General features: G+C 32.4%; 1 pseudogene; it reads left to right on the forward strand.

The window, feature by feature from the left end:
* The first annotated feature begins 5533 nt into the window (after nucleotides 1-5533).
* On the forward strand, nucleotides 5534-55764 carry LOC149159487 (putative pectate lyase 18; annotated as a pseudogene).
* The last annotated feature ends 16325 nt before the right edge of the window (nucleotides 55765-72089 follow it).

Below are 72089 nucleotides of genomic sequence, written 5' to 3' on the forward strand. Positions count from 1 at the left end.
TCCCAGGGCTTCTATTCTGTAGAGAAAAAATCTAGAATTTGATGATATCCATAATGTCACAAGAGAAAAATCACATCAGTGGGGTAATCCAATTCAAATACAAAATAATTCATAACCTCAAGATAGCAACAACATTGTCACCGAGAAATCAATACAATCAAGCGATCTAGTTTAGTTGCATGAAAATTATTTGAAGGAGAAGTTAGCTAAAAGGACAAGTTTTAGCCATGTTCAAACAAATTTGACACATGTTTTTGTCCACTCTCAAATGGTGGCTCATACCATTTTAGCATCTACTATTTTTCAAATGATGTCTACAACATTAAATGTTCTTCCAAATTTGGCCAATATAGAGAGTTCAAATGGAAAATCTACTTAGTTATGCGAAACATAACACAGTTCAAAGGGACGGGGTGTGGATGTTGCATTGGCCTTTTGACATAATCAATGAGAAGGTGTTAAATGACCAACACTGAGATAGGGGGATCCTTTTCTTCACCCAATGATGGCGCCTATGGACAAAGACTTCACGTTTGAAGTAACTACTGGACAAGAAGATCATAATTAGGATACACAGAAACTAGACATGTGAATGGCACAACGCTCAACCATTAGTATTTTTCCAGCATCAGGTGTCTTTGGACTACAATTTTGCATCAATTTTGGCTAGCGTTTTTGTGATAAATTTTCTTGTGGAGAAAAATTTGAAACATCCATCAGAGGGAAGCATCCTTCAATCCCCTCCAGGTGAACTTATATCTTCTTTTTCTCTGGAAGGTCCTTCTAATTTTATCAAAGAACAAATTATTGAGGCTTCCATGTGTGGGGATCATTGTGATCTATTAAGTTTCCCAGTGATTATGATTTTTTCTCTAGGAAACAAGTTGGACACTAAGACAACACTTTCTTGAGAGTTTTTTTATCAAGACAAGTTTGATCTCTATTCATACATTCACAGAAGCTCTCAGATTAAAGAGTCCCAATCAAAAAATCAAAACATAGTTAATGTTATCAACTTTGAAGATTGAGTTGCAAACAAAGAACAATATATGTGGATTTTGAATCCATGTTCACACATATTCCTTGCCATGAATTTTTTCATGGATCTAGACATCACACCATTGATATTTCCAATAGCAAGCAATCAATAGTCTAGATGGAACTTCAAGAACCTCATTCAACATTAGTAGAAGCTAAAGTTAATATTTTGGAAGTATGGGCTCTTCAACATCTTGTTTACTTTTACAAGAAAATTTGGGTTGTTGACCTGTTGCAGGATAGACACCAATTGCAACAACTCATTCAAATGGCTAGAAATGAGATCTTCACAACTGAGACACAACAATTTGCTTCAATTTCTTCTAAGCTTGAGTAGGAGTGGTATTATTTCCATCATTTCATGTTTCTATCACTTCATGCCACTACAGAGACAGATGAGGGCTATGATGGAAATAAGGTCATGATTCGGGCATATGTTTCGCTACCCTTGGGAAGGTCCATCATCATATCGTAGTGATTGTGCGTTCAATCATGCATAACTTCCCTTTCTAGGAAAAATTGAAGCAAACTTGAGTTTTACAGTTAACATTGAGCTACCAAATGACATTTGTATTCAAAATTCATGTACTGATTCAGTGTCCTTGCATACTTCAAGTGTAGGAAATGATCCTATAGGTATTATAAAAAAGATAATAATGTGATGTTCCCAACAAAATCTTTCATATCCAAAAGAACAATATTTCGATCACCGACCAACAACTATTACAGCTATCTGCAAGATCTTTGCCAAGGAAATGTGCAATAGAAGGAATAACCATCTTTTATCACATACCAATAACGTTGAACAAGAGTTGTCTAAATCCTTTTCGATGTTGGAAGGATGCTAATATGAAAGGAAATTCTTTTTCTCTCCTAATATTCAAGCTTTAAATGTTTCAGAATATAGTAATTGTGTTCGAGATAAAATAACTCCAGCAACACCACTCGTAAATACTTTGGCCGATGTTAGAGAACATAATAAAGAATGTGTTCTTTCCTTTAGAGAGTCCAAATTTCGCTACTCTCTAAATCCTGCCCCACATTATGATCCAAGTAAACTTATCATAACTGAAATGAACTCAAAACCATGTTGCACAAGGTCAAGATCTCGTGACATGAACATGGACAAGTTATATGGTGAGATATTATGGGATATTAATCCTACGCATTTTATAATACATACCAGCATGCCTTGGAGTAAAGTCCAATGCATTATATGGACGATAAGGTCTTTGGGAAGGGATGAGGAATTGGAAATACATATTATAAATATATTCTTGGAGCTTTTGGCTGTTGCACTCACTACATGTAATCTTAAAGTAATTTTAATAATAAACAATAGCAAGTATGCACAATTACAGGTTCAAATATTTTCAAGGGACTATTTCTTCTTCTCGATGACAACTATTCCATCTGATAATGCGATCTTATCATGTTATCCTATGAAGTTGGAGGAAGATATACACTATGATGGATTGTTTTGCAGCATAGAAGAAAATGGCAATGGGGCACAATTCAGTAGAACCAAGATAATACCATACTTATGCAAAAAAAATGTTACAGGACCCTTTGGGACCTTGGCATTGATGCATGGATTCTTAATTGAGTGAGGACAAGAAATCTTGGGCAGGGAGGATTGTAATATCCCCAAACTACTATTGGAAGATGGGATTTTCTTTCCCTTAGGCTAGCAACAAGGAGAATTTTGAGGACTCTCTATCTATAATAAAAGGGGAAAAGAACAAAATTTTTAAGGACGTGGTATTTTCCCAAGGTGTTTGTTGATGGTATTTTCCGATGGTATTAGGTCAATTCTAAAAGCATGGAGAGAACATATTACAGAGCTATAAAAGAAAAAGGAATGAGGAAGGGAAGACATGGAATTTGAGATCTTTTCCAATGTCATTTTGGGAGCCCGAGGGAGTTTTCAAGCAACGGTTTTAGGTGAATCCCTTAGACTAACTTCAGTGAGATCTATTCTCACCCTAGTTGTCAACCCAACTTCGGTGGTTCTTGAAATCAACCTAGTTGGCAACCCAGCTTCGGTAGATCTTGAAATCACCCTAGTTGGCAACCCAACTTTGGTGGTTCCTGAAATCACCCTAGTTGGCCCAATTTCTTGTTATTGAAAGGGAGGTTATTGACATTTATTGTTTTTCTGAGCACTGATTTCATTCCATATAGGTAAAAGTTGGTCCTTGATTCTTCCATGCTGCAGAAGTTGGGACGAGGGAAAAAAAGGCAAAGGAGGTGCCTAGTCTTAAGATCAGCCCTTCAGTTCATAGGGTCTCAGCATTCATTACAATTTGAATCCCATTGCTAAGTTATGATTTTGTTGACAGTGTCCCATGACTACATGATTGAGCGACCACTGATCTGAAGTGGCAATAACTCAAGAACAAGAGAGAATTTCAAAGGAATTTAATATGTTCATGGGATTCGTGTCAAGCTGTATACAATGTCAGTTAATGCAGGGTTAACATAGTAGTGAGGATAGATAAAAATTTTGGTGCAAAGAAGGGACCATCATTGACCCAGCTACAATTAGGTTATCGTGGAAAGAAGGCAATGGGAACCTACCATAGATGCACCCGAGATCTCCGTAGTATTACCTGTATAGGGAGCGCACCCTGAAAGGTCACAAGGCCATCACATCGAGGCAAGAGAGATTGTTGAAAAATCATTGTGATAGAAGTAGTGTAGTTCTATTATGAACACCAGGAAATTACTTGACATGGTGATTGTGGGCCTTCACCATGTGGGACAAGTCGTTTAATTTCACATAGATTATATGTTTTTTCAATTGTGTTTCATGGTCACTGAGTGGTTGTTACATCCACAAGTAATAATCTAGGCAAATCCACTCAAAGGGATCTACCCTCTAACTTATTTGGTTGAGTCTAACCCCAAAGGCCTCTAGGAGATTTGATGTCGTGACCTCCCAATTGACAACTTACCTAGCAACAAAAACTTGACCAACTGAACTGTCCCTTAGAACTATATATATATATAAATTAATTTTAAAAATAAATAAATATATTAATATAAAATGAATTATATTTAACCTAATTTATTTATTTAATTATAAAAATAATAATAATAATAATTATGATAATGTTTAAACTATAAAAATTAATAATGTAAAAATAAAAAATATAAATATAACGCATTACTTTTAGCGTCATAGATAAATTTAAAAGGTATAAATTTTCAATCATAAATCATGTCGAAAGAGTAATGACTAAAAACTCACTTAAATAATTGTGAAAAATAATATTAATTAATTTATTTATATATAAAAGCAATAATTTCAAATTAATTAATTCCATCTTCATGTAAATTAACTTGATCAAATTAATACATATTTTTTTATATGACTTTGGCTGAATCTAAATCCATATATTAAACTTAATCATTAATGATTTGACATCTTCTTAACATTTACTCTCTTCAACGATTAGATGTTTAACTAAGATTTAAATGTTAAACTTGATCTTAAATTCATATTAAACGTAACGAATAGATATTTAACTAAGATTTACATGTTAAACTTGATCTGAAATTCATATGAAACGTGAATTGCCAGTTATGATATGTGAAAATACTATGGTGGAGATTTGACTGGTAACAATTAGGATTGGGAAAGCCAATAGTCAGAAGTTCACAATATTCCGTATTTTGTGTGGAGTTTCCCAGCACCATTTGTATCACTGAAAGAGTGGTACTGCAGTGTCGGTTGGTAAGGGTTCACCATTTTCTTTGAAGTTCAGTTTCTCATATCAAAATTTCGACGGATGTTGGTTTTGGCTATACATATTAGCTTGTGAGAGATCCTTCCTTGACCGCGTTCAATAAGGCTTCAGAAAGCCGCTACTTGAATGTTTCCAATATCTCATAAAAATATATTTCTGACGGTTCAGCCCCACGCGAAAATAAAAATATGTCGTGGACGGTGGTTTTTAGTTGTCAAACATCACTGTTCGACTTCCAAGTCTGTGCTGTGTTTAAAAGATTCGAAGCTGACGTTTGCCATCTCCCTACATAATAATACCTAGTGTGATGAAATGATTGTAACGAGAAAATGATAGAAGGCCCGGCATTTGCAAGAGTGGCTCAGAGCAGAAGCAACCAGCACCAGTGTTCTTAGTGTTGTTGTTTCTTTGAGAAGACAAACGTGAGTCGTGGCTGTCAAAATGAGGAATCAAATTAGTATTTTGAGCTGCATGCTGTTGATTGGAATACTCCGTTGCGTTCATGGCGGGGGCCAAAGCCATTTGAATCAAAACACGGGGAGAAGTTTATGGGACGGGAGATAGTCGAGGCACCGGGCAATATAAGTAGATCCACGTTTCCTGGGGAGAAATATCAGAGGAACGGAGCGAAAATAGGTCAACAGTAAGTAAATCGCTCACTGCGACATTACGTTCCGTTTGGTTAATCTCTCTGCTGTTGTTTTTTCTAATTATTTGATGTTGGAGGCTGAATTGACACGAGAATGCTTCATATGTGTATTCAAATAGAAGCAGAAGCAGAGGAGCTGAGCGTGTTGTCATGTGCAACGGGTAATCCCATCGATGACTGTTGGCGGTGCGACCCCAATTGGCAGCGCAACAGAAAACGGCTGATAGATTGCGTCATTGGATTTGGCAAGAATGCCTTCGGAGGCAAGAACGGCAAGTTTTATGTCGTTATGGATGCCGGTGATGATGCCGTGAATCCATCCCATGGCATGCTGCGTCATGACATGATTCATACGGAGGCGCTGTGGAGCCACAATAACATGCTCATCCAGCTCAAGGAAGACCTGGTTATTAACGGCTTCAAAACAATCGATGGACGAGGCGCCAACGTTCACATTGGTATTCATGAGTGTAAGCGTCTACGAAACGCTATGGTAAACACCTTTCCTCTGAATAGGAAAATAAATCATGGCGATGGGATTTCCATCTCGATAGCGAGGCACATTCTAACTACGAAGATGGCCTCGTTGACGCAGTCCAGTCATCCACCTATATCACCATTTCCAACAATTATTTCACTGGCCACTCATTCGTTCATTAATTGCAAGTCAGTCTGCTTTTCTCCAATGGTACGTGATGCTATTGGGTCAGGGACGACAACCTTAATAGTAAAAATCATATATATATACGAACGTCAAATCAAGTCACTCGTTCAAACACCCATTAAAACTATTCAACAAGTTTATATAACTCTTTAACTCTTGATATGTTCAACATTCATATATATTCCTCGCATGATGTAATTTTAAATGACGGTATAGTTCCTAAGAGTACATTAATCTAGCCAAAGTACATCAATCAATAAAATCATGTAGTTAACTATCTAAAATGCAATGTATTATTATTGTAAATTATAGTGAAAAAAGGGACATTAAAATATTAAAAGAATAATATCTATCGAAATACATATTGATACTCTTATAATATGATCATTTATAAAAAAAATATTATGAAATTATTAAAACATATATATTAGCCATTGTGTACATTTTCCTCTCTCTCTTTCTCCCCCACTTTATCTCCCACAATTCTTTCTCTCTATCTCACATACACACATGCTCACTCTCTCTCTTTCCTTGTTCTTCTCTCTTCCGTACTCTCCCTCTTACTCACTTCTCTAATGTGCCCCCCTATTCCCCACCTTTCCCTCTCTAACTCTCCCACTTCCTACGTCTCTTTCTCTACCCCATGACTCTATCTCCCTTTTATTCATTTCCTCTCTCTCATTAACTCTTTCTTTATCCATTTACACCACTCTTCTCAGGTCTCCCCTTCTTTATCCTCTTTTGTCTCTCCACCCTCACTCCACTCCCTTCATTTCCATATCTATCCCTCAATCACTTCACGACTTCCTTATTCTGTCCTTTACAAGCAAACCCCAACTCTACCCCTCTCCCTCCTCCGCTCCCTACATCTTAAAGATTCTAGACATAAAAGAACATACATGTTTTGAAAATACACACTCATTCTTGAAAGTATGTCTTTTTATAGATTTCCCACGCATTGTTGAAGGATAACTCATGCTTTTAGAATGCGTACACATTCTTGAAAGCATGCACAAGCAATTGAAATTGTTAACATGTTCTTCAAAATCCAAACTGACATGTATATGAGGCGATCTGGGGAGTACTAAATCGATAACATTATGCACATGTGCATACTTTTAAAGCTTCTAACTTATTCCTAGATTAGTGAATTCATGATGGCACCCTCATAATAAAATAAAATCATGGTATAGGGAACTAGAACATAATAATTTAGTTAGTAATCCACCCTCAATATGTCACTAGGTATTTAAAATGATGCTAATAGGAATTGAAGACTAGTGGCATGATTAGCATTGGAATCCAAAGTTTTGCAAGCCATGTTAAAGAGGAAAAATTGAATCTATAGTAAGTACAAAATTAGACTAATAAAAGGTTGAATTGGACAAGAGTCTACACCCATGGGTTGGCATATGTATTACTCTAGTCTACTAGATCTATTACTTGATTTACTCAACTACACAATCAACCCTTCTATACCATCAACCTATATACTTCGTTTACCCTCTTATTTAGTCCATTTTCAAGCCACATTCATGTATTATTGAGTTGTGTTGACTTCTTAGTCAAATGTGGTAATAAAGGAAAAGTTGATTCCTAATTTCCCTTAGCTAGGTGATAATGGGGTGTCAAAAGGTGGGATTCAAATGGAGCCACTCTATGCCATCTTCTATAATGACATGGTTATTTAACGAAAGTAAGAGTTGATAATTTATAGTTTCAAAACAATCTATGGATGAGAAACCAACATCCATATTTCTAAGAGCTTGTGTATAATGATAAAAAAAATGTTATAGACATAATCACTCTTGCCATGCACATTAAAATCTATAAGAATGTAAGAAACATTATTGTAAACATATCTCGTCAATCTTCACAAGGAGGCAAATATGGGTGGACCATTGCTCCATGTATAACTGTGAAGATAGTCTCATTGACATAATTATTTAACCCATGTATATTCCCATTTTTAACAATTATTTCACTCACTACAACAACGTGAACTTCAATATTCAACTATAGACCATGTGTTAACTAATTAATTCACTGCAATTCACACTATTTTATTCATTCTCTTCTAGATTAACAATGATAAGATATTTAGGTTTGTATATTTTATTCCTATCGTAGGTGTTAATGTTGGGTCAGACTCACAATTGCCATGATGAAAGAATTATGTGGGTATAATAAACCATTTTGGTGAAGGTACCAGGCATGAAAAGATGAGGTGAATATTAATTATTGTTTTGTTCTACCACTTCCTATATCATTTTAAATTTTTTTGTGAAAGAATAACATTTTTAATATTATTATTTGTAGATTAAATTGTGAATTACATGAATGTAGGTATTGGTTTGGACACATATATGCAATTAAAAATAACTAGAATTCATGGCAAGTGTATTCCATCCATGGAAGTTCAAAACCCACTATTTTCATTTAAACCAATTTAAAACAATAATGAAATTAAATAGAATTTAAACTAGAAATCAAAAATTGATGTGGTCCTTAGCTATGCATATCACATGAGCTTTTGGGATATGCAATTTCATGTAGTTTCACACTAAAGATGTTGGCCCTTATGAAATAAATCACTAGGAATACAAACATTCTCTCATCAAATAAAAAACTCAAAGTTAACTACAACTTCTTGCCCACTATCATGGTTGAACTCAAGCATCCTCACTCCTTTTAGTTCTCATTTCCACTTATTTTCTTTTATTTTGTAAATTGAATTACTTATATTTCATCTGAAAAAATAGACTATAGATCTTGACATTTAGATCCATTGAGTTAAACATAACAACACAAAAACTTGAGTACAACAAGGAAAGAGAGCAGAATGTTCACTCCATTACATCTAGCATAGTTATCATTTCCATAGTGGATAGAAGCAAGACAAAATGAGACCAATTCTATAAGTAATTATCTACATTGTTTTCATAGTTGAAATACATTAAGAGGAGAGAAAATGAATTTAGAAAAAGAAAAGAAAATAAGTTCCTCTTTGCACCAACAAACCAAAAATAATTTCCAACATGCCAAAGCAAAGCGTGTCTCTGTGAAATCCACAATTAAACTAAAATTCATTTTCACAAAATAAAATATAATTCCATGAGCACTCCCAGATCACCATCATTTTACTGAGTTAAAAGGTTAAAAAGGTTTATAGAATTACAAATATTTTGAAAATTAGATCTAATATGAGTATAAGATGCAAAATCTAATAGAAAGTGATTTCCCTCTTCAACCCTCTGAGGATAGTAGAGGTGACACACTCTTTCATCTTATGGAATTTTTGAAATCAATAAATACCTAGTTTCACTCTAAAGCTCCTGATAATTAGTTCTAATATGGGCAATGTTCATTTTCTTCTTAGCACTAGTGAAGGCGGAGAGATGATTTTGGTTTTTGAGATTGGGGTTAATCACCTCCTTATAATATCGTATTTTTCTTTTTCCCTCCACCTCTTTATTTTCCCAAAATTTCTCCTTGAATTTGGAAGTAATAATATTTTGATTATTATCCAAATTGTCAAATATGATCTCCTTCTTAAATTTCTCCTTAAATTTGGAAGTAATAATAGTTTTAGTAATATCCAAATTGAGAAACATGATCTCCTGCTTTATTCCAGAATGATCTAGCCAATACTCGTGATCCTTATGCCACCCTTTCTTGACTTGAACGAGGAAATTTTGACTAGAGTTGGAAGGAATATTTGGAAACCTGTTGCCCTCCATGTTATATGACTTCTTATCCATATGAAAACTTGTCATAACGAAGTTTTTTATGTGGGAATGTATTTCTTGAATTAAGAAGATAAGGTAGAGAGTCCTTTATTTTTTGAGGTTTTAGGTAATAAACTAATTTTCAACATTTCAATCTTCTTCCATGAATCTCTAGATATATTTCAACCCATAACCTCATACCCCTGTAAAAGAATAGGAGTGACAAGAGTCTCACAGAGGATATTTTTGATACCAAATCTAAAAATCTACCAACTTACAATCATTTTCAACCCATAATAAACTTTCTAGCCTCCATTTATCCTTTTCTCAATGTTATAATTCCAATTATGCTTATGATGGATGTCATTTCCCAAATATTTGTATGAACGGACTTCTCGTAAGGAGTTGTTTTGATGAATGAAAATACCATAGGTGATATTTTTGGATATTATGACTAATGTTTTGTTGGTATTTGTAGTCATATCCATTTGAAGTAGAATTATTGGAGGACTTTTTGCATTTATTTCCAAGATCATAATAGTTCCTTGGAAAAATAACAATATAATCAATGTAAAGGAGAAGTGTTATGATCATAAAAGTGACTTTGGGGCAACCCAACCTACATCTTCAAAAATCTCTTATAGTTTATACATGCATATGACAAAAATGGTAAGGCATATGGGACAAACTTACTTGAATCCAATATTGCATATAGTTTCCTCTAAACAACCTTGAGTGGCCATAAAATTTGCAATAAGATTCAAATATAGTGTTTCCATAAAATATTTGAACTTGATAGGAACCATTACCTCTTCTAGCCTCTTCCGCGACTCTATTCTAGGAATAGTGCCAAAATATTTTCTAAAGTCAACAAAACTAAAAAAGTGATCAATTTTGTTATTGATGCTTCCCTCTACAATTCTCCTAAGAGTAATGAGATGGTCCATGGTTGAATGATATCTCTTACACCCAACTTGGCGTTTAGCTCTTTTACCATGGTTTTCAAGACAAAGGCTAATTTTCTTTTCTAAAAATAAGCCCATATAGTTTGGCTAAATGGCTAAACATAACGGTCTTGTAATTAGAGGGAATTATTTTATCCTCGATCATAAATATAGAAGCAATAAGGCTCTATATCCAAGTTATAGGGAAGCATTGGTTCAATACTAAATTAAAGTGGTTGTGTATGTGCAAGATGAGGATATATTCTCCCATTTCAAAACTTTCAACTTTGTATCCTTCAATGTTTTTAAATTTCTCACTAGCAAGTTTCTTAACGCCAAACTCGATATCCTCCAAAGAAAATATATCATTCTCTATAAGGAATTCAAAATCGTGACCATGGTGTTAGGGGATTCATAGACTTTCTAAAGGTAAATATTCTAGTTCTTCGAAGGAATCAAAAGATTTTATTTAGACTTAGGAATGATAAATTTCCTTTAAAACTTTTTAGGATCAAACTCAAAGAGGTGTAGTAGTTTCTCTTTCTTTTTACTTGTAAAATATATTTTATTTCTTTTAATACATGATTTCTAGGTATATATATTATCAAGCTTTAAGTTTTCGTTAGGAGAATCTCTAATATTTTTTCTAGAAATTTTGCAATCATTATCATACCAAAGATTGGTATTTCTATTATTCTTTTTATATGACAGCATGCTAGATAACTTGTTAATGGTCGTTGTGAAATTATCATAGAGGTTTTCTAGGTATTTATATTATCAAGATTTAAGGTTTTGTTAAGAGCATCTCTAATAGTTTTTCTAGCAATTTTGTAGTCATTATCATACCAAAGATTGGTAGTTCTATTATTCTTTTTATATGACACCTTGCTAGAGAACTTTTTTATATGGTCATTGTGAAATTATCATAGAGGTTTTCCAATGTTATCGTTATAAGTTAAAAGGTGTAAATCCCTATTTAAATACTTTAAGAAGCTAACAATTTTTGCTCTTGTCCAAAAGTAGGTGCCTTTGGCTCTCTCAATTGTCATGCACATGCTTGTTTTGCATGGAAAAGTTTGGATTTAAGGTTAAAGGTCTATTATGAGAGTCAATATCATGGTTAAGTCAAGATCATGGTCATTTAATAGATCAAGATTTACATTTTCACTGGAAATATGGTTATCTAATATTACATAATCTACAACACTAAGTTCAAGTCCATCAATACAAATCAACACTAAACTCAAGTCCATGAATACAAAATATTTAGTTTTAGTTTGGCCACTTAATTACAGCATTACAAATTATAGAACCCTAAAAACTATAGATTTTAACTAATTTTATTTCAAATAAAATTTTAGATAAATCTATTAACTATATAAATTTATATATAATTTAAAATATCAAAACACAAATATTACAATCATAATCAAAAAACTTACTATCATTCATTATATATATATATATATTAAAACCTTCATTACTAAAAATATATCTTTACATTCACATGTGCATCTTTATATTCCAATAAAAAATTGATTAAGTGTTTTCAAGAAAAGTTTGTCTGGTTCACTTGCATACACGAGCTCTTGTTTTTGCCTATTTATATGTATGCTTGTGCTGAGTTGAAGTAGTGTTTGTGTCGTGAAATGATGATATCTTTTTATGTTTAAAAAATATCGAAATAACATTAAATATGTTAAGTTAGTAAAAAATTAATTAAAAATAAATCAATAAATTTATATAAAATTAATTAATTGATGATATTTATTTATTTGTAAAAATATATTATTAAAAATTATTATAATATTTGAAAGATAAAAAATAATAATATAAATCTTATAAAATTAAAAATAAATTTTAAAGTATAACATAATAATTGTAAAATCATAAATAACGTCAAAAGATATAAGTTTCCAATCGTAATTCTTGTCTAATGAATAGTGGCTAAAAAATCGTTAAGATGATGGAGCGTTATGCTAGATAATTGTGAAATGTAATATTAATGTATTATTATATTTATATATAAAATTTATATATTTTTAAATATTTATTTTTATTTTAGTTAATTTTAAAATTATTTGATTAAATTAATAAATATTTTATTTTTATTATTTTAGATGAATTTAAATTTATAGATTAAGCTTAATCTTTATTTACATTTTCTTACCATTTACATGTTAAACGTAATCTCTTTAATGATGAGATATTTACCTAAGATTTACGTGTTAAACTTGATCTTAAGTTCATATTAAACTGCAAAGCAATTTATGTCATGTGAAAATACTGTTGTGAGACTTGACAGCAGGCAATGAGGATTCGGAAAGCCAATGGCTTTCTACATGTCAGTTAAATTTGCATCTGAATACAACAAACTTCGATCTTTTGAATTTTAAGCCTCCAACATTTCCTATTTTTTCCAAAAGATAGTTGAATATTGCAAACTTTTAGGGATGGTTAGCTTTCATCGCTTTGTCATGTAATGCTTAAAGTGAACATCCAGATACAATCACAGGGTGTGAGGATTGGCCATCCTAAAGTTAAAAAGATTATAGGAATGTGTACAAGTCAGTAATAAGCTGGCATAAAGCTTCAAAAGATATTAAAATGAGTTTATGTATATTAAATTTATATGTATTATTTTTAATTTAGTTATCTTATGAATATACAATAAGCTCACATAAAATTTCAAAAATATTAAAATGAGTTTATGTCTATTAAATTTGTATTTATTTTTTTAATTTAATATTAAAATGAGTTTATGTTTATCAAATTTGTACGTAATAGTTTTAATTTAACCATTCTATTAATATAAGCTGTAATTTTTTGTTGGAGAATTTTATTTCTCTATGTAAATTGGAGATAGGGTTTTTATACTAGTTGTTTAGGTTTTTTTTTATTATTCATTTTTGTAAACGCAAGAGGTAGTGGAATTATCTTTGAAGTTAGAAAGGTTATATAAAAGTGTATAAATTAACAATAATTAAATAACTTCATCTTTTTAGTAATCAATCATATAGTTATAAAAAAGATATGGAACATTTATTTTAAAATAAAACTTAATCAAAATTTAGTATCATTACGAGAAAAATATTAAACATTTGATTTTGAAAATTTCTAAAAAAAAATAAAAAATCTAGATGTCTTATATAGTCACTCTTTATGATTTTCTTACATTATTTTTATGAAATAAGACATGTTGACTCATCCAAAATTTTTAATTATGTATTCACTAATATATTTTTTATTGATCTATCCTCATGTCTTTTCCATAAATCATTTTAATTTCTAAAAATGTATATTATTATTTCCTCTCTCAAAAATTGTTCCAATTTTCAATGTTCCTTATTATGTTTTCTAACTTGATTTTTTCACGTAATATTTCATTTAAAGAAATTCTAATTTCTGAAAATGTATATTATTATTTCCTCTCTCAACAATTGTTCCAATTTTCAATGTTTTTTATTATCTTTTCTAACTTTCTTTATTTTTTCATGGGTTATTTCATTTTTTTTTAAAAGTAAGATATTATATTAAATTTATCCTAATATATATTGTTAATGTCTAACTTCCATTTCAAATTCCACATAGAAATAAAATTTATTTTTACCTCGAATGCCTACTCAACATATTATATATTATATCAACACTACTACTGATTCCAATATAATAAGTACCAATGGCCAGGTTATGATCATCCGTTCAATTAGACATTTTTATGATAGGAAGGAAATTAATATAACATCGAAAATTTCTATGTTATCTACCATTCATTTTCTCATATAGTTTAACTAGAGATTTTTATGGTAGGAACGAAATTAATAGAACATCTAAAATTTCTATGTTATCTACATTCCATTTACTCATAGTGAGAGGCTCATGGTCATTGAGGTATGATTTATGTATCATGTATTAACGTCTCTTTACAAGATTTACACAAGTCTAGAAATAATTAGCAATGTTATTTATAGATTCACAAGAATTTACATATATACATCAAATAGCTCATTTTTCCAACAAGTTTAAATCATATTAGCATGTTCACAACTTGATAGATAATGTCCTATGCACAACTTAGGTTTGTAACTTAACTTAGTTTTTGTTACATATCCATGTGGTTCTTCATATGGACTTGAAAGGTTATGAATATAATTGTATAACTGGATTACTTCAATAGTATAAATCATAGATATCCAATCATATATATTTAGCATCAAATCAAGTCACTTGTTCTTACACCCAATCAATTTATCTAGAAACATTAAGTAACTCTTAATATGTTCATGATTCATATATATTCATGACATGAAGAATCATTAAATGATTGTATAATCCAAAAGAGTAGCAAACATCAATCTAGTCAAAGCATATCAATCAAGAAAGTTAGATAATTAACAAATATAGAATGCACTCAATTATTAGTGTAAATTACAATGAAACTAAAGGCATTACAATAGTAAAAAAATATATATTTACTTTATCAACATATAATATTGACACTCTCATAATATGATTATGTTATAAAAAATAACATCACATTATTAAAATCATATATTATCTATTTTTAATGAATCTTAAATTATCTCAAATTTAATAAAATATAATAAATTTGGGGATAACAATATGAGTATAATATGAATAATGAACATGGGATCAATTATAATATGCCTATGATATACAAAGGTTATATCAAATGTTAACCTAAAACATATATCTAAATGATGAATATATATAATATGCACATGATATACAAACGTTTTATTAAATGTTAACCTAAAACATCTATCTAAATGATGGATATATAAAACATAAAGTAAAAACAATGTCATTAAGTCAAAATATTTAGCACTTGTTATAAAATCACATATTTCATCACAAGAAGACAAAAAAAAGTGTCATAGTTTTTTTAATGCTACAATTAAATAGAAATTAAAAATAAGTTATAGAAAATCAAAGTTCAAATTTACATTATTGTTAAAGCATATATTGTTAAAATGATAATACAATTGATTTCAACAATTCTTAAATATTGTGCAAATTATGTCTTTTAACAATAACTACAATTATTTATTGCTAGTTATATTTATTCTTGTGCAAGAGAAACTATCTCCATAAAATATTGTAACTTGTAGTGCATGCTCAAATTCTAGAAAATTGTGAAGTAATGTTGGTATTTAATAAAACATGTATATATTGAATGTTGAAAATATTGTATGCTATATAAATGATGACATATTTATAAATATGTGAGTTTAGGATACTTTGTCATTTGTTATTTCTGTCTGTAAAAGGGGAAGTGTTTTGCATAAAGAATTATTATAAATTAAATAAATTAATATATCATCAATAAAAATCAGTACAAATTTCTTAAGAAAAGGATGAAAAATGCCATGCATCAGGCTCATGAAAGTGGTTGGGGCATTGGTAAGGCTGAAAGGTAGTACTACGAACTCATAATGACCATAACGAGTTCGGAATGTGGTTTTGCAAATGTCTTCATCCTTTATTCTGATATGGTGGTAACCAGACCTTAGATCAATTTTTGAGAATACGCTGGCCCCCTGCACTTGATCAAATAAATCAGCAATATGAGGTAAAAAATACTTATTTTTTATGGTCAGTTTATTTAGCTTACAATAATCGATGTATAGCCTTAAGGTCCCATCCTTCTTTCGAACAAACAACACAGGGGCTCCCCAAGGAGATACACTAGGGTGAATGTACCCTTTATCTAAAAGTTCCTAAAGCGGCATTTTGAGTTCTGTTAACTCCAGAATGCTCATGTGGTAGGGAGATTTCGAAATAGGAGCTTATCCAGGTATTGGTTCAATGGTAAAATCAATAACACATCTAGGTGGCAATCCAGGGATGGATTCAGGAAACACATCCACAAAATCCTGAATTACAGCAACACTCTACAATGAAGTCATCTTATTTCTGTCACTAGAGTATCCTACATGGACATCATAAATCTGGCAGCCCTTTCTAATTCATCTTCCTAGCTGGTTAGTAGTAATACGACACAATTTAATGTTTTTCTTGATTCCTTGAACTTCCTTTCTTTGCCCCGACTCTGTGAGGTGGCTTACATATTTTTCTTTACAATCCACTAGGGACCAACACCCTTGCATCTAGTCCATCCCTATTAGTACATCGTATGAACCTAAGGGAAGTGTATTTAGATCAACACGGATGGGTTGTTCTGAAACTGTTATATGGAAGTTTTTTGTCTTTCTAGATATCTTTCTCTTAGTTCCGGTGGCTAACTGAACTAGCCAAGATTTCTTAAATTTGCGTCTTAGTAGCTAAAATTTCTCTACCACTTTGGTACTAATGTAACTTAGGCTAGCAACTCAAACAAATAAAACAGAAACAGGTTGATCATCAATCGTACCTTCGCACCCAATCATGGTGGTTTAGTATTCTACTTCATGATTGTCAAGAGCATCATTAATTCTGGGCATACTTCTTGCTATATCTCTAACTGTGGAGGTTTCCTGCATATTTGAAAGTTGCTTCGTTCAAGCTTTATACAGGAAGTTCTTGAAATAATGAGAATCCCCACATCCCCAGCATCGCAGCGATTATTTTTGTGGTTGATCAGTGGCACATTTACTAATCCCCTCTACCTGTTTATTTTTGGTGTATGTTGGGATCTTGCGCGCATTCCTGGTAAACTTCACAAAAGTTATTTTCTAATTACTCCTTCCATTTACGTTCCATTGTCTGTTTGGGGCTAAATTCGTCATTCTTATGACTAAAGTTGCTTTGGCTGCTTCATTTCTATTTCATTTGCTGATAACAAATACAAGCTTTTCGCACTGCATCATCCATTGCTCTAGGAGAGTCAAATCCTAACCTTTCCTTCATAAAATTGGGTATACTGCTAATAAACTGTTGAATTTTATCTTTTTCCTCCTGCATGTATGGGACATATCATAACAGGGAGGTGAATCGATTCACATATTCGTCCATGGTCAATGTCCTAAACCTTAGCTCATGGAAATCCTTTTATTTTTCATTATAGTAACATTCAGTCAAATATTTGTCCTTAAAATGTTTCTGGAATTATTTCCACGTCACTTGTTCTTCATCAATCTTTCTCACAGTTTTAATTTCTTCCCACCAGAGCATGGCCTTTCCCCTTAATTGGTAAACTGCCAATCATGCTTTAAGTTTGTCAGTATATTCATAAATCTGAAAATATTAACCCATGTCAATCAACCATGCTTCAACTGCCTCTTCAGATTCCCCTTCGAAAAGTGATGGTTTATTTTTTTGAAATCACCCTGTAATTCCATCTTCTGGCATTCGGTCTTTCTTTGGTCAAAAATATTATCCGAACACCACTCTTCATCCTCCTTATGTCCCTCCGTTGATTCTGCATTTTCCTCACCATGGTGGATTGTTGGGGTCCTCTCTCTATCCTTCGTACTGGGGTCTGGTCCTCATTGATTTTGTTGGTTGAACAGACTTTTGAGAATCTTTTCCTTCTCCTGCCTCAGTCATTCATTATCTATCATCAATTTCATCATTCTTGTACATAACTGTTGCACAGTTTCATTTAGGGCAACGTTGTCTTGCCTGGATTCTTCTCCCAGCTATATCCATATATCCGGTTTGGCCTTAGTGTAAGTCACTTCTGGTTGGTTTAATAATCTTGGACTCCTCTGCATTTCTGTTCATTGGTTTTGGCTTCTACCTTTGTGTTCACATTAACATAGATATAAGTATTTTGTAACTTAATTAAATGTGTAATATATCTCCCATAAGTCTCAGTGTGTGAACCTGAGCTCTGATACCATTCGTAACACTCATCGCTATACTATATGATTTTTTTTATTAAACTGTAACTTAAATTATTGCCGAATATTATCCTAATATCTTTCATTTATTTAACCATAATGTCCATGCATATAATTGAAAATATTCAGCTTGATTGGAAAGGGTTATTAAAGTGTTAATTTATGGTTGTTCGGTGAAACTACTTGAGTCATTGGATCTACCCTACCAGGCACTTGCTCGAAAATCGTTGCAATTACACCACCCAGATAACATATTATGATGTGGCGCTTCCACTTGAGGTTTGGCTTTAATGCTGACATCCCGGCTTGCTGCGAGAGGGCCAAGGTATTAATGGAAAGTTTTTTCCACCATAAGGTCCATGGTGAATGGATCTGATGATTCCAACACTTCATGCTAAACCTAAGCATCTCCTTCATCTATCAAAATTGCTCATTTCTCATTTGGGTACAGAATTTCCTGAGTATTGTGGCTTCGCAGCTTTGTAAAGGTCAGTAGGGAATACTATGGTGGTTTTGTAAATATTTTCAGAGTTGATAAGAGGCACCATACAGGCACCGGACGTCCACATTTCATCATCCTCAAGCGAGCTCTCAGGTAAGATTTTAAGGGTTTCTGTTATACTCTGAACTCAATTTAATTTCCTCATTTAGAAGGAAAACTACTAAAGGTTACTTATGTTGTAGGTGTGCTCTTCAAGTGCTACCTCATTCCTCCAGCCGAATCACAAAGGACGAGGAAGGTCTTTCCACTGAGGCAAGGGCTTCAGGCTTTCACTTGAAATCGTTTGTTTCCTTTTTTATTTTTCTTGTAGAGAGGGTTAACTATCTCATGGTGAATACAAGTCTTTGGTTCTCCCTCACCTGGGGCGACTCTTTCTCAGGTAAGAAGGAAACTTAAAATGTTTTTGGTCTTATATTTGTTTAAAAATTTATTCAAGAAATCCAAGGTTTAATCCTTTGGTTTACCCTTACAGGTAAACCCTTTGTTCAGTGTCTTTCTCAAAGCGTAGTTATTGAAGGCACCCTAAAAACATACTCAGCTTCTGTGTCTTCAAGTTGGTCTTCCATGAAACCCTCTGATGGAATTGGAAATGGGAATTTTCTTCATTTGTTTTGTATACTTTTGAGAGTAGTTAAGGGTTTTTAGAATTTAGCAGATGAGAGGGTTTTCTAGCTTTAAGTCCATCTCAGCCAAACCTTCACTGCATAAATAGTTTTTAGCTTCCCTTAAGAAGTTTGCCTTGATGCACAACTTGGCTATTTTCTTTTCTCGTTGTTTATGGGTGCTCAACCTAGTTGCATGATATCCTCACTATGTATTTATATTTATGACTCCAATGGTTTATAAATTATAATGTTGTACTTGGGATACTGTTTCTCTGTTTATTTGAAGTTTATTGTTTCAATGGTTTCATTTAGTCTCTACTGATACGATGTCAGTTGGCTTTCATTCCTTCCTTCTGGATTGGACAAAGATCCAAAACGGACCATAACCGCTATGTCACGATTATATATGTATTCAACATTTTGATTGATGATTAAATGGAAGAAAAGTTTGATAGCTTTGGACTGATTGTTGCCCTTCATATGTTGAAAGGATTCCAATGTTGTTTAATTGTAGAGAAAGGGTTCCATCTGATTTATGCATTACATTAATATGATTTATGGTTCGATTCTCAGATAGCTGTAGTTTCCTGTGATTCTTAAACTTATTTCTATTGCCATAATCTCAAAATTTCTATAAGAAGGAATTATCTTGCAAGAATTTTGAGATTGTTTTCTCTATCATTGCTTGAGACAATAGTGCATTGTTTATCTTATGTTCCTATGAATAAACAGTTAAAGTTTAGAATGAAATTAACAGTATCAATATTTTTTGGTCATTTGTTTAATAGATTGTATCAATGTGTTATCTCAACCAAAAGAACGTAATCATAATAAAAGATAGAATATAATTACTACTTTTCCATTCTTAATACAACAAAATATACTTAAATATTTAGCTCTAACAATGATTTTATGTTCTTGATTGAAAATAATGCCTTTCTATGAATTAAATAATAAGCCCAAAGTTTGTCACTTATCTGTTTATGATTGTCTTAGAGTTGTATAAATACTTTCTATTTTTCTGGAAGGTCTCACTACCCAGCCATGGACCTGGCAATTATGTCCAGCATCCCCCTCCTAGCACTTCCTACTCCTGACAGTTACTAGGCATACACAATTTGGTATCTTGGGCTTCACGACCATTGACCATCCTCAAGTCACAAACAAGTTCGACTGTTAGCCATAGTTTTGTTTCCCAATGCTTACTTGTGCCTAGCTCAAGGAAAAATCTCAGCAGCCTCTCCTCCCTTCTGTCTGTCCCGCTATGCCTATTATTTTCCCTCTTTTGGGGAGGAAAGGTGGCAACTGTTTCTATCTGTCCAAGGAGTTATGTAACTGTTTTCATTTGGTTTTCTTAACAAACTATTTAATTTCTTTAAATAAAAATATCATAATATTCTGGATTTTCCAGCCTTGAAATAAATGTCTTTTCAACAGAGGGTGTTACATGGATACCGTATGTTTATTGCTCGAAGGATTAATTCCTTGGTTGACTTAGGTAATTTTGACTTCAAATTCTCTTCACTATTCTCTAGTGGGCATGAAAGGATGGTACTTTTTTAATGCTTTATAGAACCTGAAAATATGGTATTGTTGGTAATGTTTTATTTTTACGTTAATTATTTACATATATTGAAAAGTGTAATTATATTAATTTAATAAAATTTTCAAGAAAATTTTAAAGGTTAAAATGTTTCTTAAATTTTAGAAATTTTAATAAATATTACTGATATCTAATATAAAAAATTTAAAATGAAAATGGATGGTAAACAAGTAATTCTCTGGTGGGCATGAAAGGATGGTATTTTTTTAATTCTTTATAGAATATAACAAGATGGTATTGTTTGTAATGTTTTATTTTTATGTTAATTATTTTATATATATCATATATGGAAAGGAGTAATTATATTAATTTAATATTAATTAAATAAAATTTTCCCCAAAATTTTAAAGATAGAAATGTTTTTTAAATTTTAGAAATTTTAATAAATATTATGGATCTCTAGTATAAAAACTCTAAAACATGATATTATAAAATATTCAAATTATCCCTTAAAATTATATCCTCTTAGATTTATACTTCACCTATTTCTCTAGTAGGCAATAGAGGATGGTATTTTTTTAATGCTTTATAGAACATGAAAAAATTGTACTGTTTATAATGTTTTATCTTTATGTTAATTATTTTACATATATGATATATTGAAAAGTATAATGATATATTGAAAAGTACAATTATATTAATTGAATATAACATTTTGAAGATAGAAATGTTTGTTAAATTTTAAAATTTTAATCAGCCAGAATATTCTTATATCTTTCTTAGATTTATACTTGACTTGATTCCAATGAAAGCGGGTCATTACAGGTAAATAAAATATTATTTATTAACTGCTTCTATATTTTACTCTTCATGTGAAATGTTGTCTCCTAAATTGTGATTTTTATCTGAAAAATACGTAGTTGGCTTATAAAGCACTTCGACGTTACATTGAGTATCGAGATAAGTATTTCTTTAATTCATATCTATTTAATTAGTTCCTATAAGATTTTGGTTTAAATTATGTTAAAACTTTATAAAATAACAAATTTAAATTGTTATATTGGTATTTAGATACATTTTAAAAATGGGTAACAAATAATTAATTTACAATCTTATAAAAAATAATTGTAATTTGCAGAAAAAGACAAAAAAATAGAATTAAAATTTACTTTATTGAGCAATTTTCCTTCCACGAATTTCTAGAGGAGCATGATTTTGGATTACTTTTATTTCCAATTTACCATTAAATATCACTTTTCCATGTTGGGATTTGAGAGAAAAAGTGATTGTTACATTAGAATTTATGCCCCCTTGAACTTTTTCATTAGAAAACTTTAGTAACTTTTGTTTTCAAAGTTTTTCTTCAAACATGATAAGGTGATGTCTTCTTATTTTTTATTTCAAGGGGAGAACACATTTTTTATTGCCATTTTGATTGGCTACACTCAGTTTCTCTTTTGTTTTCTTCTTTGTAGTTTCAGTCACAACCTCAAATATCACAGGAAGCTCATGGATCATGTTGAAAAGATGCCTATTGTCATTTTTCTCAAATCTAGAGCACACACCAAAATATAATGCCACTGCAAGTAACCATCCATCAGTGTGAATAGATACCAAAGGTATCCAATCCTTTTCTTTGATTCCATCCCTTTCAAAGTTAATTCACATAGATGGCTTAAGAAGCTCGGGTGGAACTTTTTCGGCAAGTAGATTAACTTCCCATTTTTCATTTGGAAGGTCATATAGATGAAAATTCTATTTGTGGATCACATTACTGGTAAAATTCCTCCTCGAACTTATTCGACACTATGGTATTCGAGCCCCTGACAACTTCAGCATAGATCATTACTCGCCTGACCCAATCCAGTTTCTTATCTGACTTACCATGCAAGTGCTTGTGTAGATGAAGCTTGCGACATTTTTTTTTAGTGTAGCCATCAAAGTTTTAATGGTGAAAATGGTTGTTAAGGTCCTTACACACATGTGCAGTGGTTACAATATTCCTTTGAAATTTCCAGCCCACCAAAGCTCCCAATGCAACATTCAGCAGATGGGTAGATTTATTAACTCCCCAACAAACCATCAGACCTAGTTCTTCCCCCTCAATCCCACACACATGATACCCTCCAACTGTAATGAGCTGAAACCAGAGTTGCCATCGCCAGTGGCACACCCATCTACAGATAGATATGGTTGTCTAAACGAGGCTTCCAACCCACAAACAAATCCATATCTGACTGTCAGACCCCAAAACCCTATTCCAAGTGGAGCTTCATATACACTAGCCACATCACTTCAGAAGAAGGTCATGAGTTTGGATGCATTAACACTCACACCACATAGAGCCAGTTTGTTTTCTCCATAAGAATCCACCAAAGAAGCCATAGACCCCATTGTCAACTGCACACCATTCTCACAATTATTGTCCCTCACCATTACCCAAAAGCAAAAAATGCAGATCTCAACCTCTAGCTCTTTGTGGATGCCAACAACCCTAGATTGCTCTCTACATTATGATATTTAAAAAAGTGTCGATATCGTAACTATCACACAACAAATTAAATCATAACTAACTAATACTAATTTTTAATTGGATGGCAGAGGTTACTTCCATCATCTAACACTTGAATCAAAGGTAAATAAAGGTACAGGTGGCACGAGAGGGGAGTTCTTCTGAGATGGAACACCTTACGGCATAAATATTTAGTTGTTCATATGAAGTTTTTTCAGTTTTGACTATGAGGAAGATGTATCACTCTTATATTTTTTAAAATATTTAAATAAAGGAGTTCAATAACTTACTTGAATATCCACATTAATTTATTTTTGTAATTATCAACTTTCTTTAGTGCGCTTGGGATAGCTCAACTACCTATGGCTGTGGGAATGAAGTCTCGCCGAATTAAAAGTCTTTAGTTCAAATCTTGTGCTATCCCCTCGATCGGGGTGTGAAGTTGGACATGACGAAGATTTAGTCCTACCAAGCTTACAAAAAATAATAATAAAATTATCGACTTTCTTTATATATTTAAAAATTATTTTAGGCTTGATTATAATAAAATATTGCAATGCCCAAAAAATAAGAAATAATTGGGAAAGAAAAAAAAGTGATTACTTTCTAATATGGATACCATTTAATTCTCTATATAAAGTTAATTTTTGATATTTTAAAAAACTTAATAATAAAAATAATGAATTCAATATATATCATAAATCCACTACTTCAATATTAATATGTAAAATTATTTTTAAGTTCTAAATGGAGGTCTCTATCAGGAGACTAGGGTTTCCCTAGTCAGTGATAGTTTTCTTACAAGCCCAAAGCATGCTCGAGATTGTTTGGATGGTTTAATCGCAAGGATTATTATGCTTGTTGAGTATTTAAACCCATAGCTTCTCTTGTTTCCGTTGTCATCCATGTTTTCTCTACATTCTATCCACAATGAGATGGAGAAGGAAACAACTTTCAAACCCTCACTATAGTCTCAAAAACCTTAGGGACTTCTTCTCCCAAAAAGAAAATTGTGAAGAAATTAATTGAAACCCCTGTGGTGGATCTCTCTCCTTAATATTTTTGCAAGAGAGCTTTGCCTCTCTTAAAAAATATGTTGGCTGGAAATTTCGTGGGCTTTTGGCCAAATCCAAAAGCTGTTCAGACTTGGATCATAGAACAATGGTCCCTAAAGATTCAAGGACAAGTATCTTTGTTTGCAGTTGGAAGGGGATTCCATGTCTTTTTGTTTCTATACAAAAAGGAAAGAGATTTGATTTTCATATCAAGTTTGTATTTCATGGGCTCCATAGGCCTCTTTATCACTCCATGGACTCTTGGTTTCATTTTGGATTATGATATCACTAGATTTCTAGTGTGAGTTCATTTTTCACACCTACTTGTTCATCTCTAGGGCCTAATGCACTTAACAAAATGGAAACAAAATGGGCCACTATCTAAATAAAGAATAACCAAAAGGAGGTCAATTTTCTTGTGCTTGCATCTATGTTGACTTTAAAGACAAATCTTGGAGAATGGATCCATATCTTCGAATCGGACTATGAGCATATTTAGTTTAAATACATCATTTGTCATTGTCATAGGAACTTTGCCCAAAAATTCCCCTAGGAAAAGATATGAACAAGACCCAACCCCTGTTTCTAAAGACATGAGTTTCCAACCAACATGCAAGAAAATATGAAAATAACATAACAAGATTACAGACCCAAAAAATATGTTGCAGCATATTTAATCCCTAAACCTTCCTTCAACAAAAACTCTTTTAAGGCCCTTCAAGATCCTGAACAAGAAGAAGATACTCCAATAGAGGAATCCCCTAATGAGGATTAGGGAAATTCAAAAGTGTTAGTGGAAAAATAATAGCAAGCCTTTTCATAGGTCATCCATCTTGGTCCAAGATCATATCTTGAGAAAACATTAGAGGAAATTTTAGCCTAAAAGTGACATTAGGAAATTAATAAAAAATGCTATGTAGATAATTTTTTAATATTGTGTTATTTTTATCTATGGCAATTAGAGTAGTTCATGCAAAATCATGCACAGGAGAAAACACTGGAAAAAACTTCTCGTCAAGTGCAATGTAAGCCCCTCTTAGGTAGGAAATCCAATAAAGAAAATCGAGAACGTGAAACAGATTCTAACATGGCTTCAGGTTGCCAACTCTATGCAAATTATCTGCTCCAAAAGCCCCACAAATAGCTCAATGTACTATTTTTTCATTCTCTTATGCTCGGAATACATATGAATATAGTGTAAACATGAAGAAGGTCTCAGTTGTAATACTTATGGAAATTAATGGGATATGTATCCCATGATTTTAGTTATTGTGTCAATGAAAGATCCCATAAAGAAATGGAAATGCATTGAATTCCCCTTGTATTTGTGGGACTAGGCACAAATTTAATAAAATCACTTCTCATTCATGTCTTATATATATATATATATATATATATATATATATAACAAAGTTACTTATAAAACAACTTAAAAAATGTAAATTCTTATGGTTAAAACATTCTAATATTTTAATTATTTATAATTCTCACCATTTTTAGGTATTTTGTTGAACAAATTTGGTCTAAAATCCAACAAAGAATGGTTGGAATTCTAGGTTTAGATTGTGTTCTTACACAATCCAAGTGTCCAAGAGATATTTGGAAGGGTTTAATCCATTTCGATATTCAAAAATACACATGGTGTGTGTAGCATGTGTATTTCTTCATTTTATAATTGTATATTTGAATAGATAAATATGTATAACGAGTATAGATCTATCTTAACAATAATTTGAGTAAAACATCACTGAATTTTCACCCTTAAAGGAGAAATAATTTCCTCAAATTTTAATATTTTCAACCCACAATATATTTATAGTAAAAAATAAATATAGTTTAATTTTCACTTGTCACCCTCATGTTAAGCATGAAAGGAATCATACATCTCCCTTATAGTAAATAATAGTACACTCAAATGCTTTAACCATAATATCATTTTACTTTCTACTTCACTAACATTGAAATGATTTTTTGTTATTAATAGTTTTGCAAATGCCATATATAAACTCTGTATTAAGATTTGCATGAATTACAACAGTCTCTCAAACAAAATTATATAATTTTGCATGAATTACAAGCGTCTCTCAAACATAAGTATAAAGACATAATCACATTTTTTAAATTTTGAGTTACATTTTCTTTTTAGATACCTGTAAATTTGGTACACTATTATTTGATTTAAGTTGGCCATCTAAATAATTTATTTATTGTTGACATTTTTTAGTCAACACTACAATGATTTTTTTTTATATCCTTGTAAATTTGGTACACTATTAATTGACATTAATTGACATATTTTTTGGCGATTAATATCTTTTCAAATGCTATATGTGAACTCCATATAAAAAATTGAAGGGCATACATATCTCCAAAATCACCTATAGCCCAAATAAGAAATATCTTACTTTCAATCACCTTACCTTACTTTACATTATTTAAGGTCCCATTTTAATATTTCTTTATGAGTGACATTGAATTATTTTTTATTAATAACTTTTTAAAATGTAGTGTGAACTCTATGTTAATTACCTAAGAAGCTATATATTTCTCTCATATTAGGTAGCAAAAGGTTGTTTTTTACACCTAATAAATTTCTCACATTTAATCACATATATATCAAACAGATTTTGAAATATTTATTTAATGGGAACAAATTAAAATGTTATACTATCTCATATATGTTAGTTATTAATGTTGTGCAACTGAAGATACAACTATTTCATAAAAGTCACAAATAAATCACTTACAACATGTGTAATCCATTGGGATTTGAACTTCAAATCTTATGGTTTGCACAATACTTTACAACAAAAGAATCTCTAATTAAAATTCCCATAATGATCTCTTTTTCTATTTTTAATTTAGATTTACAACATTAATTTTTTTTATATATTTCTAATATTTTAAATTAACCTGAAATAAATATTTATAATCAAAATATAACTCATACAAAATCTATCATAAACTCATTTTTTTAATCTTTATTTTTACTAGAAACTAATAAATATGTATATAGACTAATTCAGGAGGAAGTTTAAACTTGGAATCTCAACCAATCAGTATTAATCACCAATAAAACTACTAAAACTACCCTCGTGAGGAAATATATTATATATTTTCAATAAAATTTATATATTCAAGATAATAAAACAAAATAATAAAATAAATAACTTAATTTTTTATAATTTTTTATTTCCGCTTCAGGGTTTTCTGTTATTTAGAAATTCGTTTAAATATCAATGACTCCTGCATTAAAATATAAATAAGAAAAACAAAAATTTAAGTTGAAATATTCAGTAGATTAGAACGTTGCCTTAGCTTTGCCCGCTCGGTTTACGTTCACACTCTATGATTCGTATATATTTTTCCTTTCTTGATAATGTCCCTATAAGCATGGAAATACGGATGTAGGCCCACGTTTTCACAGTGATATGAGGGGGTTTCAAACCGAAGCATCCCTAATCTCACAGCATTACATCATCACAGATGATCATTTGATAACTTGCGGTTCGCTGGCTAGGCTTTCCACGTGTCTTTGCATGCATCTGAATACAAGAAACGTCGATCTATTGACTTTTACGCCTCAAATTTATCAAAATATTATTGAATATTGCAAAGTTTAGGTATCGCTCGCTTTCCTGATGTGATAGTTAAAGATAGGATCCAATACAATAAGATGGAGTGAGGCTTCCACCTCCAAGTTAGAAAGGTTAGATTTCAAGTTATAAAGGTTATATGAACGTTATAATTTAGCAAAATGTTAACATAAAGCTTTAAAAGATATTGAAATAGGCTTATCCATATTAAATGTACGTGTTTTTTAACTTAACCGTCTTATGAATATTAATTGTAATTTGTTGTTCAGATTAATTTTCTTATTTTGTAAAGTGAAGATAGATTTTTTTATGCTATCACTTTAGAATTTTCTATTTGAAGTTATAAAATTTATATGAATGTGTACAAATTAACAATAATCAAATGACATGATTATTTTACTAATAAATTATGTAGTTATTAAAGAGATATGAAATATTTATTTTTAAATAAAAATTTTCAATACTAAAATAATTATCTAGATATCTTATATAGCCACTCCCTATCTACATTGTTTGTACAAAATTCAACGTGTCTAAAAAAATTCTAATCATTAACTAACTAATATCTTTATTATTCATTCATCCACTTGTCCCCTTCATAAATAATTCTAATTTCTAAAAATGTATATCATTTTTTCTTGGCTCTATAATTTTTCAAAATTTTTAAAGTTTCCCATTATCATTTTTCTTGATTATTTCAAAAAACATTTTATTTTTAAATTAAAAAATTAAGATAATATATTAAATTTATACTAATATGTATTGTTAATATCTAACTTCCATTTCAAATTACATAAAGAAATAAAATGCATTTTTACTCCAATGTTCACACTCATGAAATCCATGTAATTATCCTTGTAGGAAGATTACTTTCATGAATTTATTTATTCATAATGTAATTTTGAATGGGATCCAAATAATGGATATATTTCTTAAAATATTGAATATGTATCAACATTACTATTGATACCAATATAATCAGTACCAATGGTGAGGTTATGGTCATCTTTTCAAGTAGCCATTTTCAAGGTAGGAAGAAAACCAATATAACATGGAAAATTTCTATGTTATTTATATTCCATTTACTCACATAAGAGGCTAGTGGTTATTGAGGTCTTAAGGATTGCAATTAGCTATAACATGGTCCTTATACTTTGTGAGTTGCTTCATATGATCTTCCCTCATGGAAATGTGAAATTTATTTATCATGTATCAACCTCTTCTTACGGCAATGACACATGTATAAGGTTAATTAGGAATTATATATATATATATATATATATATATATATATATATATATATATATATATATATATATATATATATCATTCTTCCAACAAGTTCTTTCTCATATTAGCATGTTCACAACTTCATATTCAATTTGATAGATAATGTCCTATCCACAACTTAGGCATGTAACTTAACTCACTTTGCATTACATATCCATGGAGTTCTTCATATCCACTTGAGAGGTCATTAATAGATTTGAATAAGTGTATTACTCGAATTGTACAAATCATTTATATCAACCATCAAACAAGTTACTTATTCATACACCCAATCAAACTATTTGACAAAATTAAGTAACCCTTGATATTTTCATGATTCACATATATCCATGACATGAAAAATTATTAGAGTGTATAATCCCAAAGAGTACCAGACATCAATCTAGTCAAAGCACATCAATCAAGAAAGTTAGATGATCATCAAATCTGGAATGCACTCAATGATTATTCTAAATTATAGTGAAAAGAGAGGCATACATTTCTAAAAAATGATATTAACTTTATCAACATACAATATTGATAATCTCATAATCTCATTATTTTCACAAAAATAACATGACATTATTAAAACATATATATTAACCCTTTTTAAGGAAGCTTAAACTTGAATTATTCTAAATTTAATTAAAAATCATATCTATGGGATAAAAATATGAATATGAATAATTGAAGATGGGGTAGACATTACGTATCCAATCACTTTGACTTATTTTTGGTGTCTGAATCAATTTTCGATAAGGAATTCTTTACCAAAGAAACTATTGTCCCCTATCTTGGATCAGATCATTGGCCAATTCATTTGGAGATTTATTTTAAAGAAGCCACATGTAACAAACCTTTTTGTTTTGAGAGATTTTGGCTTAAGCCACCTGAGTTCTTAGAGAAAGCTAGAGTATGGTGGGAGACAATTACAATACAAGGAAATAATAAGATGCATACCTTGTAGTTGAAACTTGATGAATTGAAAGCAAATATTTGGTCATGGATAAAGGCGAAATTTGGTAATACATTAAGGAAAAACAAAGGTTGGAATATTAGATAAAGGATATTCAGTAGCATATGATTATAGAAGGACACTCTTTTTATTTATTGGTGAAGGAGGGGATCACACCAAATAAGCTTCAAATGCAAATACAACAGGAAGAAACATTATGGTGACAAAATCTAGAGTTCAATGGTTGAAAGAGGGGGCAAATAACTCTAACTTTTTTTACAAATCTATGATTCAACACAGGCATGTGAGCTATGTTTTCTCGTTGACTAGAAATGATAGATAGAGAAAGCTACAACATTAGTAAATTGAGGAGGAATTGATAGCTTATCATAGGGATGTACTAACAAATCCTTCACATAATATAAAATATTCTATCAATAATATAACATGTACTCCAAAAAATATCAGTAAGGAGCAGAAATCAGCTTTAATGTGACCAATTTGTTTCCAAGAAGTGTAGTAAGTAATCAAGTCTATTCCTCAAAACATATCACATGATCTAGATGGCTATACTTCAATGTTTTTCAAATTTGGTTGGATTTGTTTGGACAAAGAGATTCATGAGGTGGTGGAGAAATATAGGAAGTTTTAGTGTATGTGGGGAGGTTTGAATGCTACCTTTTATACCCTAATTCATAAGGTTGGAAACTAATAATATCCTATTGGTTTTAGAACCATTCCATTGTGCAATCTCATTTACAAGGTGATTTCCATTGTTATTTTTAGTCATTTGAAGCCATTGTTGACAGTATATATTTCTTTGGAACAAACTGGCTTTGTAGAGGGAAGACACATTTCTAATGGAATTATAATAGTGCAAGATATTATTAAATCTTTGAAAATTATGAAGAAATCAATAATGATCATCAATCTACATTTGTTGAAGGCTTCTGATAGGATTAGCTAAGCTTATTTATTGCAAGACCTAGATGCTTTTAGTTTCTCTTGGAAATGGATCTCATGGGTGAGATATCTTATATAGAAACCCTTTTTATCTATATTTATTAATGGTTCCCATTTTGGTACTTTTAACCCATCATGGGTGCTCAGGAAAGGAGATCCATGATCCCCCTTTTTATTCATCTTGGCAATGGGAGGACTAGGGAGATTCTTTAAAAAATTCTACAAGGATTGTTTGAGGGTTTCATTTATTTGGTGAAGGCATCCCTATGAAATAAAAATAATTTATTGATGATGTATGTCCATTTGGTAAACCATCCCTTATAGAGGCAAAATAGTTTAGTTCCCTTCTCTAAATTTTTCTGAAATCCTAAGGTATCCTTGTCAATTATCTTAGTGTGCTGTTAGATTTAAATTCAAAGCACACTTCGAATTGGAAATGTTTCCTTTTAAATCTCACCAATAAGATTGAAAATTAGATGTTTTGACCTTTGAATTTTACAACGAGATTGGACCTCATGAAATCTATGTTTCAGGTGATTCCCATTTATCAAATGATGTTTAATTCTACACCTAAGTTTATTTGGAAGACTTTTATCTATAAATGGAGATATTTGTTGTGAAGGGGTGCAAAGAAGGAAAGAAAATGATCCTTGGTTGCATGGGAAACTCTAATTCTACCAAGGTTTGTTGAAGTGTTAGGTTTGCGTGACCCGGGAACATTAAGTGTGGCACTAGGGGTAAACTTATGGTGATGGTGGTTGGTAGGTGGGATAGATTTGTGGAAAAAGATCTGGTTGCAAAATAACGATCCCCTCATGTAGCAAGAGGAAGATTAAGATATAATTTGATTGTTGATGGACCAAGTATATGGATATGGGCTCAGGAAAGTAAAAAGGTGGTGATGAGTCATGCTTTTTGGGAGATACATAAGGGGGGTTAAACCATGTTTTGGGAAGAAGCATGGAAATATTTACCACGAATTACTAAGAGAGAAGACATTAGAATTTTGAAACTTTTTACGACGAACTTAGGAGCAGTGCGGGTTAGGCACTATTGGCAGGTGGAGATAGATGATGAACTTTGGAAGAGGTGGAATGTTAAGCAACTCTAGCCCTTCTCATCTCAGTTATTTCCATGGGAATTATTTCAACAACGATTATTGGAAAGAAAAATACAATTCTCACGAGAGAGTTAATAGTCCTACAAGAATGTTAAATGTAAATGAATCTCATTCATTTCTTATAGGTCATGAAAATCAAGAGAAAAACAATATTTGGAGCAACATCTTGTCAGACATTCACTATCCCAGAATCTTGACTTACCTATGGTTGATTGTAAGGCACAATCTACTTACTTGGTAGTAGATTAGAGAAAATGGTGTTGAAGGACCATCCTTTTGTACACTTTGTTCACATGCTGAAGAAACTATAGAGCATATGCTTAACTCATGTACATTTTCAAAGGGAGCGTGGTCCATTCTTCCTTTCATTTTTGGTAATAATAATTAGAACCAAGTCAATATAGTAGAATCATTAGTTCGATGGAACTGTTATATGTTAAAAAACCCTATAGTTAATAGTGATTGGATCCCAGTTACACATTTTGTTCTCTGGAATTTTTTGAAGGAAAGGAATGCAAGAATTTTTAGGGATAAGAAGGGTTTCGTTACTGTGTTAAATGACGTGATTACACAAAAAATTAGAGAAACCCTTCTTGTTGTCTCTTGGTCGATCGATTATTAAAAGGTAGACATTTAAAGGTAGCAACCTTGAAGAGGCTAAATTTGACTTAAAACATGAACATTCTCATAGATAAGCCTCCTCAAGACCTGATTCCTTCATAAAATACTTATTTTCCCCCTCATTGTGTTATTATCAAATTGAATTTTGATGGACCTTCTAAGGGTAACCCTAGAATTTCCTATTTTGGAGGTATATTCTGTGATTGGAACTCATCTACATCGAGAATATTTTCTCAAAGTTTTGGATCAAATAGTAAAAATATGGTAGAGTTTTTGTCTTACGAAGAGTCACATGTGTAGGGAATAGAAGAGGGAACACAAATACAAACTGGTTTTTATAGTAACAAATAAATCTATTCTCAACTAACTTATTTTTTCTATTCAATTAACATGTAACATTGTTTTATGAGATAGAGTGCTCTCCATATTTTGAAAAAATAATAAAGCCAAGTCACTTCATAGGAGTTAAAATCATTTTACTGAACCTATCATTTAATTGGAGAGGAGCACATGTATGAATTTGATACTTGAAAAAAGTATAACGGAGTGTCAACAAAGTTCATGCAAGCACATAGGGTATCACTAGTTCATTACTTTGTGGGTATAAATCTAGTCATGGTAATGGGTTTTGTGGCCTAGGTTGGGTGCAGTCCCCTAGTTGAAAAAATAGTGCAAGAATACATACAATTATGTATTTTAGAGATAAGGACTAATTTTGAGAAGAAAACTCATAGACGTGAGTAACTTTATTTTCTTTTAGATATTTAAACATTTCATGGTATTGGGAGGAAGCAAATTCTACAACTTAGTATGGGGAGATGTGTAATTCCCTCCTTGCACAATCTTGAGTTTACATTTGTCCCTTTTAAAATAAAAAGAAAATATTTTCTACATAAGAAAACAATGTCAACCAATAAAAAACAAAAATCAATATTCATATTTGGTTACTTTTAATTAAAAGCATTCTAAAACATCAATAATTATAATCTCATTTTCTTTCTCCATTATTGATATTACAATTGAGTCTCAGAAATGTCTTAAACATCTATAACTCTCACTCTTAATTATAAATAAAATAGTTAATTGCTCATGTGAAGTAACATAATTTTATCTCAAAAAATATTATATTTTCAATTTGAGTGTGAGGAAGATGTATAATTTTTAAATTTAGGTCTTCAATAAATTACTTGAATATCATGTAAATTAATTTATTTTAATATCAACTTTCTTTATATATACAAAGAAATAAAATCATTTTAGCGTTGTTTATAATGAAATATTCCAATGCCCAAAAATAAGGAATCATTAAGAAAAAAAATTAATTACTTTCTAATATGGGTAATAAGAAGGAAATGTAAAATTCATTTCATTATCCATATAAAATTAATATATGATATTTAAAAAATACTAATGATAATGCGTAATTTAATATAAAGTATAGATAAAGTATTTAAATATTTATGTGTATTTAAAAATATATTAGTAACCAAAACAATATTTTAATATGAACATTGTGATTCATAAATAAAATATTTCAATGCACATGTTAAGTAAAATGTTTTAATATCGAATATATATATAAAAGACATTTAAAAATCCATCTTAATCACATATTGAGTAACATGCCACTCAAATGTCATGAGGAGAGAATGTTTCCTCAAATTTTGATCTTTTTCAACCCATGATAGATTTATAGTTAAAATGGATATACTTTATTTTTCATGTGTCAATACGATGTTGAGCATGAAAGGAATTATATATCTCCCTTATAGTAAACAATACAACATTGAAATGGTTTAACCATAATACTTTTTTACTTTCTACTTCACTTAACATTGAAATAACGTTCTTGTTTGAATAGTTTTTCAAATGCCATGTATCATCTCCCTATTAAGAGTCGCATGAATTACACAACTCCCTCAAAGATAATTACAAATAACGTATGAACATAATAATACCTTATTGTTCTTCACTTACTCTTTCATTTTATATACATGTAAATTGGGTACAAAATTATTTCACTGAAGTTGGACATTGAAATATTTTATTTATATTTTACATGATTTTTATTGAAGGAATTACATGTCTTCCTCATATAAGATATGAGAAGATCTATATTTATTAATGGTTCCCATTCTGGTACTTTTAACCCGTCATGTGGGCTCGGGAAAGGAGATCCCTTATCCCCCTTTTTATTCATCTTAGCAATGGGAGGACTAGGGAGATTCTTTGAAAAATTCTATAGGGATTGTTTGAAGGTTGCATTTATTTGGTGAAGGCCTCCCTATAAAATAGCAATAATTTGTTGATGATGTATGTCTATTTGATAAACCAACCCTTATAGAGGTGAAAGAGTTTATTTCCCTTCTCTAAAGTTTTATGAAATCCTAAGGTATCCTTGTCAATTATCTCAGTGTGCTACTAGATTTAAATTCAAAGCAAACTTGGTATTGGGTACAAAATTATTTCACTGAAGTTGGGCATTGAAATATTTTATTTATATTTTACATGATTTTTATTGAAGGAATTACATATCTTCCAAGCCAGAGATGAGAAGATATTGATATTAAGTGACATGTTCTTTTTTTATTAATATATTTTCAAATGACATATATGAACTCCATATAAAATATTGAAGGATATACACATCTTCAAAATCACTTATTCGTTCAATAAGAAATCTCTTACTTTGGATTACTTTACATTAATTAAGGGGCATTTAATATTTATTTATGAATTACATTGATTTTTCTTTTATTAATAATTTTTTAAAATGTTTTGTGTGAGCTCTATCTTAAGAATATAAGAAATTAGATATCTCCTTCATATTGGGTTGTAGAGGGTGTTTTTTTTACGCCTATTAAGTTTCTCAATTTTGATCTTTCATATATAAAATGGATATTGAAATATTTATATAATGCGAACAAATTGAAATATCTAGTTTATTTATGTTTAATTTTTTTTTCCATATTAATATATTTTTAAATACCACATTGCAACTTCACAAAAAATTACACACTTTTTCTTATCTCTATATATAAAGTTGATACAAATTTATTTTACTTAAAATTTAAGAAATTACACATCATTTTTATGACTCAAGCAGAAAAGTAAGGACAAAATTCTAACATAAATAAAATATATAATAATAAAATATATAATAATTAAATATAAAATAATTAAAATTCCAAGAACTAAAAGGGAAAAAAATATTGTATTACAATACTCTATATAAAATAAAAGAGTATATAAAATATGCAATTATGTTTAAGCAAGTGTTTTATGGAAACTTAGTTCCCCACAAATGAGATCTAAAATGAATAGCTAAATTTAACAACATTTTTTTTAAAGATAATTAAAATAATAAAATTATTATTTATTTATAAGATGTATAAAATAGAATTGAATCATTTTTACTAAAAGGAAAAATTGATTTAGATATTCCAAAAGGTAAATTCATATGAGTAGCTATCAATTGTATATTAAGAATTGACAGTATTATAGTAAAAATTTTTTATACTATTTCTTATAGATTATTTAATAATATTGTGCAATTGAAAATATAACAATTTCGTAAAAGTCACAAATAGGTCGGTTAAAGCATATATTTGATTGGAACACAGTTAGAGAAACTAAGTGTTTACCAAAGCACTCTAGTTAAGATTCTTTCAATATACTTACATTAATGTTGTCAAAAATATTTATAGGATTAGGAGTTTCAAGTGAGAAAACATTTGAAATAGCTTTTAACTTTTTCAAATAAAGATAGGTTTTTTTTATTATATTTTTCTATTTCAATTATTGTTTTATTATTTTTTTCTATTTCAATTATTTTTTATTAATTTTGACTTTTCTATTTTTTTCACTTTTTTTTTGGTTTAATCCATAGAGATTTAAAATTTGAATCTCATGATTTATACCATAGTTACCAAATTGGGTACTATTTCCCAAAAATTACCTAAATTTGCCAATATTGTTAAGTACCAAATTTGCCAATTCAATCAAGTACAACTTTTGTATGATGCATTATGGCGTAGTCAAAACTTTCTAGTAACTCACATGAATTGTCGCATCCAACCTTCACTGTCCAATGTGATTCGTGCCCCCAACACATGATCTTCCTTTCCATAGAGTTAGTGTATCATTGGGACAATCATTCAGTCACTCATATCCAACCCAAATCATTTAGTCATTCATATCCGACCCAAATCAACTAGAATAATGTCACCCATATCCCATCCCTATCAACTAGAGAAATGTACAAACATAACTTGATAAGTATCTCACAACTGGTAACTGAGTTGAGCAAGAGAAATAGTGCTTACCCAATAAGCATTACTAAACAAGTGCAAGCTCAGAACCTCCATTCTACCTACTCTCTCCTTATCTCCCAGTTTTGACTAACCATGGTGGAAACCATGGTGGAAATAATGCAGGGAAAGATACCAAGGAAAACCGAGGTTGTATAAGACGGCCACTATGAAATTCTCCTCAGTTTCTCATAAGAGGGTCACAATTAAGGTATGGTTAGTTTTCTCTTATTAGATTTTATAAATTATATTTATATAAAAAATAATTCCTATATTATATTGCAATTGGAAACGAGTAGTTCTTATATATAAAATAAAATAAAGGGTAACTCTCATATCTAAAATAATAGAAAATTATTAAGTGGCTGTAAATCGTATTTATATTTTCCAAATCATTTTTTTAATATCTAATATTCCAATTTTTACATTGAATTTTAGTTTTGAATTTTGTTTCTTATTATTGGATTTTACTTTTAAATGTTTTCCAATGAAAGATATTTATAAATTTGATGCATTTTATTCCTTATTATTTGTAAACTATTTTAGAGAGAAATGTTCTATAACATCTTAGATGGGGAAATTAATGTTAGAGATAAGTAAACATAAATATCTCTATTAAAATACAATTTAAAAAATTTAATATAATGATTGTTCATACACATTTAAAAATTAAATTAAAAAAAATGTTTAAGTATTTGTAAAATATAATTATTAAATTCTATATTAAATTTTACATAGTTAATTTTTCTTTTATATCCAATAAAATGAATTTGAACTTAATTACGGTAATTTATATAATATTTCACAACAAACACCGTCACCAATTAAACATCCCATCCCACCCCTCTTTTTGTTTTTTTTTTTTTCAAGCTAGAACTACAACATCAAATTTTATATTTTTATTTTTTTGTTGGCTGACCAACCAGGAAGCTTGAACCTGGAATCTCAAAAAATGATCTACCCTCGAACAAATATATTATATATTTTCAATGAAACTGATATACTTGAGATAATAAAATAAATAGCTTTAATTATTTTTTTTCAACTCCGAATAAAAGTGGTCTTCTATTGCTTTCAAATAGATACGTTTAAATAACGGTCATTGATACATTAAAATATGAATGAGAAAAACAAAAATTTAAGTTGAAATATTTCGTAGATTAAAGCATCCCTAATCTCACAGCATTACATCATTATAGATATGCTGCGTGGTGATCGTTTGACGACTAACTGTTCGCTAGCATGTCAGTTAAATTTGCATCTGAATACGAAAGCGTCGATCTTTTGAATTTTGCAAACTAGTAGGTATTGTTCTTGCAAACTTTTAGGTATCATTTGCTTTCCACGCTTTTCTCATGTGATAGTTAGAGTAAGAGGGAGTGAGGGTTCCTCCTTCATGTTACGAAGATTATATGAATTTGTACAAGTTAGCTTTAAAAGATATTGAAATAAGTTTATATATAGATTTTAAGATTATATGAATTTGTACTAGTTAGTTTTAAAAGATATTGACATGAGTTTATATATAGATTTTATGAATATTAGTTATATATGTGTTGTTTTTTATTTAATGATAAGAATTTTATGTTTTTTCTATAAAGTCATTATAGGTTTTTAATGCTAGTGGTTTAGGGTTTTATCATTCTCCATCTTAGTAAATGGAAAAGGAAGCTAGGCTTTTGATTTGAAGTTACAAAGATCATATGAATGTTTACAAATTAACAATAATCAAATGATTTAAACATTTTATTAATAAATTATGTAGCAATTAAAGACATATCAATATCCATTTCCAAATAAAATTTAATAAATATTTAATAAAATTAGGAGAAAATTCTTTGCCATTTTATTTTGCAATTTTTGAGTAGTAAAATTATCATCTAGATTTTTTTATATGGCCACTCTCTCTCTCAATGGGCTTACAATATTTGTAGAAAGCACAACATGTCCACTTATGTAAAATTTCTAATTATTAATTCAATAATATCATTATTATTCATCCATCCACATGTCCCTTCATAAATAATTCTAATTTCTAAAGATGTATATTATTATTTCTGCTATCAACAATTTTTCTATTATCGATTATAACTTTCTTGGTTATTTCAAGTAACATTTAAATTTTAATTTAAAAAATGTAAGATACTATATTAAATTTATACCAATACATATTGTTAATATCTAACTTCCATTCGAAATTCCACAAAGAAATCAAATATATTTTTACCTCAGATGCTCACCCTTATTGAATGCATGTAATTATCCTTGTAGGAATATTACTTTCATGAATTTTCTTTTTTCATAATGTTATTTTGAATGGGATGCACATAAAGCATATGTTTCTTGAAATATTGAATATGTATCAATATTACTATTGATACCAATATAATTAGTACTAATGGTGAGGTTATGATCATCCATCGAATTAGGAATTTTCATGGTAGGAAGAAATCCAATATAACAAGGAAAAATTCTATGTTATCTACATTCCATTTACTCAAAGTGAGATGCTTGTGGTCTTTGAGGTCTGAGGATTGCATGTATCTATAACATGCCCCTTAGTTTATTCAAGGTGAGAGGCTCATGGTCATTGAGGTCTGAGGATTGCATGTAACTATAATGTGCCCCTTAGTTATACCTTGTGAGTTACTTCATATGGCCTGCATCATGGAAATGTGTAATTTCTTGATCATCTATCAACCTCTCCTTACAACACTTACACATATCTAAGGTTAATTAGAAATAACGTATATATATATATATATATATATATATATATATATATATATATATATATATATAGAGAGAGAGAGAGAGAGAGAGAGAGAGAGAGAGAGAGAGAGAGAGAGAGAGACATTTACATATATACATCAAATAACTCATTTCCTAACAAGTTTTAAATCATATTAACATCTTCACAACATCATATTCAAATTGATGGATAATGTCTTATCCACAACTTAGGTGTGCAACTTTAGGTTACATTAAATATCCATGTGGTTCTCCATATCCACTTTAGAGGTCATTAGTGGATTTATACAAGAAGTTTAGATTAATAGTACAAATCATATATATACACCATAAAATCATGTCACTTATTCATACGCCCAATCAAAGTATCCAACAACATTATATAACTATTGATATGTTTGTGATTCATATATATTCATGCCATGATGAATTATTAGATGACTGTATAATCCCAAATAGTACCAAACATAATTCTAGTTGAAGGACATCAATCAAGAAATTCATGTAATTAACAAATCTAAAATGCACTCAATTATTATTGTAAATTAGAGCGAAAAGAGAGACATTACAACACTAAAAATTGATATTAACTTTACTAACATAAAATATTGATACTCTCATAATCTGGTCATTTTATCAGAAAGAACATGACATTATTAAAACATATATATTATTCATTGTGTACCTTCCTCCATCTCTCTCCTCTCTCTCTCTCTCTCTGACACACACACACACACATGATCACTCTCTCTCTTCTTTGTTCTTCTCTCTTCTCTACTCTCCCTTTATCTCCCTTCCGCATTGGCCACTATCGCCCACCTTTCCCTCTCTACATTTCCATCTTCCTACTGCTCTTTATCTACCCTGTGACTCTATCTCCCTCTTAATTTCTGGTTCTCACTCATTAACTCTCTCGTTATCCATTTACACCTCTCTCCTTCATTCCCTCTCTTTATCCTCCTTTTTTCTCCACACTCACTCCACTTCCTTCATTTCCATATATGTCCCTCCTTCCCTCCCTCGCTTATTTATTCCATCATTTGAACCAAACCTCCAGCTATATCTCTCCCTCCCTCCCTTGCTCCCTACATCTTAAAGATTCTAGATATGAAATAACATCCATGTTATTGAAAATAGACACATTCTTGAAAGCATGTGTTTTTTGAAATTTCCCCCACACTGTTGAAATCTTACTCATGCTTTCGAGAATGTGCACATGTTCTTGAAAATCCAAACTGGCATGTTTGTGAGGCGATACGGGGAGCACAAAGTCTATAGTATTATGAACATGTACCTATTTTTAAGATTTCTCACTTTTTCATACATTAGTGATTTCATGATGGCCCCATTATGACTTCTTACACCATCATTATCTTCCAAGCACCCTCATAATAGATTAAAATCATGATATAGGGGAACTTGCATAACATAATTTAGTCTAGTAATGCACCCTAAATAAGTTGCTATGTATTTAAAATGATGCTAATAAGAATTAAAGCCTAGAAGCATGATTAGTATTGGAATCCAAAGTTTTGTGACCCATGTTAAACAAGAAAAAATGAATCTATAGAAAATACAAAATTAGACTGATAAAAACATGAATTGAGGAAGAGTCTACACCCATGCATTGGCATATGTATTTCTATAGTCTACAAGATCTATTAGTTTATTTACTCAACTACACCATTAACCTATATACTTGTTTTACCCTCTTATTTAGTCTTTGTTGAGCACTTAGTGAAAGAGGCTCAACATTGGAAGCTGGATGAGGAGAGGGGTGAACTCGTTTATCATTTTATTGTTTTGTATTTCTCATATGGTATATTTGTCTATGTTTTCATGTTGTTAAATGAGTTTTAAACCAATATTTTATGTGCTTTTGCAAAGTGATCCATTGCCTAAAAGACATAAAATTTTACTTTGCAAATTTTCCTATCACCTTCAATTTTGTATAGCAGATTAGCTTGGTATCAGTGCTCAAGGTTATTTTGAAGGTTTGATTTTATTTGCATGTTTTTTATGATGCTTGCAAGGTTGAAGCTCAAAATAGGAGAAGGAGAGCTTGTGGAGTCAAGGTCTAAAATTGTTTCAAGGAGAACACCCATATCTCAATATTCACTAATCATGGCACATGAAGAAGGTCATGAAGGGATGTCTGAAGATGAGAGAACTTTTAAAAAATATTTCTTTGAAATGTTTGAAATGGTGAATGTTGTTTATGAGGAAAGGAACTTAAGGTTGCAAAGAGAGAGCTCAAAACCTCTAAAAGGAGATGGTGGAAAATGATACAAACCTCCAAATGCAGTGAATGGTGACAAGCCACTACCTTAACCTCCATCCTCATGCTCATCCTCATCTTCTTCTACTTCTAACCCTCCACAAACCCATCCAAATTCTCCAAAGGGACATGGAAAAACTCCTTTCTTAAAGCTTGACATAAAGTTTGAATTTTTTTGTGTACAATGGAGAGGTAAATATTGAGAAATTAGATAATTGGCTTTGTCAGATTGAAGTATATTGTAGAATACAAAGAATCAAGGATGATGAAACCAAAATCCAGCTCGCTTCTCTTAGGTTGGAAAGTGTAGCACCCATTTGGTGGGAGGTGAAAACTCAAGAGGACATGAATAAAAGTGGTAAGGTTTTATCCTCTTGGAATTGTTTTTTTGTCGCAATAAGATGAGAATTTTATCTATTAGCATACATGCAAAAATCTATAATGGATTGGAAAAACATCAGGCAAGCTAAGGGTAAAAATGTGCAAAGCTATACTCAAGAATTTAAGAAAAGATATTTGATTTTGGGTATAGATTTATCCTCTCGAGACACTCTAATCAAATAGATTCAAGGTTTACTTAGTTATTTGAGAAACATAATTCTCATGTTTAACCCTACAAAACTATATGAAGTTTGTGTACAGGAAACTCATTTAGAAGCGAGGGGAAAGAATGTTCCCCAATAGGGAAGTAAAAATCCATTCAAGAGTGGAGACAAAGGAAAGGGGAAAGTCAAAGGAAAAAGGGAGAAGAATGCTTCAATCAAGAATGAGGGAGAAAAAACACACATGTAAACCTTTGTTCAAAAGAAGGTCATGATGAAGATCATCATTGGAAACTTCATCCTAAAATGAGACCTTAAAAGTTTAACAACAAAGGGAAACAAAAGACTGCTACAACTACACAACATGATTTAGGATCCAATTCCAGGGATGAAACAAAGGTCACAACCATGGGATTTAAAGGTAAGGACTTTATTGCAAGTACTAGTTCTTCTGGTAACCTCAATGAAACTCAACACGAAAAGGAAAGAATAGAGTTTTTCCACATTAGAGTCATTTGAAAACATACCAAGATAGATACGCTATTAGATAGTGGATCACAAGCAAATCCTATTTCATAAGACGTTATTAAGAAATTAAACTTGGAAACCATTCCTTATCCAAAACCTTATCCTTTAGGTTGGATATGTGACAATGCACAATTGCATATGACAAAAGGATGTGAACTAGAATTTTCCATCACTACAAATTTTATAGATGAGGTAGAGCTTGATATAATTCCACTTGACATTTTTGGCATTGTTTTCAGAAGCCCATATCTATATGATAGGAGAGCCATATTTCATTGCCATGAGAACAACTATCATTTTTTTACGAATTTGATTGAGTACTTTGTTACAACACATAGAAAGAAGTTGAATTTATCACTTGTGAATGCTGGAAAAATGAAGAGGATTTTTAATTTTAGTAATAATTTTGTAGTCTTGATGATCAAACCCAAAGAGAATTTTGAAAATGAAGCCTTCCAAGGACATGATGGAAGATTAAACTCTGATTTGACTGAGGTTGTTAACACGTATGATAAGATGTTTTAGGAACCTGAAGGATTTCCTCTTAAAAGAGGAATCCAACATGAGATCCAATTGCAACAAGATTGTCCTCTTCCAAACAATGGCATGTACAGGATATAGTTATGGAGAATGCAGAAATCAAGAAAAAAATCCAAGAGTTACTTGATGAAGGGGTCATCAGACCAAGCACATAGCCATGCGGGTTACCAATTGTTTTAGTTCCAAATAAATATGGTACATGGCATATGTGTGTGGAATTCAGAGCCTTGAACAAGATCATAGTAAAGAATCGTTACCTTCTTCCTCAAATTAATGATTTACTTGATCAGCTGAAAGATAGTGTTTATTTCACTAAGTTGGACTTGAGAAATGACTATCATCATATTAGGATTTTTGAACGAGACATATGGAACACAACTTTCAAAACAAGGCAAGGTTTGCTTGAATGGTTGGTTATGCTATTTGGGCTTTGTAATTCTCTTGCAACATTCATGAGAGTTATGAATTATGTCTTAAGACTTTTTCTTGTAGAATTTGTGATAGTCTACTTAGATGACATATTGATTTGTGGCAAGACTCATGAAGAGCATGTCAAGCATGTTAGCTAAGTCATAGATGTCTTACATAAATAATTTTTTTTTTTAAAGATGTCTAAATTTGAATTGGGAGAAACCTTGTTAGTGTATTTGGGATATATTGTTGGATGGGGTGAATTGAAGATAGATCTATCAAAGGACATAGTCATTGTGGTTTGGCCTAAATCCAATAATGTAACAGAAGTTAGGAGATTTTTGGGAGAAACCCAATATTGGAGAAAGTGCATTTCCAACTTCTCATCAATTGCAACTCCATTACATGCCTTGAAAAGTGTGAAACAATTTTTTTAGTGCAGAGGCAAGCAACAGAAAGCCTTCAATGCATTGAAAGAGAGAATCAATACAACACCAATACTTGCATTCCCTGATTTAAGACATCCATTTGAGATACATATCGATGCAAGTGACTATGTCATGGGAGCAGTCTTGATGCAACATGTTAAGCCCATTTGTTAGCATTCTGAAACTTTTACTGGTGCAGTAGTTAACTAATCTAGATATGACAAAGAATTGTATGCTTTGGTGCAAAGTGTGAAAAAATGGGAACACTATTTGATGGGAAAGGAAACTATAATTCACACTAATCATCAACCATTGGATGGGTTAACTGCAACAATTCCATTTGATAATAATGTATAAAAAGGGTATCTATAACAAATTTGTTGATATGGTATCCACAACAATTGTTAGTCCACCAGTTATTCTTAAGCATAATTCTCTCATGCATGAGAGCTATATTGAAGAGTATGCTTTAGATGACTATTTTAAAGATGTATATGTAACTTTGTGCCAAGGAAGCTAAGTAGAGGAATTAGATTATTATGTTCATGATAAATTCTTGTATCATCTTGGCAAGTTATGCATTCTATAGGGTGAAAGAATCAACATCATAAGGGAAGCACATACTTCTCTTATTGTTGGCCATTTTGGTGTAGGAAAGAGAGTGGCACAATTACCAAGGTATTGTTATTGGCCTTGTATGAATGAAAGTGTGTTGCGACATGTAAGAGGATGTTATTTATGTGCTACTAGTAAGCCTAGCAATAGAAAGTTAGGATTGTATACGACACTTCCAGTTCCTTCGCGTCCTTGGGAAAGTGTTTCTATGGACTTTTTAGGAGGGTTACCTATGTCCAAAAAAAATCATGATTATCTTTATGTTGTGGTGGATTGTTTCTGCAAGATGTGTATTTTGATGCCTTGTAAGAAGCAGGTTACAAGTGAACACACTGCACAAATGTCCTTTAAAAATGTATGGGTGCATTTTGGGTTACCCAAATCTATTATTTATAATCGAGATTCTGGATTTGTCGAGAAATTTTGGTCAAGCTTATGGGGACTCATGGACACCAAGTTGAAAAAGATCACATCATTCCATCTACACACTGATGGACAGACAGAAGTGGTGAACAGAATAGTAGTAAATCTTCTTCATGGTTATTGAAACAAACATCCTAATCTTTGGGATGAACACTTACACTACATTCAAAATGCTTACAAATGGGCAAAGAATTCATGGACTCAAACATCTCCATTTGAGGCATACTTGGGATACTTATGAAAATAACCTTTATATTTTAGGTTTGGGAAAGATGTTGCTATTAGTGGACATAATGACATTGATAAGGCCAAGAGATTCATTGAAAAAGTTCAATTGGTGCATCAAATGGTTCAAGAACACTTGGAAAAGAGTCAGACCAAGTACAAGACAAGGCATGATAAGCATCATGTTGACCACAATTTTCATGTTGGAGATGAAGTTTTTCTTTACATGAGCAAGGATAGACTTCAAGGAGAAGGTAAATAATTGAAACCAATAAGGTATGGACCTTTTAAGTTTTAGAAAAGATTGGTAATAATGCCTTCCAGTTGGATTTGCCTCCATATATGCAAATGTATTTAGTTGTTAATGTTGAGAATTTTAGATTATATGGGCCTCTTTTAATTGAGGATCAAGGAGATAATGTTCATATTCCTTTAATAAAATATTTCTCTCCTAAATTTCCTGAATAATTGCAGCAGGATATTATCCTTGACAGAAAAAAAAGAACTTCAAGAAGAGGGAACGTGGAATACCTTCGTGTGGGGCTCAAAGGTACAAATCCAAGAAAAGCTAGATGGATTGAGATTGGAAGTGTGAGGTAACTATGCCCTCATATTTTTGTTGACTGAAAATAGTCTTTTGGATGTCCAAAAGATTCTAGTGTGGAGGAGTGATCCAAAGGATTAGTAAACTGCTCAAAATTTAAAGTGTTGAAAAATGCTCGAAATTAGTGCCAAAGCGTAGATCTCGCCAGTCTAAGTCCAACGCGACTTGAATCGCCCAAAATCCATATCATATGCTCCCAATATCGCATTTTGATCTCTTTCCCAAACAAGTAAAATTTTCATAGGTTGGATGCAGGACTACTAACTTGGCAGTTCATACAATAGATCAACAAGCTCATTGTGTAGGTTCACTGGTATTCTCAGGCCAATGGGAGGCTACTAAGTGGCCTCATGTGATTAGTTCAATTTCACAGGTTTTGATTGGTGGTTAGGGTTTTTAGGTGGACCAATGGTGCGATGCCATGTGGCACCCCAACACAGTGTCAAAGATTAGTATGGGTTGGCCGGAGGCCTGACTGGGTTCGAATACTGGGATCTTTGAACAATAAATGCAACGCTCCACTGCATCGTGAATGGTGTTGCTTAATAAACCATAGCATTGAAATCCTATTTAAAATTTAAGCAATTTGAACTTCGGAGAGGGGGTCGGGGCAAAGCCCCTCACCCTTGGTCACTACACTGCCCATGAGCCCATGGGTAGAGTGACCAAGCACTGGGGGCTTAGCCCTTACCCACGGTCTAAACCTTGAACCATATTGCCGAAGGAAGACGCAACACAAAGCTTAGCGGGATGGATGTGGATAATATGGGGGCCAACCCTAGGTTATATGCGCCATGGAACCGAATGTTGATAGACTAGGGGGCCATGCTGACAGGGTTGGGCGTTAGCCCCAACCCCGAGGCTCATTGCCCCATGTGGCCCAAATTTTTCGCTGATAAGCCTTATTAGACATTTAAAAGAAACAAAAAATTGCACCTGAACCGTCAGGAATCTCACCAATGCTGGGCAAAATTGGCACTCGACAGGCCCTAGAATGGAAGAATTCGTAGAATAGTGAGTAGAGAAGTCTAGCTTGTAGAGGAGAGTCAGCAATGAAGTCTAGTTTATAGAGGAGTTAGCAGAAAAACTTCTCTAGAACATAACTTCTTCAGTTTTTGGCAAAATAGAGCCTAACAAGAGCCCAAGTGGGGTTTTTTTTTACTATTATTGAGCCATTGTAGACATAATTTTTACATTATGTGCATTGTAAATCTATATAAAGACAAGTTTGAGCACTTAATGAAGGAGGCCTAACATTGGAAGTTGGACCAGGTGATATAGCCGAAGAGAAGGCTGAACTACTTTATCATTTTCTAAAAGTATAAAAATATAACACAATACTCTTAGCCTCATAGATAAATTTAAAAAATATAAATTTTCAATCACAAATCATGTAGTGCCTAAAAACTCACTTAAATAATTGTGAAAAATAATATTAATTTATTTTATTTATATATAAAAACAATACTTTCAAATTAATTAATTCCATTGATCAAATTAATACATATTTTTTTATATGACTCTAAATCTATATATTAAACTTAATCATTAATGATTTGACATCTTCCTAACATTTACATGTTAAAAAACGATTAGATGTTTAACTAAGATTTAAATGTTAAACTTGATCTTAAATTCATATTAAACGTAACGATTAGATATTTACAGAAGATTTACATGTTAAACTTGACCTGAAATTCATATGAAACGTAGATCAAATTCATATGAAACGTGAATTGCCAATTATGACATGTGAAAATACTATTGGAGGAGCAGAGACAAGTAGCACAATTGTTGTTGTTTACTTGAGCAGAGGCAAGCAGCATAATACTCCGCTGCGTTCAGGGCGGGGCGCCCAAGCCATTTGTATCAAAGTATGGAGAAAAGTTTATGGGATAGGGGCACCGGGTAATATAACTAGATCCAAGTTTCACGTGGAGAGAGTTCTGAGCAATGTAGATAAAATTAGTACATAAACCAATGCAATCGGATAAACTCGTTAATAATTAATAATTAGGTGAAAATCTTTAAAATTACATATTTTAAATAATTCACTAATTATCAAAATAGTTTCGAACTCTAAATTTAAACAAATATAGAAAATAGTAAAATATTTTTATTTTTTTATTATATAATTATTTTAGAAATAAAAATTATTTATATATATTATTTCTTTTTCAAATTCATAAATGACTTTTAACCATTATTATATAATTTATTTTAATATTAATAAAAAATAGTAAAAGATATTAATAGTAAATTAAAATGATTATTAAATTATTAAGTAAAGAAAACAATTTATTTTTATATTTGTATTTTTTTATGAAATATATTAATTTTTCTTTTAAGAACAATTATCTTTTAAAATGTATTTATTTATATTTTACATACAAAAGCAAAACTTTTTATGATGTATTTTTCAATAAAAATATTATCATTACAATAAAATTTGTAGTTGAATAGGTTTGGATACTCCATCACAACAATACAAAATTGCAATTAAGAAAATATCTCAATCTACCAATCAGTAAACCTTAAATTAGCTGAATTCTAAACCTTAATTCTAAAATGAATTTAGTATTTTTACTTTACTTTAATTATATTTACACTAAACCATAATTACTAGCTACTCTATAGCACTTATTTATTTATATATATAAAATAATATCATTTAAAAAATAATTTAAATATTTGTAAAAACAAATTTATATGAATAATTATCAATTATATATCAAAATATTGATACTATTACGGTAAATTATATTCTGCCACTTATAACTATATTTATTAAAATAGTATAACTCAAGGTACAACTTTTTCTAAAAATTGACACTATTACCTTCAATTATTTTCCTACCACCTTATAACTATTTTAGTTATTACAATAGCGTAACTCAAGGTACAACTTTTTCTAAAAAATTATAAATTAAACATTTAAAACATGTGTTTGATTCTCATACACTTCCAGAAAATAATTTTTTTATAAGCTAACGAAAAACCATGATTATGAAAAGTTAACCTTTTCTATTAAAAGTTCATGAAAAACCCTAATCAACGCGAAAACAAGGGGCTAATGCAATCGAAACTATTGGACGTAGTAACGGAAATACGGATGTAGGCGCACGTTTTCACAGTGACATGAGGGGATTTTCACAGTGACATCATTAGATATATGTTACTTGATGGTTTACTGTTCGTTCGCAAGGCTTTCCACATCGGTTCGCTTGCAATTTGCATCTCAATACAACAAACATCGATCTTTTGACTTTTGGAGACTTTAAGTCTCCGACAGTTCTCAAAATTTCCACAAGATTATTGACAACTTTTAGGTATCAGTGGCTTTCCATGCTCGGCTCATCTAATATTTAAAGTTAGCATCGAGATACATTAACAGGGAGTGAGGATTCTACATCTTGAAGTTATAAATACAAGTTAGCAATAAGTTCACATAAAGCTGGAAGAGATATTAAAATCTGAGGATTCTACATCTTGAAGTTATAAATACAAGTTAGAAATAAGTTCACATAAAGCTGGAAGAGATATTAAAATCAGTTTAAGTTTATTAAATTTGTATGTATTATTTTTAATTGAGTTATTTTATAAATATATGTATTTATAAGCATAATTTGTTGTTGGAGAATTTTATTTTTTTGTAAAGGGAAGATAGGGTTTTTATGTTAGTGGTTTGTTTAATTTTGTGAATGGAAAAGGAAGTGTAGCTATCTGTTTGAAATTATAAAGGTTATATAAATGTGTATAAATTAACAATAATTAAATGACCTTATTTTTTCACTAATCACTTATATAATTATAAAAGAAATATGAAATATTTATTTCAAAATAAAGTTTATTCAAAATTTAGTATAATTAGGAGAAAATTGTTTAACATTTTATTTTGAAAATTTCTCCAAAAAAATGCTTGGTGACTTGTATAGCAATTCTTTATCACTCTTCTTACATTATTTTACAAAATATGACATGTCTACTCATGCAAAACTTCTAATTATGTATTTACTAATATATTTATTATTCATGCAAAACTTCTAATTATGTATTTACTAATATATTTATTATTCATGCAAAACTTCTAATTATGTATTTACTAATATATTTATTATTCATCCATCCACATGTCTCTTGCATAAATAATTCTAATTTCTAAAAATGTATATTATTGTTTCCTCTTTCAACAATTGTGCCAATTTTCAATGTTTATTATTATTTTTTTTTAACTTTCTTGAGTTTTTCATGTATTATTTCATTTAAAAAAAATGTAAAATAATATTGCAAATTTATACTAATACATATTATTAATTTATAAGTTTGGTTTCAAATTCTACATAAAAATAAAATTCATTTTTACCCTAATACATACTCTTACTCTTATAAAATATATATAATTAACCTTACATAAATATTACATTAAAAAATAAAGTATTCATAATATAATTTTGAATTATATTTACATAAAAGATACCTTTCTTAAAACATTTCCCGTAGATTATACAAATTAGCCTCAATTCACTTCACAGCACATTCATGGACGATTAGAGGGTGGACATATTTGGAGTATAAGGCTTTGTGATTTCGTTATGTATATGTGCTCCAATTTTCAGTTTTAATAAAACCTTCAGCCTTTTACTAATTAACAATTTGTCACTTGTTTCTTTGTATTTTAAAATTGTCATCATTTGGATAAGAGCATTATAATGGCGCTGGCTGGGTTGAGATTAATTAATTAAATGTATGTTTTATAGCCTAATAAAATGTGGCAGTTTAGGATGATTTATATTTTGTTATTGTTCTACGCAGAGAGAAATGTTTTTAATAAACAATTAAGAGAATCTCTAGCTTAAAGAATGTAACACATGTTTAGTTATAAACATTTATGTAAACATAACTTAACGAGAAAAAAGGGACACTCCAGTTTTTTCATATTTTGAGTTAAGAAAATAAAACATATCACACAAAAAAAATATATATGAATATTGTTTGGAGAATTTATTATTATTATTATAATGATTAAAGTATAAAAATTAATAATGTATATATATTTTTTTCAATTGAAGTTTAGGTAGATCTATTTAAAGGGATTTATTCGAGCGCTTCTTTGATCAGTCTAACTTGAAGGGTGTCTCGGAAATTTGACCCGATAACCTTCCAGTTAGCAAATTACTTAACAATGAGAATTCTACTAATTAAACTATCCATTAAAACTATAATATAAATTAATTTTAAAAGTAAATAAATTTATTAATATAAAATCAATTATATTTATTTTATTTTATTTATTTAATTATTTATTAAAAAATTAATAATAATTATGATAATGTTCCAAAGATAAAAATTAATAATGTAAATTTTATAAATTTCAAATAAAATATAAAAATATATAACACAATACTCTTAGCTTCATAGATAAATTTAAAAGGTATTAATTTTCAATCATAAATCATATCAAAAAAATAGTACCTAAAAACTCACATAAATAATTGTGAAAAGCAATATTAATTTATTTTATTTATATATAAAAACAATACTTTCCAATTAATTAATTTCATTTTCCTATAGATTAAATTGATCAAATTAATACATATTCTTTTTATATGATTTTAAATCTATATATTAAACTTAATCATTAATGATTTGACATCTTCCTAACATTTACATGTTAAACTTAATCTCTTGAATGATTATATGTTTATCAAAGATTTAAATGTTAAACTTGATCTGAAATTCAGATGAAACGTGAATTGTCAGTTATGACATGCGAAAATACCATTGTAGAGATTTGAAGGGTAACAATTAGGATAGTGTCACGCCCCTACACCTGCGGTGATCTTCCAACCGCTTGTAGCGAGGTGCGGCACCACTGAGCGCTTTCTTTTTAACAATACTAACACCCGTGGACTACGCCTACTTCAACATGAACATCCTTAACTGAATAAAGCATTATCCTTTATACTTTAGTGAAGACCATTCTCAATTATTAACCATATACAATAAACCGAGAACATCAACAATAATCAAGTACAAAGGGAGGGGCAACTCCCAGAAAGTCTGCCCAACAATGTATTATAACAGCTTTTCTTCAATAGTACAAATACAAGTGATGCTTGACAATCTTCAAGCCAACACTTAGAATAATTTTACAACAAGGCATAGAACAGCCTTATACAATTATATGCACCTTTGCACAAGGTGGAACGCTCACCCGAGCCACCTATTTCACCTTGCCAAATCCTGCATACAATTATCTGCACATAACTCCACTTCCGGCACGCTTGCCTCACTCAAACCGCACTTAAGTCCAAAACTGCGCCTTTAGAAGCACTACGCATGAGATATGCATAGTCTACCTTTATCCCTGCGCTGCTTTTACCCCTTGTGCGTACTTGTTGTGCGAAGTTGGTTGTCACAAATGAGGTGCAGTCCCCTTTATATATACGCATATCACCTTGCATATAATCTTTGGGCCGACCTCTAACTTTTATTATGAACGCCCCCAAGTTATGTTTTATGGTGTCGGCTTGGGTACGTTTCATGTCCAACGTTTCAACGCATATAAACCTTCTTTCCATGCCCTCATAACATATACGTTCACGTATGAAACGACACTTAGTCATTTTTCATGTACTCCATAACGTAGCATGGTTACGTCGTATTATGTCGCGCCTCTCCCGCAGCTCGTCGCAAACTGTCGTTCAGCGCGCCCGTGTGCGCGTCCGCCCGCGTTCGTGCCCGGCGCCGTCGCACCGTCACCCGAAGGCCTTACATTCTCCTCCACCTGAAATCATTGTCGTCCTCGACAACATACCATCATCCATGATGTTGACTCCTCCACATAAGGCAAACATCACTGCAACATATGTAGAACCACTGTCTCCACCATGTCTCGGCCTAGTGACCAACTGCCACCAAGCTCACCATACCAAAGTACGTATCTCCACGATCCATGCCCGGGTCCATGGAAACTCCATCCATCTCATCTGCAACATGCCATCATCAATCATACCTGCTCCATATGCTTGAGGACTCACTGCCATGAGCAGCTAACAATGAGCCCATCTTCTTACTCATCTAAGAAGATGTAGAGGGAGTAGAGCCTGAAGGCTCTCCCTCACTAATCAACTCGATCCATCTATCAGGATCCTCAATCTCCATCCTTTGTAGATAAGCAACCCGGTCTTCCTTTTGGACATCCGGTCTCACATATACCTCATCATCATCATCATCATCTTCCACCAGCTCTAGCCTTCTTGTTAAGTCCAAGATGCTATCTGAAAGTGTCTTGATGACCACTGACTGCTCCACAAGCTTTGCCTCAACAGTGGACAACCGCTTGTTCACTTTTTCCTTATCCTCCATTTGCATTGCTCCTACTTTACAATCAGGTCTCGTTGCACCAATGGTAGGCACACCAATGGGTACATCTTCCCTTCCATCGTAAATGTAGAGCTTCTTCAAATGTGGTACAATCATAGCATCGAATTGTTTCATAAACTCCACCCCAATACAGTTTCGTAGTCATCAATCCGCACTATAGTGAAGTCCACCTTCCCGGTGCAATTGGTAGCGCAACAGAAAACGGCTGGCAGTTTGCGGCATTGGATTTGGCAAGCATGCCATCCGAGGCGAGAACGGCAAGTTTTATGTCGTTACGGATGCGGTGATGATGCCGTGATTTTTTGGATCATCTTCCAAAATGACATGCTCCTCCAGCTCAAGGAAGAGCTGGTTATCAACAGCTTCAAAACAATCGATGGACGAGGCGCCAACTTTCACATTGGTAAGGGCCCGTGTATCACCATAAAAGATGTGACAAACATCATCATTCATGGCATCAACATTCATGAGTGTAAGCGTCTACGAAACGCTATGGTAAACACCTTTACTCTGAATAGCAAAATAAATCATGGCGATGGGATTTCCTTCTCGACAGCGAGGCACATATGGGTGGACCATTGCTCTATGTCTAACTGTGAAGATGGCCTCATTGACGCAGTCAAGTCATCCACCTATATCACCATTTCCAACAATTACTTCACTCGCCACACCAAGGTAACCAAGCTCACATACTCATTCGTTCATTAATTGCAATTCACTCTATTTTATTCACTCATTCGTTCATAAATTGCAATTCACGCTGCGCTTTTCTCCAATGGTAGGGGATGCTATTGGGTCACAGTGACGACCACCATCATGACAAAGTTACGCAGGCAACGGTTGCACTCAACCATTTTGGGGAAGGTCTCGTGCAACGAATGCCAAGGTGAATAATTTAATTGTTATTTTATTCATTTACCGTTTTATTTTTCATTTTGTCGTGAAGGAAAAGTATGAAATAGCTATTATATTATTTAGATTTTAAATAATGAATTAAATGGATGTAGGTGCCGATATGGATACTTCCATGCGTTTAACAATGATTACACTGAGTGGGAAATGTATGTCATTGGTGGAAGTTCAAACCGCACCCTACTGAGTTAGTGTAAATCCCTTTGCTAAAGTAACCATGAGGCAAAACACCAGATTTGTGGCATCTGCAAATCCCTTTGCTAAAGAAGTAACCATGAGGCAAAACACCACAGAAAATGAATGGAAAAAGTGGAACTGGATATCAGAAGATGTTATGCTACTAAATGGTGCATATTTCAGGCCGTCAGGATCTCAGGTGCTTTCGACCTATGCAACCGCATGCAGTGGCAGACCAAAGAGTTCAGCCGTTGTGGAAGAGATCACCAGGAACGCAGGCGTGCTCTCGTGCAAGAAAGGAACTCGCTGCTAACTGCAACTTCACATTATCTTTTATAATAATAAGTTATCCGGCATATTGATATTGATCTGCAATTTATTACTTTGTCAATTTCGCAAGTATAAAAGATTCATGTTTATATGAAAATGTAAATTTTAAAAATAGTCATTTTAAACTTTGTCCGCAATGTAGAACTTAATCATAAGAATTATGTGCCGAAGTGTTTTGATTTTGCTAATTTTTTTTCTAAAAATTTTTCAGTAACAGTATTTGAATTATTGTTTTGATGGTGGAAATAGATTTAGTCTCATCAAAAAATTTTGGAACACCCAAAATTTTGAAATTTAACAGGTGTAAAAAAATCAAATTCTATTATTAATATATATTTGAAAATATTATCTATTCATGATTTTTAATATAATAATACTCATCTTTCTATCTTTTCTGTTATAATAATAATAATAATTTGTTTTTTATTTATTCAAATTTAGATCTTCAAAATATCAAAATATCTACGATTAAATAAGAATTATATATATATATATATATATATATATATATATATATATATATATATATATAACAAATAGCTTATTTTCCAACCAGCTTTAAATCATATTAGCATGTTCACAACATCATATTTAAATTGATGGATAATACCCTATCCACAATATAGGTGTGTAACTTACCTCATTTTCATTACATATCCATATGATTCTTCATATCTACTTGTACTTGAGGTCATTAATAGATTTGTCGAAATAGGTTGCCTTTAATAGTACAAATCATATATATACAATGTCAAATCAGCTCACTCATTCAAACACCAATTAAAACTATCCAACAACCTTATATAACTGTTGATATGTTCATATGTTCAGGATTCATATATATTCATGGCATGATGAAATTTTAGATTACGGTAATCTGCAAGAGTACTAAACATCAATCTAGCCAAAGCACATCAATCAATAATGTCATGTAATTAAAAAATCTAAAACGTAGTCAATTATTATTGTAAATTATAGTGAAAAAAAGACATCAAAATACTAAAATATTGACATTAACTTTATCAACATACAATATTGATACTCTCATAATATGATCATTTATAAAAAAGAAATATCATGAAATTATTAAAACATATATATTAGCCATTGTGCACATGCTCCCATTTCTCCCTCTCTCTCTCCCCGCTTTATCTGCCACAATTCTCTCTCTCTCTCTCACACACACACACACATGCTCACTCTCTTTCTTTCCTTGTTCTTCTCTCTTCCATACTCTCTCTCTCTAACTCCCTTCCCCAATGTCCCCTATCCCCCACCTTTCCCTCTCTAAGTCTCCCTCTTCTTACTTCTCTTTCTCTACCTCATGACTCTATCTCCCTTTTATTCATTTCCTATCACTCATTAACTCCCTCTTTATCCATTTACACCACTCTTCTCACATCTCCCCTTCCTTATCATCTTTTGTCTCTCCACCCTCACTCCACTCCCTACATTTCCATATCTATCCCTTCACCCCTTCCTTATTCCATCCTTCACAACCAAACCCCAACTCTACCCCTCTCTCCCTCCCTCGCTCCCTACATCTTAAAGGTTCTAGACATAAAAGAACATACATGTTTTGAAAATACACACTTATTCTTGAAAGAGTGTTTTTTTTTTTATAGATTTCCCATGCATTGTTAAAGCATAACTCATGCTTTTTGAATGCATACACATTTTGAAAGCATTCACAAGCAATTGAAATTGTGCACATGTTCTTTAAAATCCAAATTAACATGTATGTGAGGCAATCTAGGGAGTACTAAATTGATAACATTATGAACATGTGCATCTTTTTAAATGTTCTCACTTGTTCCTATATTAGTGAATGCATGATGGCACCCTGATAATAAATTAAAATCATGGAATAGGGAACTAGAAGAGAATAATTTAGTTAGTAATTCACCCTCAATATGTCACTAAGTATTTAAAATGATGCTAATAGGAATTAGATACTAGTGGCATGATTAGTATTGGAATCCAAAGTTTTGTGAGCCATGTTAAAAATGAAAAATTGAATCGATAGTAAATAAAAAATTAGACTAATAAAAGGTTGAATTCAACAAGAATCTACATCCACGGGTTTGTGTATGTGTTACTCTAATCTACTAGATCTGTTAGTTGATTTAGTCAACTACACAATCAACCCTTCTATACCATCAACCTATATACTTGGTTTACCCTCTTATTTAGTCCATTTTCAAGCCACATTCATGTATTATTGAGTTAAGTTGACTTCCTAGAAAAATGTTGTAATAAAGGAAAAGTCAATTCCTAATGTCCCTTAGCTAGGTGATAGCGGGGTGTCAGAATGTGTGATTCAAATGAAGCCACTCTAGGCCATCTTCTATAATGACATGGTTATCTAACTAAATTAAGAGTTGATAATTTATAGTTTCAAAACAATCTATGAATGAGAAACCATTATCCGTATTTCTAAGAGCTTGTGTATAATGATAACAAAAATGTTATACACATAATCATTCTTGCCATGCACATTCAAACCGATAAGCATGTAAGAAACATTATAGTAAACATATCTCTTTAATCTTCCCAGGGAGGAAAATATGGGTGGACCATTTGTCAATGTATAACTGTGAAGATGGTCTCATTGACATAATTAATTAACCCATGTTTATTCCCATTTTTAACAATTATTTCACTCACTACAACAAGGTGAACTTCAATATTCAATCACAGACCATGTGTTAACTAATAAATTCACTGCAATTCACACTATTTTATTCATTCTCTTATAGATTGACAATGATAAGATATTTAGGTTGGTATGTTTTTTTCCTATTGTAGGTGTTAATGTTGGGTCAGACTGACAATTGCCATGATGATAGAATTATGTGGGTATAAGAAACCATTTTGGCGAAGGTACTGAGCATCAAAAGACAAGGTGAATATTAAATTATTTTTTCGTTCTACCACTTCCTATATCATTTTGCATTTTTTTGAAAGAACAACATTGTTAATATTATTATTTGTAGATTAAATTGTGAATTACATGAATGTAGGTGTTGGTTTGGACACATATATGTAATTAAAAATAACTAGAATTCATGACAAGTGTATGTCATCCATGGAAGTTCAAAACCCACTATTTTCATTTAAGCCAATTTAAAACAATAATGAAATTAAATAGAATTCAAACAAGAAACCAAAATTTGATGTGGTGCTTAGCTATGCATATCACATGAGCTTTTGGGATATGGAATTTCATATAGTTTCACATTAACGATGTTGGCCCTTACGAAATAAATCACTAGGAATAAAAGCATTATCTCATCAAATAAAAAAACTCAAAGTTAACTAAACTTCTTGCCCACTATCATGATTGAATTCAAGCACCCTCAAATATTTTTATTATTTTCAAAATAGTATCCCTCTCCTTTTGGTTCTTTTTTCCATTTTTTTTGGTAAATTGAATTACTTATATTTCATCTGAAAAAAGTGACTATAGATCTTGACATTTAGATCCATCCCATAAAACATAACAACACAAAAACCCGAGTACAGCAAAGCCAGAGAGTAAAATGCTCACTCCATTACATCTAGCATAGTTATCATTTCCACAATGGATACAAACAAGACAAAATGAGACCAAGTCTATGAGTACTTATCTACATTGTTTTCATAGTTGAAATACATTAAGAGGAGAGAAAATGAAGTTAAAAAAAAAAACTAAAGTTCCTCTTTGCACCAACAAACCAAAAACAATTTCTAGCATGCCAAAGCGAAGCGTGTCTCCCCAAAATCCCTAATTCACCTAAAATTGATTTACACAAAAGAAAATATAATTACATGAAAACTCTTAGATCACCATCATTTTACTGAGTTAAAAGGCTAAAAAGGTTTGTATAATTACAAATATTTTGAAAATTAGATCTAATATGAGTATAAGATGAGAAATCTAATAGAAAGTGATTTCCCTCTTCAACCTTTTGAGGATAGCAGAGGTGATGAACTCTTTCATCTTATGGAATTTTGGAAATCAAGGAATACCTAGTTTCACTCTTAAGCTCGTGATAATTATTTCTAATATTGACAATGCTCATTTTCTTCTTAGCACTAGTCAAGGAAGAGAGATAATTTTGATTTTTGAGATTGGGTTTAATCAGCACCTTATAATATCGTATTTTTCTTTTTCACTCCACCTCCTTATTTTCCCAAAATTTCTCCGTGCATTTGGAAGTAATAATATTTTGATTATTATCCAAATTGTCAAATATGATCTCCTTCTTTAATTTCTCCTTAAATTTGGAAGTAATAATATTTTTAGTATTATCCAAATTGCGAAACATGATCTCCTCCTTTATTCCTCAATGATATAGCCAATGCTCGTGATCCTTATACTGCCCTTTCTTGACTTGAAGGCGGGAATTTTGAGTAGACTTGGAAGGAATATTGGGAAACCTCTTGCCCTCCATATTATATGACTTCTTATCCATATGAAAACTAGTCATAACCGAGGTTTTTATGTGGAAATGTCTTTCTTGAATTAAGAGGATAGGGTAGAGAGTCATGTATTCTTGAGGTTTTAGATAATAAACTACTTTTAGATTGTTTCAATCTTCTTCCATGAATCTCTAGATATGTTTCAACTCCAAACCCCACACCCCTATAAAACAAGAGGAGTGACAAGAGTCTCAAAGAGGATATTTTTTATACCAAATCTAAAAATCTACCAACTTACAATCATTTTCAACCCATAATAAACTTTCTAGCCTCCATTTATCCTTTTCTCAATGTTATAATTCCAATTGGGCTTATGATGGATGTCATTTCCTAGATATTTGTATGAACGAACTTCTTGCAAGGAGTTGTTTTCATGAATGAAAATATCATAGGTGATATTTTTGGAAATTATTACTTTAGTTTTGTTGGTATTTGTAGTCATATCCATTTGAAGTAGAAATATTGGAGTCTTTTGAGTTTCTTCCCAAGATCATAATAGTTCCTTGGAAAGATAACAATATGATCATACAAGTGACTTTGGGGCCAACCCAACCTAGTAACATATTCCAAAATCTTTTATAGTTTATAAATGGATATGCCAAAAATGGTAAGGGATATGGAACAAATGTACTTGACTCTAATATTTCATATAATTTCCTCCGAACAACCCTAAGTGGCCATAAACTTTGCAATAAGATTCTCATATATCCTTTCCATATAATATTTGAACTTGATAGGAACCATTACCTCTTCTAGCCTCTTCCATGACTCTTTTCTAGGAATAGTGCCAAAAGCTTTTCTAAAGTCAACAAAACCACAAAAGAGATCAATTTTGTTATTGAATCATTCCTATCCAATTATCCTAAGAGTAACGAGATGTTCCATGGTTGAATGATATCTCTTACACCCAACTTGGCCTTTAGCTTTTTTACCATGGTTTTCCAGCCAAAGGCTAATCTTCTTTTCAAAAAATAAGCCCATATACTTTGGCTAAAACATGGCTAAACATCATGGTCTTGTAATTAGAGGGAATTATTTTATCCTCGCTCTTAAATATAGAAGAAATAAGGCTCTATAACCAAGTGATAGGGAAGAATTGGTTCACTACAAAATTAAAGTGGTTGTGTATGTGCAAGATGAGGAAATATTCACCCATTTCTAAAATTTCAACTTTGTATCCTTCAATGTTCTTAGCTTTCTCACTAGCAAGTTTCCTAAGCCCAAACTTAATATCCTCCAAATAAAATATATGATTCTCTATTAGGGATTCAAAATCGTGACCATGGTGTTAGGGGATTCATAGACATTTTTAAGGTAAATATTCTATTTCTTCAAAGGAATCAAAATATTTTCTTTAGACTTAGGAATGACAAATTTCCGCTAAGACTTTACAGGATCAAACTCAAAGAGGTGTAGTATTGCCTCCTTCTTTTTATTTGTAAGATATATTTTCTTTCTTTTAATACACGATTTCTAGGTATTTATATTATCAAGCTTTAAGGTTTCATTAGGAGAATCTCTAATAGTTTTTCTAACAATTTTGCAATCATAATCATACCAAATATTGGTAGTTCTATTATTTCTTTTATATGACAAATTGCTAGAGAACTTGTTAATGGTCATTGTGAATTACCATAGAGGTTATCTAGGTATTTATATTATCAAGCTTTAAGGTTTTGTTAGGAGCATGTCTAATAGTTTTTCTAGAAATTTTGCAATCATTATCATACCAAAGATTGGTAGTTCTATTATTCTTTTTATATGACACCTTGCTAGAGAAGTTGTTAATGGTCGTTGTGAAATTATCATAGATTCTTTTCAATGTTATCATTATAAGTTAAGAGGTGTAAATCCCTATTTAAATACTTTAAGAAGCTAACAATTTTTGCTCTTGTCCAAAAGTAGATACCTTTGACTCTCTCAATTGTCATATATGTGCTTGTTTTGCATGGAAAAGTTTGGAATTAAGGTTAAAGTTCTATTATGAGAGTCAATATCATGGTAGTCAAGATCATTGTCATTTAATAGGTCAAGATTTATATTTTGGCTGGAAATATGGTTATATAATATTAAATAATCTACAACACTAAGTTCAAGTCCATAAACACAAATCAACACTAAGCTCAAGTCCATGAATACAAATCATTTAGTTGTAGTTTGGACACTTAATTACAACATTACAAATAAAATTTGATTAATTGTTCAAGAAAAGTTTGTATAGTTCACTTGCATACACGAGCTCTTGTTTTTGCCTATTTTTATGTGTGCTTGAGCTCAGCTGAAGTACTGTTTGTGTGAGGGTGAAGTGATGATATAATTCTTTTTATGTGGTTGACTTAGTGTTTGTGTGTGGGTGAAGTGATGATATGTTTTTCTAAAGTTTAAAAGAAAGATCAAAATAAGGTTAAATATATTAAATTAGTAAAAAATTAATTAAAAATTAATAAATATATTTATATAAAATTAATAAATAAATTATATTTATTTATTTAATTATTTGTAAAAATATATTATTAAAAATTATTATAATGTTTAAAAAATAAAAAATAATATTAAAAATTAAACAAAATTAAGAATAAATTTTAAAATATAACATAATAATCCTCTAATCATAAATAACATCAAAAGATATAAGTTTCCAATTATAAATTTTGTCTAATGAGTAGTGGTTATCCATATTAGATTTCAGTTTCAAAATCTTTGTTACAACACTGACCTTTTTAGCTTTTTACGTTGTCAAAATTACAGTGCGCTGGAGAGGCTTCTCTCCAAACTTTTTGAGTATAGGAATAAAATCTTAAATCAAACTAAATAATTCATTTCTTTAGATCCACTCGATGACGTTAACCATCATCATCATGATATTTATATATAAAAATTATATTTTTAAGTTTATACTTACTTTTAATTAATTTCAAATTTATTTTATTTAAATTAATAAATATTTTATTTTTATTATTTTAGCTCAATTTAAATTTATAGATTAAACTTACTCTTTATTGAAATTTTTGTACCGTTTACATGTTAAACATAATCTCTTTAATGATTAGATATTTACCTAGATTTAGGTGTTAAACTTGATCTTAAATGCATATTAAACGTGCAATGCAACTTATGTCATGTGAAAACACTGTTATGGAGATTTGACGGCAAGCAATGAGGATTCGGAAAAGCAATGGCTTTCCACATGTCAGTTAAATTTGCATCTATACAACAAACTTCGATCTTTTGACTTTTAAGCCTCCAACATTTCACATTTTTTTCAAAAGATAATTGAATATTGCAAACTTTTAGGGATCGTTCGCTTTCTCATGTAATGCTTAAAGTTAGCACCCGGATACAATCACAGGGTGTGAGGATTGGCCATCCTAAAGTTACAAAGATGATAGGAATGTGTACAAGTTAGCAATAAGTTAGCATAAAGTTTTAAAAGATATTAAAATGAATTTATGTATATTAAATTTATATGTATTATTTTTAAATTAGCTATCATATGAATATACAATAAGTTAATATAAAATTTCAAAAATATTAAAACAAGTTTATGCTTATTAAATTTGTATGTATTATATTTTTAATTTAATCATTTTATGAATATAAGTGGTAACTTTTCGTTGGAGAATCTTATTTCTTTCCGTAAACTGAAGATAGAGTTTCTATACTACTTGTTTAGGGTTTTCTTATGGTTAAGCTTTGTGAATAGAAGAGGGAGTGGAGTTATCTTTGAAGTTACAAAGGTGATATAAAAATGTATAAATTAATAATAATTAAATAACTTAGTTTTTTAAGTAACAAATTATATAGTTATAAAAGAGATATGGAATATTTATTTTAAAATAAAACTTAATCAAAATTTAATATCATTACAAGAAAAATATTTAACATTTTATTTTGAAATTTTCTTAAAAAAATAAATCTAGATGTCTTATATAGTCGCTCTTTATGCTTTTCTTATGTTACTTTTACAAAATAAGAAATGTTGACTCATCCAAAATTTTTAATTATGTATTCACTAATATATTTATGTCTCCTACATAAAAAAAATCTAATTTCTAAAAATGTATGTTATTATTTCATCTGTCAACAATTGTTCCAATTTTCAATGTTCCTTATTATCTTTCCTAACTTGATTTTTCCACCTAATATTTCATTTAAAAAATTCCTAATTTCTGAAAATGTATATTATTATTTCCTCTCTCAAGTATTGTTCCAATTTTAGTGTTTTTTATTATCTTTTCTAACTTTCTTTACTTTTTCATGTGTTATTTCATTTAAAAAAAAAGTAAGATATTATATTAAATTTATACTAATACATATTGTTAACGTCTAACTTCCATTTCAAATTCCACATAGAAATAAAATCTATTTTTACCTTGAATGCATACTCTTATGAAATGCATGTAATTATCCTCATATAAATATTATTTTCATGAATTTACTTATTCATAATGTAATTTTCAATTTTTTTCCCATAAGGAAAATATCGTAACTTCTATTAATGGAGAAATTACATTTTACAGATGCAGTTGCATTCATGATTGTGGGATGGTAACCATCCTGTAGGAGCCTCATTATCATGTCTTCTGATAGGGAGTCCTAACAGCTAATGCTGAAGTATGCCTGTTATAAACTTTCACATTCCGGCTCTGCGCAGAGAGCCCATCAGTTGCTGGTTCAGCTACATAAAATAAAACAGTTGGTCAAGTAAACTACAAAAAAACATTGGATATATGTGGGACCAAGCCCAATCCTAAGGAATATCGTGGAATGGTCTGTGGTAGTATTGATGGGATGATCCATCAATCTCCTCTTGGATAAGCTAGCCTTCCCTTTGAATTTGTGTTGCTGCTTTGGATAGCTGGTCCGCCACAGTGTTCTGTTCCCTGTATATGTGGCTGCATTTGAAGGATTGAAGTGATGCAATCAGCCTTTTTGTCTCTCGTAGAATGTGGCTCAGAGAGTAAGAATGGCAATGTGTTGTATCGTTCAACCAATTGCATACAATTTGTGAATCTCCAAATAACTGAAGATGGCTGCAATGTTTCTGTATGGCAAAGTGGATGATATGCTTTGTTGTACATAATTCAGCAACATTGTTGGTACCACGACCCAGATTGATCTGAATTTTATAGAAATGGGTATCGCTGAGATATAGGAGCGCTCCTCCACCGCAACCAATTTCTTGGGCAGAGCCGTCGAAAAAAGCCCAAGGCATCGATTTATCCAGGTTGATATGTCTGAAGGTGCGCGCGGTATTTTTTGGTACTGCTGTAGGAAGTAATTCAAAATCAACAATGGTGTGTCTCAGTATGACAGGCCAATGTGGCTCCTTGTTCTGAAAAATGACCTGGTTTCGGGCAATCCATATTGCCCAGCAAACAAGTAAGGGCATGTTGACGGATTTGCTAGTGTGGAATCGACACCATTCGCTCCATGTTTCCATGAGGTTCTGTCCCTGCCAGACCTTGAGGGATGGATAATGTGAAACGATGCTGTGCCAAAAAGCTAAAGTGACCTGACAAGAGAGGAACAAATGCGTTGTGCTTTCCTCACCTGAACAGCACAAATGACATCTGAACGGGCCATGGAATGCACGTTTCATGAGGTTAGTACCAGTTGGAATTTTATCAGCTAAGATGTTCCACATAAGGAGTCGGGTTCTAGGGGCAACGTCAAGTTTCTAGAGCTCTTTCCAAATAGGGAGAATAACCGTGGGCTTATATGGCTCCATAAGAGTTAAGTATCCCAACCTGGGCGAATAGTTGCCATGGGGTACGATTGCCCAGATGATGTCGTCGGGGCCTTCAGTGAGTCGTATGTGGGCCTGCGATAGAGCATCGGTATAAACCCGCCATACTTGATGCCATTGTTCAGGTAACTCTAAGGTACGGGGGGATGCCCACGCTTGTTGTAGAAATGTGGTGTTCGCCCTGTCTCCGATTTGCTTGATATGTGAGATGCCTTTGGCATGGAGATGCGCTATTAACTCCTCTGGTAACCTGTACGAATTACCGCACCCGACCCACGGATCCACTCCAATCCTAACATGGTTTCCCTCTTTGATGTGCCAGGTGATTCCTTCCCTCAATAGTGGCAGCGATTGGAGGACAGCTTTCCAGATATTTGAAATGTTCCGGCCCGGGTTGTGTTGTAGGCGTAACCAGTCCATAAGGTGCATTGGTTTGATGTATTTAGCCTGTGCGACTCGAGCCCATAGGCTATCCATGGTCAAGAGGCACCACCCAAGTTTGGCAGCCAGCGCCTTGGCAAAGTAGTCGAGGTTTTTGATGCCTCATCCGCCCCATCGCTTGGGTTTTGCTATGGTAGCCCAATTCACCCAGGAAAAATGCTTTCTTGTGTGATGCCCATTCCATAAAAATTTGACACATATGGCTTGTAATCTGTTCAGGATGCCCCGAGGTATCCATGCCAAGGTCATCCAGTATACTGGAGTGGCCTCAATGACTACTTTTATATGAGTTAATCTATTGGCTCTGGAAAGATATCGGTGATACCAAACCTGTAGTCTTTTCTCCACCTTTGCTATTAACCAAGACCAATCTGCAATCCGATAGCCAAGTGGTTTTAATCTGTACCCCAGGTATTTGATGCCGTCAGATAATGATAAAGAGATGAAGGGAAAGCGCTGTAGAGCAAAGGTACATTCATGTTGAGTGCAGGCTGCAACCGTGATTGTAGATTTGTTCTCATTGATCTGCATGCCTGTGGCCTGTTGAAAGAGAGCAAAAATGTTCTGGAGAGTAGTGGTGTCACCTGTGCAACCATTAAGAAAGATGAGTATGTCATCAATAAACAAGAGGTGCGTGAGATGAAAATTCTCAGAGATGTTGATGCCATTGAGTTGATTCCTGTCTCGGGCAGATATGATAAGCCGACTCAATCCTTCCATGATAAGGAGGAATAGAAGTGGAGATAATGGGCATCCTTGCCTGAGCCCTCGTTCAGAGGTAAAGAAGGATGTGGCTTCACCATTAAGAAGTATGCTGTAGGGCACATCAGAGATGCAGCTCATTATCCATTTAGTGTAGCTGTAGGGAAAGCCTAGATGAGTCAGGAGAAGCCTGATGTAGAGCCAGTTGGCTCTATCGAATGCTTTTGACAGGTCAACCTTTAAAATCAGGCCCTTTTGTTTTTTAGTATGGAGAGTATGAAGGAGCTCTTGTGCGGTGGCGATGGCCTCATGAATCTACCTATGATGGAGGAAAGCGAATTGTTCAGGGGATATGTGGCGGGATAAAATGGGCTTAAGACGATTGGCGATGATTTTAGCGATGATTTTGTATAGGCAGTTGCAGAGGGATATGGGGCAGAAGTCATTGTAGGATGACAGGAGATTGGCTTTCGGGATGAGAGCGATGAAGGTGGATTTAATAGCGGATGATATTCTGCCAGATCTTCTGCTTTGCTCAATAATATTGAGGAGATCATTGCCCAGTAGATCAAGGAAAGCGATATAGAATTCGATGGTCCAACCATCCGGACCAGGGCTTCTGTCCTTCTTGAACCACTTAATGGTGGATTCTAGCTCCTCCATGGTGACTGCCTTTGTGAGATCCTCTGTTTCATCTTGAGGGACGTAACTGGGAAAATGCTCTGCCACTCTCATAATCTCCAGGATGTTTGCCTCTCTGGGTGCTTTATAAATGCCTTTGAAGTGGTCGATCGCTAAACTGGCCAGGTTCCTCTGTGATGTAATTGACCGATTTTGTTCATCCCTGAGCTCCCAAATAGAATTGATAGCTTTTCGACTGTTGGCGAACTTGTGATAGAAAGTGGTGTTAGCGTCTCCCTCATTAAGCCATATGGCCCTTCTGCGTAGCCGCCAGCTTTCCTCTCTGTTTTTCAGAATCTGTGTGCGCTCGGTAATGAGGGAGTTGAACTGTTCTTTGCTTCCTGCAGTAGAGAAGATGCCGTCAAAAGATGTCTCATATGCTGCAATGGCTTCCTCCACCTCTTTTAATGTGTGATCGTCCCGGACTCGCTTCTAGTGTGCCCACTGTTTGGATAAGCGCTTTAGATCAGCTAGTTTCCTCACGAATCCAGCCGATAGATCCTCATGTTCTCGAATTGGATTGTTCTGCCAATATTCGGTGACCAGGTGAATATAGGAGGGGTCCTTTAACCATGTGGAATTGAATTTAAAAGGGCTCTTGATCTTGTCGTAGAAGTCGGCTGTCTCCAAGAAGATAGGGCGATGATCGGAGATGCCGCCGGAGCCGACCCACTGCCTTGTGCGAGGGAGATGATTATAGAGGGATTCTTTAAGCAGAAACCTGTCTAATCTTCTAGCCAAACTCTGAATTCCACTTCTGTTGTTGGTCCAGGTGTGCTGTAGTCTGGCAGAGGGTATGTCTACCTAATGATGCTCCTCCAACAGGTTGGATATGGTGTCCGAGAAAGGGTCTGTCAGGGCAGAGTGACCCCATGACTCACACTGACCCAATGTGAAGTTAAGTCGCCACCGAGCATAATATTGTCCTCCTTCAATAGGTCAGATTCAAGTAGCGCACTCCAGAAGGGAGCCCTGCTAGTACATGGACCATAGACGTTGACGATGCGAAGGTTCATTTCCATGGAGAGAACATAGACGTCCAGGCCTATGAAGCCCCTGCTGCCCCAAATGTTACGGATCTTGACTACTTTGTTGAGGATCCCAATAGCTAATCCGCCCGATCTCCCTGATGCGTCAATAGCATGAAATGTCCAGTAAGGCATCCAAGATTTGAAGGACTGGAGAAGGGTGTCTGCAGGACAGAGGGTCTCTTGAAGTAGAATGATGTCAGGTTGTGATATGGAGAGCAATCTCCTGAGTGCTAATTTTTTGGGGGAACTAGCAAACCCCCTGCAGTTGAATGAGAGTACCTTCATGAGGGAAGAGGGGCAGGGCCATGCTTTGCTCTAAGGGCCTAGGGGATGGTTTTTTGTTGCCCAATGGCAACTTCAGCGTCAGCAGTGTGTCTGGCTTTTGTAATACGAGATGGTCGACCACGAGATTGCTTATGAGGAATAGGAGTTGATATAATGTCAAGGCCGAAAGCATCGCCACCTCTGTCTTTAGATCTGGATCTGAGGGCATATCGAGGGGAAACAGGGGGTGATGGAGCAAGGGAGGCGGATATGGATAAAGTGATCAAGGAGGGCGAACACGGGGGTATGGCGGGAGCAGGTGGCGGAATGGAGCAAATGAGGGAGGGAGGGGGAACCCTCGAGAGAGGATCAGGTCCGGAAGGGCAAGGGTTCAGATGAGGAGCAGTAACAACAGAAGGAGATGTCGGATGTACCGGAGGGGAGGAGGTATGAGGGAACGATGAGCTATCGCCCTTCTGATAAGGGACATCATGCGCTTGGCCTGACATTGTACAAGGAGTGGGATCAATAGTGCAGCCCGGAGGGTCATGTGTAACATCAGTGGCCTGGTTATGCTCCGATGAAGGCTCCTGCGCCTCTTGTTGTTCAGGGCAGTGAGGGGGGAGTTTAGTAGCCTCTTCCTGTGATCTCTGCTTACCCTTGAGAAGGAGAGGACAATCCCGGTATAGATGTCCAACTTGGTGACATCTGCGACATCTATACGGGATCCCTTCGTAATCGATAATCTGTTTACGCATCAAGTCCCGCCAGTGAATAGTAATGTGTTCTTGAAGGCCACCCCTGGTGTCCAGGTTGATAAGAAGACGAGCATAAGTCATCACACCTGAATGGAGGAAGGATCGATCATAATCCAAGAAAGTGCCCAAAGCATTCCCAATTCTTCTAAAGATGTCTTCAGACCAATACTGTATAGGGAGTCCTGGGAGCCGAATCCATATAGGCCCAATGCCGATCAGCTCAGATTCGAGGTCAAACATGGGAGTCCATCGTTTAAGGAGAACTGGCGCATGTTGAAAATGCCATGTTGAAAATGCCAATGAGTGGATAAGACCCAGTCAGTGTGGTCGGCTTGAACAAATTTTATTGCAAACCATCCTCTTACTAAAATCTGTACTAAGGGAGGATCCCTCAGATGGTGTCCCCAAATATCAAAGATCCAGGCCTTCAATCGAGAAGCCGAGTATTTCTGACCCCTGATTCGGCCCACCAAGACTTTGTCAGATTGTTCCATTATCTCACCCCACTGCACATCCTCCTCAAGTCTGAGAAAGACATCTTCGGCTTTGGACTTAAAGCATCTGGTTTTCCTTTTAAGGACTGGATCCAGGGATGAACGCCGAGCTCGATACAGTGGCGGGGAGGCTTCAGAAACAAGAGGAGGGACAGAGGAGGAAGAGGGGATAACGAAACCGCCGGAGGTGCATATCGGTTCTGAGGGAGAAGGATTACAAGGGTGACCGCCATGGAGGGGATCTGAAGACAGAGAAACAGAGAAAGTGTTGATGGGAGGCGGTACAAAACGAGGGAGCCCCGGAACGGTAGCAGAGAAGGAAGGAGGGGGGGGAAAGGAGGAGCGCAATCCACCGTAGATCCGAGGGTCGCCGGAGAAGAGAGGTCATGCTAGGAAGGTGTATGGATCGGAAGACTCGCCGGACAAGAGAGCGACGGATCCCCAAAAGAATAAGAAGCCGGATAATGGAGCTGGCTATACATACCTCGTGATACAGATGGGGTGCGCCAGATAGATACGCCTTCCAGAGGATCAGCTGTGTAATCAACAGCTTCGAAATCTTCCATGAGGACAGCGGGTTCAGAGTGACAGAAGTTCAGAGAGCAGGTGTCAGGGGTCTGTAGCAATGAGCCAAGATCGACCGCCAAAAGAAAGGGCCTGAGTGCGCCCGGTGGAAGCAGGTCAAGTATAACTCGCAGGCTCAGAAAAACTGCAAAAAGTATCAAACCCTAGCTAGCCATAGCCCTCGCAGTCGAAACCTCTGCGCTCCATCGCTCCTCCCCAATTAGCATGTAATTTTCAATTAGATTCACATAAAGGATATATTTCTTAAAATATTTTATTTATATCAACATTACGATTGATTCCATTATAATCAGTATATTAACATTACTATTGATTCCAATATAATTAGTACCAATGGCTAGGTTATGATCATCCATTCAATTAGACATTTTTATGGTAGGAAGGAAATTAATATAGCATCGAAAATTTCTATGTTATCTATGTTTCATTTACTCATATAGTTTAATTAGAAATTTTTATCTTAGGAAGGAAATTAATTTAACATCTAAAATTTCTATGTTAACTACATTCTGTTTACTCATAGTGAGAGGCTCGTGGTCATTGAGGTGTGATTTCTCTATCATGTATTAACATCTCTTTAGAAAATTTACATATTTATAGTAATAATTAGCAATGTTTATTTATATATTCATAGGAATTTAAATATACACATCAAATAGCTCATTTTCCCAACAAGTTTAAATCATATTAGTATGTTCACAACATCATATTCAAATTGATAGATAATGTCCTATGCACAATTTAGGCATGTAACTTAACTCAGTTTTTATTACATATCCATCTGGTTCTTCATATCCACTTGAAAGGTTATGAATATATTTGTATAAGTAGATTACTTCAATAGTACAAATCATATATATTTACCATCAAATGAAGTCACTTGTTCATACACCAAATCAAATTATCCACAACATTAAGTAACTCTTAATATGTTCATGATTCATATATATTCATGCCATGAAGAATTATTAAATGATTGTATAATCCAAAAGAGTACCAAACATCAATCTAGTCAAAGCACATCAATCAAGAAAGTTAGGTAATTAACAAATCTAGAATGCACTCATTTATTAGTGTAAATTACATTGAAACTAAAGGCATTACAATACTAAAAAAATATATTTACTTTATCAACATAA

This window comes from Pinus tabuliformis, chromosome 5_2 (genome assembly GCF_031772625.1).
Source record: "Pinus tabuliformis cultivar Carrire ecotype Pingquan chromosome 5_2, CPIR1, whole genome shotgun sequence".
Lineage (NCBI taxonomy): Eukaryota > Viridiplantae > Streptophyta > Pinopsida > Pinales > Pinaceae > Pinus > Pinus tabuliformis.